This window comes from Phyllobates terribilis, unplaced genomic scaffold (assembly GCF_046119375.1).
Source record: "Phyllobates terribilis strain yellow unplaced genomic scaffold, ASM4611937v1 Scaffold_1__5_contigs__length_1240528914, whole genome shotgun sequence".
NCBI lineage: Eukaryota > Metazoa > Chordata > Amphibia > Anura > Dendrobatidae > Phyllobates > Phyllobates terribilis.
The window spans coordinates 981,732,054-981,804,142 of record NW_027362761.1 but is presented as its reverse complement, the minus strand read 5'-3'; positions in this window follow the sequence as shown (position 1 = coordinate 981,804,142).

Genomic DNA, 72,089 nt, shown 5'->3' with positions numbered 1-72,089 from the left:
AGTTGCACCGAACACACTGAAATAAAGTGTTGCTCAGGCACCTCCTACTGGGTGGAGGGGGTTTAAGTATCCAGTGACTCACAGCAATAGGCTGGGGACGCATTAGGACTGTGCACACAGTAACTATAAGAAACAGGCAGTAACCGCACCGCCACCCTAAGCAATCAGACAAGAGACATGCACACAGCAGGTACTGGAGCAAAGTGTGCAGCCTGGACTGATAGGTAAGATGGCGGTCTTGCATGGTGGGAGGTGGTAAGCCATGCCAGCACGCCGCCAGGGATGTTACACATATGCTGTATACAGCAGTCTCGGTGTCTCCTATGTGATGTATATACAGCAGTGTTGGTGTCTACCATGTAATGTAAACGTAAAACACCTCCCCACTACTTACAGAATTGGAAAATAATTGTATTCAGTAGACCCGTGTGAAAAACAGATATATTTAAAATCCAACTTTTCAGCCATATAGGGCATTTTTCAAGGTACCGTAAATCTGTGCAAGATTGACAAAACAGAAATGGTTGTTTTCATAAGAAATTATATACTTAAATACTTTTTACAAAATATGCACGTTCAGATTTCCCAGATTTCCTAATTGTTCCCAGGGATTCTATATATACCTGGGACTTACCTTTTTTCCCCATTAATTGAACAGCTGCTTTTCAGGGAGATATTGATGTCAGGAAAATGTTCCCCCATATTTCCCTGACATGGATAGTGACCATTTCTCCCTTTTGTCAGTACCAAGCTGTCTCCATAAAAATCTCAGCGCAAAGCCCCAATTAACACAGTCCAGAGATGACAATCTACAGTGTCTTCCTGCAACTTATCACCCACAGCGAAAATAGCTTACACAAACAAATACCAGCCAAGAGGTATTACCAAGCTACTTAGAATGTGAGCCTCTTGTCCCTGGCACACACTGGGGGTAATTAGTGGCAGGATTGCAATAATTTGTCTGTAAATGGAAAGGTTTGCTTTCCCGAGGTTAAAAAAGAGATCTCCGGCTACATCGACTCCGATATGAAATATGGAATAACTGATGTTCTGTAATTCTGACAATAACGGGACCCATATTTTTGGTGGCAGGGACAGCTAAGAAACAAGATGCTCAGTTTTTCATAGTCGTAGGGCCTTCTGGAGAGATGTAGCGCAAAAACCCCAGAATAGCAGACTGCAACTATGCGATGTGTGGTCTCTAAATGAAGGTAAAATCAAAACGGGAAAAATGGCGTAATTTGCAAGCTTCTGCTGTTATGATCTGCAACAAGTACTAAGGAAAGATAAGGGAAAACTGTCCCTACAGTAAGACTAAGCTGAATCCCTACGATGTAGCGGGCTGCCTGTTCCTAGCGAACAGACCCGCCTTAGTCCTCGGCTAGTCTGAACGAAGACCTATAGCATAAGGGGAGGGGTCCCTAAAAGAACTAAGGACTGGAACAAAAAATGGGACACCCCCTGAACAGAGAAGTTGTTGCAGAACACAAAAAGACAAACAGACAAAAAGGTACTAGAGGTCCCAGACGGACCAAGCGAACTGACAGAGAAAGGCACAGAAGCGCCTGGCTAGAAACAGTCAAACACTGAAGTCCAGCACAGCCAAAAGGGCAGAGCTGGAATATAAAGGCAGGTGGTCACATGACCGCAAAACACAAGAAGGAAAAAAAACAAAACAGGAGGGTTCTAACATCTGCGATCAACGACGATGAGTTATCACAGAAGTTAGCATTTTTAATAAAAATGTACAGGCTGGAGACCAGCCCACATGATGTCAGCACAATGGGCGTGTGGGTAAATCTCCCCTTAGGTATAAGAGAACCCATGGACATTAGAGGAGCACTCATTGCCAGGAGGGTATAAGGATTATACGCAGCGGGTGGCGTTCGATAACGCTCAAATCAAACTGGGGAGCCCCTCCTCCACCTATATTGAATCGTCGCAGCGATCTTTATAGAGTAAGTTGTCTTCTTTTATCCTGTTTATTTTATGTAATTGCTTATGTATTTTAATGTCTCCTTTGTAACATCCTTGTATATATTTTTCCTAAACACTGCCTCCCTTTTGGATTAAATATAAAATTTAATAGTTCTGTTTCTTTTGTCCTGTAATCGTTCCCTCCCCCGAAGCCACATACGCTACCAAAATGCAGGCGTCCGTCCAGGCTTGCATTATATTTCAAATCTGGATGGTGGTGGCAGAGAATAATATTAATAATTGGGCTATTGTGCAGCCGGCAGCAACCGTACGGGGCGTACAAACATATTCCTGGAGCTGGAATTTGAAGGTGTGACGCCATACGCTTTCTGCGTGCGCGCCGATACCCAAGGAGTGAGTAGTCTTGATCATGTGCTCGCGATTCCGGACAAAATACTGGCAGTGTGACGGCAATGGCTAGATATTGCATGATCTCCCCGCTGTCGTCCCTGTGGAGTTCCTGACAAATTGGTGGCAAGCGGTGGGATATTACAGAACATCAGTGGCTGGACTGAGCAATCATTCCTGTCACTGAAAACTTGCACGGTTCTTGCGAGAATTCTGTGCAAAGTTTTAAGAAATCAGACTCAGTGTTTTAATATTTTTTATCTGGGACATTACTGTACGTAAAGCGGTTGCATCCCTTCCCTTCTCTTTTTTTTCTATCCTATCTTTTATTTGGCAATAATGGCTACACATGGAGAGCCCTGGTATCACCAGCAGTCAGAGGACACTATCACTGCTCTCTGTTAGCTGAGGCAGATTAACCCACGGGCAAAACCAAGGCCCAAATGATTGCTGAAATGTTGCAATGTGCCGCAGAGCCAGTCCGGCAGCAGAGCCCTGATAATGGGGCGGCCCGCGAAGGCCTGGATGATGCTGCTGCAGGGGTCCCACCAGTGATTGCCAGCCGCACCCGCAGCCAGGGTAATGTGGAAACCCACCTGCAGATGGCCTTGGAGCAGCTTGCCGCAGACGATCATGATGGACGACTGCAGCTGATCCTGAAGTTCCAGGAGCGAGAGGCTGCTGAGCGCTAGGCACAAGCTGACCGACAGCACCAGCTGGAGCTAGCCCGGATTCAGAAGGAGTCATCCTCCACGTAGACCCATGAGTTCAACAATGCCAACTGCTTTAAACCCCATCCTGAGCATTTCCCTGTGATGGAAAAGGATGGGGACTTGGACACATTTCTGCAAGGCTTTTAAAAGGCCTGCAGGCAGTATCAGCTGCCCACAGACCAGTGGGCAAGGTACTTAACTCCAGGGCTCCGAGGAAAAGGTCTGAAGGTGTTTGCTTCTCTCCCTCGAGAACAAGATGCAGATTATAAGGCCGTCAAGCAGGCCCTGATAAAAAAAGTACCAGCTGACTCCGGAGGTTTACCGGAAAAAGTTCAGACCCCTCCAATGTGGACCACATGACACCTACAGTGACGTGGTAGACTGGTTCAGAACCAACTTTGAATAGTGGGTCCAAGGACTGTCTGTTACCACCTTCGAGGACCTGAAGGATCTGATGGTGAAGGACCAGTTTTTTCATCTTTGCCCTGTGGAGGTGAGACAGTTTGTGCTGAACCAGGAGCCAAAATAAGCCACCAAAGTGTTAGAACCTTGCTCTTAGGTTTTTTCTATTGCTGGTCACATGACCTTGTTGGCCTATTTAGTCCTGCTCCGCCCTTCTGGCTTTGCTGGACTTCATTGTATTACTACTCTTTAGCTAGCCTGTGCTCTGTTTCTAACTCTGTTAGTTTGCTTGGTCTTTGGACCTCTGTGTTCTATATATTTTGTTTGTTCGTCTGTCTGCTACTATTTCTGTTAGGAGGTGTCCATTTTGCTCCCAGTCCCTAGTACTTGTAGGGATTCCTTCCCCACATCTATAGGTCTCCGTACAGACTAGCTGAGGACTTTAGCAGGTCTGATCGCAGGATCAGGTACCCTGTTACATCGTAGGGATCAAGCTGAGTTCTATCGTAGGGACAGATCTCCTTTCTTTCCTTAGCTCTGGTAGCAGAACATAACACAAAGCAGCCCAGATCACGGATGCCTATGAGGCCCACCGCACACCAGAGGTGCGAAAGTCAGCCGCTGCCAGCTGAAAAGGGGGTAAGTCTACAACTATCCCCAGTGTTCCAGCCAGCCTGCCTTTAGTAGTTTCTGCCCTATCTTCCAGCACCTGGACTGCATTTGATTCCCGTAAGTGCTATATTTGTGACCAAACGGGTCACATCAGCCTTGTCTGCCCGGAGAGGCAGAAGATGGACACCACACCTGAGGTCCCAGGGCCTACTGCAGCCATTCTTTTTGTGGGTGGGGAGGTTGGCTGGGCCTAGAAGAACTTACAACCTGTTACTGTGGGCAACACCGTCAGCCTTAAGGACACTGGCGCAGAACATACCCTCATCCAACCTGAGTTTGTGTTACCAGAGGAACTCATTTTTGGGAAGACCCTGATTGTCACCGAGTTTGGGGGTGTTCGCTGTCCCATACCGATGGCCCGAGTTTTCCTGGACTGAGGTGCGGGGATGGGGTTAAGAGAAGTGGGGGGCCAGAGAATCTCCCCACCAATGTGCTATTGGGAACTGATCTGGGACGGTTGGTTGCCCAATACATTCCTGACAACCCTCCTAGATCTGATATGTCATATAGTGCCACTGTCAAAAATGTCAATGTGATGTATAATAAAAATGTGTTTTGTTGTAAAGGGGTACTCAGCCACCTCACCCCATGGGGTGATGCTGCTGAGGATCCCCTAAAGAGAGCCAGCATAAGTGCTAGGGGCAAGGGTAGCAGGCACAGACACCAGGAAGCAGGTCGTTCTGTGCAGGTGACCCATGTCACGCCAGATAGTGGTGTAACACGGGTACTTTAGATGCAGTGACACAGAAACACAGAGCAGCCAATACCAGGTTAATAAACAGGGGGGGGGGGTTATAAGAACAAGTTCAATCTCCACGCAGGGAGCAACAAGGAAAATATGGGGGGAAAACAAGGAAAATAGCAGGTGAAAGTCTATAACTAACAGTTCACAGTCTGACAAGATGTAGAAGAGCCGAACCGGTTGTAAACGTTAGTTTGTACACTTAGCGGATGCAGGTGATGATTTCTTCAGGCTTCCCCGCCCAAACAATGCTCCGTCTTCTGGCGGCAGCAGGCGGTCTCCGGTTTTACCCACTGAGCCCCTAGTCCATAACACAGCACCTCATGTGCCTCGGCTCCACGGACCCTGCGGCCCTTGTCTCTATAGATGGGCTTGACTCCTCCGGTCCACTGCACCCGACTCCTGCTCCCAGTACTCGAGCCAGGAGCCTGGACCCTCTCACACTGTTCTCCTGCGCAGGACTCAGCTCCGCTTTCCCGCGCAAAACGTCCTCGTCTCTTCCTCTCTCCAGTCACACCAGGAGTCCCTCTGTCACCTGACTTCCCAGCTCTGTCTCTTGACACACCCCCAACTTCCCAGTCACATGACTCCTGTGCTAGCAGTCTGTCTCCCCCCTGCAACAGGAGGTACGGCCCCAGCAGTTCCGGATCCCTTGCTCTGAAAGTACTTACACCCCGGTCTTCCCCCTTAAATTCCCGCTCTCCTTTAACTCGCCATTCCATGGGCGACAGTTCCTTCATCAAACGTTCACACTCTTGGACTTCCTGGACGATATGGTGCCATATAAATTGATCTTGTTCCTAACGTTGAGGAGGCACTCCTGCTGTTGTCCGTTATGATCGGCGTAACTCAGTTTGACCAATAGGGGGTGCAGGGTGACTCGGATTCCCAATCTCCGCCTGCCGGGTGGCTTCAACTGATGTTGTTCCCTCGCCGCCTGCACTGGGGACTGCAGGTAATCGAGTGCTGGGGCTCGGAAGTAGAATCAACCGTTCTTCTTCGTCCACATCATGGATTGGGGCAACTGTGACAGGAGCTTCTCTAGAAGCAGGTGATTCTTCTTCATCCTTGTCATCTTTAGACAGACAGGGCCGCAGCATACTACGATGAATCACTCCTTCAATCCCCTCGGGTTGAACTTCATACACAGGTCCTTCAGCGCCAATCATGCGCTTCACTCGGTGCGGGGTCCGTTCCCACCGCTTACTCAATTTGCCCCGGGGCCGCCTGTCCTGAACCAACACCCGTTCCCCGGGCCTCAGAGCTGTCCCTCGAAGAGGCAATATCTCATGATGTTTGAGTTCCTGAAACTTTTGTTGTACCAACCGTCGGATGGTCTGCTGTCGATGCCGATGTTCCCGGACCCAGGAAGACATCCCTGTCCGTGGGTAGTCCTTCTCGGGTCCAGCTCTAACTCGGTGATCTCTCGCCCCTTTCACCCCAACAGCAAGGTGTAAAGAGTGAACCCCATCGTACTATTCACTCGGTTGTTGTAGACCCACACCAGCTCGGCCACAAACTCAGGCCATCATACCTTCCGATCTTCCTCCAACGTGCGGAGCATTTGGATCAGTGTCCGATTAAAGCGTTCACAGGCCCCATTTCCTTGAGGGTGGTAAGGAGTGGTCTGTGACTTCTCAATCTTGTACAACCGGTGCAGCTCTTCCATCACCCGGCCTTGGAAGCAGGCGCCTTGATCGGAATGGATCCTCTTTGGGCAGCCGTACACCCGAATGAAGTCTCGGCAGATGGCCTGCGCAGCTGACTCGGCGGTCTGGTCCCTGGTCGGGGTCACTACCGCAAACTTTGTGAAGTGGTCTGTCATTACCAGGCAATGTTCATACCCGAGATGCGCCGGTCCAAGAGCCAAATAGTCAATTATCAGCACCTCCAAGGGGGCAGAAGTCATAATGGTTTGTATGGGGACCCGCTGCTCCGGGGGCTTAACCAGCTCACACCTCCGACACCTTCGACAAGTGTCTTCTATTGTTACTCGCAGTCGGGGATGATACACCAGCCTCTGCAACCACTGAAATGTCTTCTCTGGTCCGAAATGAGCCCCTCGTTCATGAGCCTCCGTGGCCACTACTCCAACCAACTTCTCTGTGATCACCACTTGCCAGGTGGTCCCGAACTCTCGCAGTAGCTGCACCCGTCGGTACAGCAGCCCGTCTCGCAAACACAGTCTCTCCCATTGTCCCAACATTTTCAGTGCTCCCGGGGACAGGGTACTCCTCTCTTCTCAACTGGGGACTTGCCGCAAAGCCACCCATTGACGTAATTGAGCAACTTCTCTGTCAGTCTTTTGAAGTCGGATCCAGTTATCTCTTGGCCGCCCTAGCACTTGTTCTTCCGACGTCTCTCCGATCTGTCCCTGCGCCGCGGTCAGCGGTCCCACGAAATTTCGGAAGCTAGGGGTCTCATCCGCCTCCAAATCTTCATCGCGGTCATGATCAGGCCGTTCATATGTCACTCTGGAGAGGGCGTCGGCGTGAGTATTCTCTGCCTTAGGCCGGTAGGCAATCTTATACCGGTACCTGGCCATGTGGGCCACCAACCGCTGCTCCAGGGCTCCCAATTTCGCATTCTCCAGGTGGGCCAGCGGGTTGTTATCTGTTCTCACCAGTACTTCAGACCCGGACAAATACTCTGCAAACTTCTCGGTCATTGCCCAAACCAGAGCCAGCAACTCTAATTTGAAAGAGCTATAATTATCTGGGTTCCTCTCGGAGTCATGAAGGGAGTGACTGGCGTACGCAATCACGCGCTCTTTCCCCTCCTGTGCTTGGGATAACACGGCTCCTAGACCATGTAGGCTCCCATCATGTGGAGTATGAATGGTTGGGAGAAATCCGCATAGGCAAGTATTGGGGTCTCGGTCAGGGCCATTTTAGGGCACGGAAAGCCTCTTCCTGGCTGCTTCCCCACCGAATCGCCTGATTCTTGGAGCCCGCCAGCACTTCCTTAAGTAGCTCCAGCAATGGGTTGACTATGTGGGTGAAGTTCTTCACGAATCTTCGGTAGTACACGGCAAGTTCCAGGAAGGCCCGATCGTCCGTAACTGTCTTCGGGGTAGGCAACTCCTGTACGGCGGCCACCTTCTCCCTGGTGGGCCTGACTCCTTCACCGGATACAGTATGACCGAGATATTCGATCTGTTTGTGGAACAGGTGGCACTTCTGGGGCTTCACCTTTAGGCCATGACTCTGTAGGTGACTCAGTACTTGCTCCAGTCGCTGGAGGTGCTCCTCGAAGGTGGCGGCATAGACAATTATGTCATCAAGGTAAATCAGTGTTGCCTCGAAGTTCAAATCGCCCAGGTACCTCTCCATCAGACGCTGGAACGTCCCGGGGGCGTTAGTCAGGCCGAAGGGCTTCCGATTGAACTCGAACAGTCCCATGGGTAATATGAACGCCGTCTTCACACGGTCATGTTCGGCCACGGGCACCTGCCAGTACCCACTGGCCAGATCCAAGGAGGAGAAGTATCTTGCCTTCCCTAAGGCCGACAGAGAATCTTCGATTCGAGGTAGTGGGTAAGAGTCCCGTACTGTACAGGATTTCAATCGTCTATAGTCCACACAGAACCGCAGGGTCCCATCTTTCTTCCGGACCAGGACAATCGGGGCTGCCCACGGACTCTGACTCTCCCGTATCACACCATTCTGTAACATATGGGCTAGCATCTCCTTAACCTCTTTATACATCTGGGGAGGTATCTGCCGGAATCTCTCCCGCACTGGGGCAGCGCTCCCCATGGGAATCTCGTGGGTAATGGCTTCGGTGCAACCAAAATCATCCTCATGGCGAGCAAAGACTTCCTGGTACCGCTCCAGTACCTCCTCAACCTGCTGCACCTGTCGAGGTGTAAGTCCCGTCAATTCAGCCCGCATTCGTTCTAGGATTCTTCGTCCTCCCTTCGCACTAGCCCGGTGGGGTTCTGGCGGCACTGTGACCGCCAGAGTCCAGGGGTCTCCTCGTACAGCGGACAGCTGTACCACATCAGGTTGCACCAACTTCTCTGGCATTCCCAGAATCTGGGCTATTTCCGCCCTGGGAGGGAGTGTGAGATCATCTTCGCCCAGATTAACACACCGCACTATAACATTGCCACCCTGGACGGTGGCCAGTGTCCGAGCCACCAAGAGTCCGGGAGGTACATTGTCCATCGATGTTGGTTCTATCTGAACTTCGACTCCCTCAAGAGGTGTGCAAGCCCGTGCGGGTAACATGAGTACAGTTTGTCCGGGCAGTAAGGTGAGCGCCGTAGCTGCTGGCACTATTGTTTTTCCCAGGACCTTCCCTTCACTCTACATCTCCTGAGCCTGGGCAGCTCGGATTAGTTGTTGAAAGACCCTCCTTGGGGTGGTTTGTGGGTCTCATTGGTCTAGAGGAATCTCCCTCGGCTCACTAATCAGGATTTGCCCGATCTCTTTCAACACATTCATTCCGAGGGTCACCGGGGGTCCACTTCTGGTTCCCCCTGCGACTAAGACGACTCCTTTTTTCCCCACATCTTTTCCACATACTCGGATCTTCATGCACACCACGCCCTGCGACCGGGAAGGGTAATTGATTAGCTGCCGTGAGTCTAATTACTGGTCCCCATTCATGCCGCGCTATCTCTGGGAATCGCTGTTGGAAGTAGGCTTCTGTCATCGTAGTCACCTTGGATCCCGTGTCAATCAGGCAGTGAACAGCCCGACCACTTATTTCGGCCCAGACAGTCGGGCTGGTGGAAACCAGGTCCTTGGGACTTCCTTTTCTTCTTTCCCCTTCCTCAGGCTCCAGGTTGTGTCCCCAAACACGGAGCCTGCTAGTTTAACAGCTGCCGCGACAGGGGCCGCCCTCGGCTAGCACAGCCCCTGACGTAATGTCCTGCGCCTCCACACTTCCAGCAGGTCATGTCTCTGTCTGTGCAGGGCTGTCTCACTCCTCTACGGAACTCTCCTGCGGGGGGGGCCTGAATTCAATTCTTTCCATAACTGGGGCAATCCACCCGGGTATCTCTGGTGTCTGGGCAGGGGTCTTCTTGAGACTGGACCATTCATCCCGCATCTCCCGTATCTCCTTCCGCATCTCTCGAGCCCATTCCGGTTCAACTGAAGGCAGGGTGGGTACCTCATTACTCCGGACCATCCCTGCCATCACCCCCATCTCCTGATCTCTCACACGTGCCTCTGCCCCCACTTCTAGAAAAGTCATACGTGGGTTGGCGCGCAGGCGCTCCCGCAAGGCCTGCTTCAGCTGCACATCCCTGAGGCCTGCCACAAACTGGTCCCTCAAGATCACGTCATGAGGGCCCATTCCCAAATTCCCCATGTCGTCTTTTCTAGTGATATAGGCATGCATCCTCTGTAAGGCATTAATATACTGTGTCACAGTCTCCCCCTCTTGCTGCACTTGGTGAAACAGCCGTATCCTCAGCTCTCCTACATTGGTGGGATCCCTATGCATCTCCTCCAGTATCCGCACTACTTTTTCTACAGTATCCCGGTCATGAGGAGGGCGATACATCATGGATTGTCGGGCATCGCTGTCCAGGGCCAGTAAGGCTATTTCAGCTTGCATAGCTGGGGTCATCGGATGCATACGTAACATACTCCTAACTCTTTCAACCCAGTCACACAGCATCATATTGTCCCCGGTGAACTTTGGGAGATAGCTGAGCATGGCCCCCAGCGGCAAGCTAGATTTAAGAGCACCCAGGATGGGCTGCTCTGCAGTGTCTGTGTCTAACTACTGCATCCTGCCGACTACGCCAAATGTAACAGGGGTACTTTAGATGCAGTGACACAGAAACACAGAGCAGCCAATACGGGGTTAATAAACAGGGGTGGGTTATAAGAACAAGTTCAATCTCCACGCAGGGAGCAACAAGGAAAATATGGGGGGAAAACAAGGAAAATAGCAGATGAAAGTCTATAACTAACAGTTCACAGTCTGACAAGATGTAGCAGAGCCGAACCGATTGTAAACGTTAGTTTGTACTCTTAGCTGACTCTGGCTCCTCACAAGGCAGTCATCAGCGGATGCAGGTGATGATTTCTTCAGGCTTCCCCGCCCAAACAATGCTCCGCCTTCTGGCGGCAGCGGGTGGTCTCCGGTTTTACCCGCTGAGCCCCTAGTCCATAACACGGCATCTCACGTGCCTCGGCTCCACGGACCCTGCGTCCCTTGTCTCTATAGTCGGGCTTGACTCCTCCGGTCCACTGCACCCGACTCCTGCTCCCAGTACTCAAGCCAGGAGCCTGGACCCTCTCACACTGTTCTCCTGCGCAGGACTCAGCTCCGCTTTCCCGCGCAAAACGTCCTCATCTCTTCCTCTCTCCAGTCACACCAGGAGTCCCTCTGTCACCTGACTTCCCAGCTCTGTCTCTGGACACACCCCCAACTTCCCAGCCACATGACTCCTGTGTTCGCAGTCTGTCCCCCCCTGCAACAGGAGGTACGGCCCCGGCAGTTCCCGATCCCTTGCTCTGAAAGCACTTACACTCCGGTCTTCCCCGTTACAGTGGCATGGTCAATGGTAGCTGACCCATGACTAGCACGGCTCCAGAGGTGATGAGGAAGGATGGGGTGAAGCAGGGGGATCATAAGGAAAGTGGTCCCGTGCCGCCGACCAGCGTCACGACGGACAGTGACATGGCCAGGCATAACTCCCCCGTAGGGAGCATAGCTCCCAAGGTAAGGCAGAAAGTGTAGGCCCCACAACCAAGCGAGATAAGAGGAAGGTGTGTCCCCCTGTCTGGCAGGAGTATGGGAGGAAGGCACCCATAGCCTGTCAGAGGTGTGGGGAAAACGTATCCCGAACCTGTCAGGGTGATCGGAAATCTGGATCCCCAGCTTGTCGGATCAGCAGGAAGGGTGAGCCAGGAGGTGGGCTTAAAGGGGAGATCAGTAAATCATCACTTACGCCACCTCAAGGAGGGGTAGATGTCAGAGAGATATTGATGTCAGGAAAATGTTCCCCCATATTTCCCTGACATGGATATTGACCATTTCTTCCTTTTGTCAGTACCAAGCTGTCTCCATTAAAATCTCAGCACAAAGCCCATATTAACACAGTCCAGAGATGACAATCTACAGTGTCTTCCTGTGTCACCCACAGCCAAAATAGCTTACACAAACAAATGCCAGCCAAGAGGTGTCACCAAGCTACTTAGAATGCGAGCCTCTTGTCCCTGGCATATGCTGGGGGTAATTAGTGGCAGGATTGCAATAATTTGTTTGTAACTGGGAAGGTTTGCTTTCCCGTGCTTAATAAAGAGATCTCCAGCCACGTCAACTCCGATATGAAATATGGAATATCTGATGTTCTGTAATTCTGACAATACCGGGACCCATATTTTTGGGGCAAGGACAGCAAAGAAACAAGATGCTCAGTTTTTCATAGTCATAGGCCCCTCTAGAGAGATGTAGCGTAAGAACCCCAGAATAGCAAACTGCTGTATTTGGTCTCTAAATAAAGGTAAAATCATAACGGGAAAAATGGCGTCGCTTGCAAGCTTCTGCGATCAACGAGCGATGAGTTATCGCAGAAGTTAGCGTTCTTAATAAAAATGTACAGGCTGGAGACCAGCCCACATGATGTCAGCACAATGGGCGTGTGGGTAAATCTCCCCTTCGGTATAAGAGAACCCATGGACATTAGAGGAGCAAGCATTGCCAGGGGGGTATAAGGATTATACGCAGCGGGTCGCGTTCGATAACGCTCAAATCAAACTGGGGAGCCCCTCCTCCACCTACATTGAATCGTTGCAGCGATCTTTATAGAGTAAGTTGTCTTCTTTTATCCTGTTTATTTTATGTAACTACTTATGTATTTTACCCCTTTACCCCCGAGGGTGGTTTGCACGTTAATAACCGGGCCAATTTTTACAATTCTGACCACTGTCACTTTATGAGGTAATTACTCTGGAATGCTTCAACGGATCCCACTGATTCTGAGATAGTTTTTTCATGACATATTGTACTTCGTGATAGTGGTAAAATTTCTTCAATATCACTTGAGTTTATTTGTGAAAAAAATGGAAATTTGGGGAAAATTTTGAAAATTTAGCAATTTTCAAAACTTGAATTTTTATGCCCTTGAATCAGAGAGATATGTCACACAAAATAGTTAATAAATACCATTTCCCACATGTCTACTTTATATCAGCACAATTTTGGAACCAAAATTTTTTTTTATTAGGGAGCTATAAGGGTTAAAAGATGACCAGCGATTTCTCATTTTTACAACAAAATTTACAAAACCATTTTTTTTAGAACCACATCACATTTGAAGTCACTTTGAGGGGTCTTTATAACAGAAAATATCCAAAAGTGAAACCATTCTAAAAGCTGCACCCCTCAAGGTGCTCAAAACCACATTCAAGAACTTTATTAACCCTTCAGGTGCTTCACAGGAATTTTTGGAATGTGGAAGAAAAAAATGAACATTTAACTTTTTTCACAAAAATGTTACTTTAGACACAATTTTTTTTTATTTTCGCAAGGACAACAGGAAAAAATGGACCCCAAAATTTGTTGTGCAATTTCCCCTGAGCATGCAGATACCCCATACGTGGGGAAAAAACACTGTTTGGGCGCACGGCAGAGCTCAGAAGAGAAGAAGCGCCATTTGACTTTTTGAATGTAAAATTTGCTTGAATAATTAGCGGACGCCATGTTGCGTTTGGAGAGCCCCTGATGTGCCTAAACCGTATAAACCCCCCACAAGTGACATCATTTTGGAAACTAGACCCCTCAGGGAACTTATCTAGATGTGTGGTTAGCACCTTGAACCCCCAGGTGCTTCACAGAAGTTTAGAACATTGAGCCGTAAAAATAACATTTTCACATTTTTCCCACAAAAATGTTTTTCAGCCCCCAATTTCTACTGAGTAAGCAGATACCCCATATGAGGAGGAAAAACACTGTTTTGGTGCACGGCAGGGTACGGAAGGGAAGGAGCACCATTTGACTTTTTGAATGTAAAATTTACTTGAATACTTAGCGGATGTGCCCCTGATGTGCCTAAACAGTGAAAAAAAAACACCAGTGACACCATTTTGGAAACTAGACCCCTCAGGGAACTTATCTAGATGTGTGGTGAGCACCCTGAACCCCCAAGTGCTTTGCAGAAGTTTATAACATGGAACAGTGAAAATAAAAAAATCAAACTTTTTCCACAAAAATAATGTTTTAGTCCCAATTTTTTTATTTTCACAAGGGTAAAAGGAGAAAATGGACCCCAAAAACTGTTGTCCAATTTCTCCTGAGTACGCCATTACCCCATATGTGGGGAAAATACAGTGTTTGGGCGCACGGCAGAGTTCAGAAGGGAAGGAGCACTGCGTGACTTTTTTATTGCAAAATTGACTGGAATTGAGAGCTGAGGCCATGTCGCGTTTGGAGAGCCCCTGATGTGCCTAAACAGTGGAAATCCCCCGACAAGTGACCCCATTTTGGAAACTACACCCTTCATGGATTTTATCAAGGGGTATAGTGAACATTTTGAATCCAGAGGTACGACACAGAATTTGATAACATTAGGTCATCATATTGAATAAGTTGTCATTAGTCTTGAGCGCAAGTGCTCACTGCTTGAGTTTGCATCAGGTACACGGGTATGCACCATGTATCATGGGTGCTCGAGTGACATGCTCGAATCCCCGCTCGCATGTTTCATGGTTATTAGACACCCCAAAAAAACCATGAGGGGATCGCTCGTGCATGGCAGGGAATCCCCGCAAAGTTTTTTTGGCCTCGAAGCATATGGGGCAGAGACTCAAGGATGTCACTTGAGCACCCGCGATACTCAGTGCATTCCTGAGCACCCGATGCAAACTCATAGTCGCCATATCGTCATCTTTTTTATTTTTAAATTTTTAAAAAAATCCCAACCCCATCACAACCCTAACCCTAACACAACCCTAACCCTAGAGTTTATTTTTTACGCCGTTCATCGTGTGGTATGAGTGATTAGATAACTTTATTCTTCGGGTCGGTGTGATTACAGCAATATCAGAATCATATCGGGTTTTTATGATTGATAGCTGTCACACCCTAAAAGACGCATATTTTTTTGTAAAATCTAGTTTTTGCATCGCCATATTTAGAGAGTTATAATTTTTCCATATTTTGGCCGACAGAGTCATGTGATGGCTTGTTTTTTGCAGGATGACTTGATGTTTTTATTGGTGCCATTTTCAGGCACTTGACATTTTTTGATCACTTTCTATTCTGATTTTTGGGAGGCAGAATAAACAAAAACCAGCAATTCCAGAATTTTTTTTATGTTTTTTTTTTATGCTGTTCCGCGTGTGATAAAATTGATAAGGCAGCATTATTCTTCGGGTCAGTACGTTTACAGCGGTACCACATTTATATTGTTTTTCTATGTTTTGGCGCTTTTACACAATAAAAGCTATTTTATATAAAAAAAATATTTTTTTGCATCGCTTTATTCTGAGGGCTATAACTTTTTTACTTTTCAGCTGATGGAGCTGTATTGTGGCTTGTTTTTTGTAGGACAAGATGACGTTTTCAGCGGTATCATTTTTATTTATATCTGTCCTTTTGATCGCGTGTTATTTCATTTTTTGTTTGGCAGTATGATGATAAAGGATTGTTTTTTGCTTCGTTTTTTTATTTATTTGTTTACCGTGTTCACTAAAGGGGTTAACTAGTGGGACAGTTTTGTAGGTCAGGTCGTTCCGGACGCGGCGATATCAAATATGTGCACTTTTATTTATTTTTTTTTTTTCATAATAATATTTTTTGATGGGTACATTATATTTTTATTTTTGGTGGATTATTTTTTTTTTATATATTTTTACAATTTTTTTTTTTTCTTCATTTTTTAATACTTTTTGGACTTTTCTTCTGTGTCCCACTCTGGGACTTTCACTTTTTTTATTCTGATCATCTGTATAGCACAAGAATGTAGCACCATCCCTGTGCTATACAGGCTGTCAGTGCTGCACAAGGAGAAGATAGTTTGGTCATGCACTGCGCATGACCAAAGAATCTTCCTGCTGTCTGGTGACCCGGATGTTGTCATGACAGTGCTGGAGGCCGGAAGAGGAGGTGTGTATACCGATCACCTCCCCTTGCTACCGCAATGCTGCGATCAACTTCAATCGCAGCATTAAGGGGGTTAATGTGCCGGGAGCGGTGCCGGACCGCTCCCTGCACATAGCACCGGGTGTCAGCTGTGACTATCAACTGACACCCGGCGGCGATCGCCCCGCACCGCTTGTATGCGGGCGCGATTGCCATATGACCTAATAGTACGTCATTGGTCCAATCGGCCCAGGTCACCAAGATGTACTGTTTGGTCATACGTCAAAAAGGAGTTAATGTCTCCTTTGTAGCATCCTTGTATATATTTTTCCTTAACACTGCCTCCCTTTTGGATTAAATATAAAATTTAATAGTTCTGATTCTTTTGTACTGTAATCGTTCCCTCCCCCGAAGCCACATATGCTACCAAAACGCAGGCGTCCGCCCAGGCCTGCATTATATTTCAAATCTGGATGGTGGTGGAAGAGAATAATATTAATAATCGGGCTATCGCGCAGCTGGTACTGTGTGCCGTAATTGAACTGTGTTTGTACTGTGGTGAATATCGCCGCCATTACCGCGCCGCCACGGGGGAAGAAGTGGGACGTAACCGCGGGAACCAGAGAGGCGTGACTGTTGGAAGCGCGTGAAGCTCAAGCCCCGCCTCGCGCTCTGACGCAGTACCAGGAAGCGTTAGGTCCTGGAAGGAGACCGTCTTCTGCGGAGCTGCGGCCTACCAGATTAAAGAAACAGGAGGTAGGCTACGGTTCACTAGGGGGGCGCAACCATGGCCGACGACCAGCGAGACGCCAGAGCACCGGATAACGCTCCTGATGCTCAACATGCGCCCGGCGCTGCTCAGGCCGGAGCGGCCGCCCCACCAGCAGGGGTTGTGACTCCATTGATACCCATGGCCCTGCCGTATACCCCTGGAGCAAAATGGCTTCCCCAGTATGATGGCAAACCAGACACCCTGTCTGGATTCAAAAGGAAAATATGCGGTGTACTGGACATGTACTCAATGACTGGTAAACAGAGAGCCGCTGTTGTGCTGAGACAATTGACTGGTGCTGCAGAGCGGGAAGTTGAAGCCTGGCCAGCCGTAGACCAGGAATCAGTATCCATTATCTTTAAGAGACTGCAAACTGTGTTTGAAAACCGCACTGAGACAGATCTCCGGATGAGGTTCTACCACTGTACCCAGAAACCTGAGGACAGTATCCGGGACTACGCCTGGCGCTTACAGGAAGCCCTGCAGGCCCTGAAACAGGTTAGTCCAGCCAGCATACAAGATGAGAATAAAATGCTGACAGAACAATTCATCCGGGGGTTGAGGTCCCAGGAGGAGAGGAGAACCGTACGGTGGTGGGCCTTAGATCATCCAAATGCCACCTCTGACACCCTGAAGGACATGGCTACTAGGTGCCTTCAGCCCCTGGAAACATCAGGGACTGTTATCCAGCGTTACAAGGGTGGGGCCACCCCAGTGCCCGCAGCACCCACTGCTCCTTCATTAACAGCTGAAACAAAGATGCAAACAGTGCCCCCTAGCGAGCTGGACAGCCTGCGCTCTGAAGTTCGTCAGCTAAGTAAAACCCTTGCCACTGTCCTGAGCTACAGACGGAGCCTGAGCCGGAAGGAAGGATCCTACTCGCCGACAGTCCTGAGGATGTTCCCTGGATGAGGAGAAGAAGGAGGACAACGCCACCCTATAGGAGGACAACGCCACCCCGTGGGAGGACCAACGACCAATGTCGCCCTCCAGGAGATTTCATCTGCTACCGTTGCCACAAGGCAGGCCACACCGCGTGGAACTGTCCTTTAAACGGGCAAACCCTGGGGCCGAGGGCCGACACCCAGGAGTAACTCAACCAGGCCCATCAAGCTGGTATGACCGGTTCGTAGGAGGAAGGCCTTTCCTGTCCATCGTGCTGGACGGCATAGCAACACCTGCGTTACTGGACACCGGCTCACAGGTAACCATCATACCTGATGTCCTCTACAAAAGGTGTTGGTCCACAGATGAACTCCACCCACCAGCCCCGAACCTCTCTGTGTATGCCTCTAACGGCCTTCCTCTTAACCTAGTAGGGGTTAAGGACGTGACAGTGAAGGTGGGGAGAGTGGAACTAAAGGACCAAGGACTAATTGTCATAGAATCTAACCCTGGCGATACCAATCCGTATATGATACTTGGTACAAATATTGTTGGTAACTGTTTGGGAGAAGTGTTGTTTTTACTCCAACAGATTGCTGACACTGCCAAACCAGGGCAGAGGAAGGTGCTCCAGAGAGAAATTCGAGCCCTCCTGCACCAGCAACAGGTAAAGTTAACAGGTGGTGAGATTGGTACTGTACGGGTGACAGACCCGATACCCATTGTGATTCCCCCAATGAGTGAGATGCTGATTTGGTGTAGGGCAGCAATAGGTCTCAAGGGGCAGAACTACCAGGCGGCAGTGGAGCCCATTAGCTCAGAGCACAGACCTACACTCTTAACTGCTAGAGGGGTAGTTGATGTACGCAATGGGAGGGTACCCATACGTCTCCTAAATTGTGGGGAGGAGGAAGTTAAATTGCCAAGATACGCCACTGTTGCCAGATTGTATACTGTGAATGATGATGCCATACATACAGTGGAATCCTTGACCCCACCGGATACAGTGGAGGACAATGACTCCGAAACTCAACTGGAGGATTGGTGTCAACAGCTCCATGTTGGGACTGACGCCACTCCTGTCCATCAAAAACACGGTGTTTACAGAGTGGTTCAGGAATATGAACAAGTGTTTACTAAGCACCCACTTGATTTTGGAAGGGTTAAGGGGGTACAACACCACATACCCACCGGTAACCATCCACCCATTAAAGAGCGTTACAGACCCGTACCACCAGCACATTACCAAAAAGCCAAGGAAATGTTGCATGACATGAAAAAGGCAGGGGTAGTAAGGGATAGCTGAAGCCCCTGGGCAGCTCCCCTGGTCCTGGTCAGGAAAAAGGACGGTAGCATGAGGATGTGTGTAGATTATGGACAAATTAATTGAATAACACATAAAGATGCATACCCTTTGCTTCCGTATAGAGGAATCCCTGGCTGCATTAAAAACTGCCAATTACTTTTCTAAATTAGATCTCACTAGCGGGTACTGGCAAGTCTCTGTTGCTGAGGAAGACTGGGAGAAGACAGCCTTCCCCACCCCGATGGGATTATGCGAGTTCAACAGTATGCCTGATGGAGTGTTGCTTAGGACACCAGAACTTTGAGACAGTGCTGCTGTACCTGGATGACATTATCGTCTACTCGAGGACGTATGAAGACCATCTGAAGCACCTGGCGGAGGTATTTGAAGCATTGTCCCGGTATGGGATGAAACTAAAACCTTCCAAGTGCCACCTGCTCAAGCAGAAGGTTCAGTACCTGGGACACGTAGTCAGCTCCGAGGGAGTAGCACCAGACCCGGAGAAGGTCACTGCCATCCAGAAGTGGCCTGAACCGAGAAAGATCAAGGAAGTACGTCAGTTTCTGGGACTGGTTGGGTACTACAGGAGGTTCATAAAGGATTACACCAAAAAGGCAGCACCTTTACAAGATCTCCTGGTGGGACAGTCCAAGAGAGGTAAAAGTCCCCCATTCCAGTGGGGTAAGGAACAGGCTAAATCCTTTGCAGAAATGAAGGAAGTCCTAACTGGTGAAGAAATCCTTGCTTACCCTGACTACAGCCAGCCTTTCCTGTTGTATACCGATGCCAGCAACGAGGGACTGGGAGCTGTGTTGTCCCAGAAGCAAAACGGCAGAGAGAAGGTAATTGCGTATGCCAGTAGGAAGCTTCGCCCTACTGAGAGGAGCCCAGAGAATTACAGTTCCTTCAAGCTGGAGTTCCTGGCCTTGGTCTGGGCTATCACTGAAAGGTTCAAGCATTACCTAGCCTCAATGAAATTCACAGCCTTTACTGACAAAAATCCCTTGACACACCTGGAAACAGCCAGGTTGGGAGCCATGGAACAGCGTTGGGTGGCCAGACTGTCAAATTATCAGTTCACGATCAAGTACCGGGCAGGTTACAAGAATACCAATGCTGATGCCTTGTCAAGGATGCCCCACCAGTCAGACACCAAGGATGAAGTGGATGACCTGGAAGAGATTGAACTACCTGCTTTCCACAGAAATGGGATGGTCCACGAGCAGCGCACCTCCAGAAGGTATCGTGGTAAGACACTAAATCCTTTACCTCATCACAGCTGGAAGGAGACCCAGGACAGTGACCTGGTTGTCAGCCTCATCAAAAGACTGATAACCCAGGAAGGTTCTCACCTGGAGAAGGATGCTCCTCCACAAGCCAATCAACTGTGGAATGAGAGAAGCCGGCTGTTCATCTACAGAGAGAAGCTGTGCAGAAGGTATGTCAACCCCAAGACCCATGAAATGGTGTGGCAGATTGTTGTACCCAGGACAGATATCCAGATGGTGTTAGAGGCCTACCACGACCAGGCAGGTCACTTCGGCTGGAAGAAGCTGGAAATCCTGCTGAAGAATCAATTATATTGGATTGGAATGCGGAGCTCCATAGAGAGGTGGTGCCAGAATTGTGGACCCTGTAGCCTCATAAGGAAAGACTACGGCAGCCAGAAAGCACCCTTGCAGTCCATCAAAACACCCCAGCCCCTGGAGATTGTCGCTCTGGATCACGTCAAGCTGTCACCCAGCAGGTCAGGCTATTCCTATGCACTGACCATGGTGGATCATTATTCCCGGTTCCTGGTGGTAGCCCCTGTCAAGGACCTGACAGCAGAAACTGCAGCAAGAACGTTCCAAGCATACTTCTGCAGTCCCCATGGATACCCGGACAAAGTGCTGACGGATCAAGGCCCTGCTTTTGAAGCCAAGCTGTTTAAAGAATTCTGTCATCTGTATGGGTGCAAGAAGATTCGGTCTACGCCGTATCACCATTAGACTAATGGTTTGTGTGAGAAAATAAACAACATCGTCATAGACCTGCTGAAAACCTTACCCTTGGAAGAAAGGAACCAGTGGCCAGACAAACTACCTGACCTGGTAGATCTGTACAATCACATACCTGTGAGTTCTACTAATTGTACGCCAGCGTACCTCATGAGAGCAAGACCCGGAAAGTTGCCCATGGACCTGGAACTCGGAGTGGTAGAACCTGAAGGAGATATGTCCACTGAAGACTGGGATACAAATCGGCAAGACCAGTACAGGAAAGTACAGGCCTGTGTCGAAGACAGTCTAAACAGAGTAAGGGAAAAACAAAAAGAACAGTACAATAAACATGCACCAGCAGAACCCTTGGCACCTGGAGAAATAGTGCTAAAGCGGAAAAGGAGAGGTCACAAGCTCGATGACCAGTGGGAAAGAGAGCACTACACTGTGTTAAACTCCAGATTTGACAACAGTAAAACCTGCCTGATCAGTAAGGATGGAGGTAAGACAACCGCAACAGTGTTAAGAGACCACTTGAACGTGTGCCCAGGTCTACTGAAAACAACAGAGGAAGAAGTACCTCCCATAGAACCAGAAGAACCCAAGGAAGAAGTGCTTCATACAGTTCTAGGAGACTTCCCTGCGGACTGGCCTCAACTTGATGGAGCGGTTATAATGTGGCACCCCAGGGGTCTGGTTGCCACAGTAATAGAAATATTATGTCTGAGAGCAAGTGGGAGGTTTGTCTGGTCAGGAGCCCTGAGCATGCAACACGGCCCACCCAGACCTGGGAGGGGAGGAATCTGCCCTTATAAACTGGGTCTGGGGCGGGATTAGGTCAGACAGAGACAGAGCCTGCAGAACAAGCAGAGCAGTCAGAGCCTAGAGTGAAGTCCCAGACAGAGACGCAGTCTGGTCTGGAGGACAGCAGACAGAGGGAAAGTGACAACAGGAGCTCTGTAGGAGCAGGAACGAGTGCCAGAGGCTGGAAGCTAGAAAGCTTGCCTTGGCTGAAGACACTAAACCCGGACACGGAGTCCGAGGCTGTGGGGACATCCAGGTCCAGCAGCAGAATCCAACCGGCAGGGGATTCCATGTCCTCTGGCCTTAGAAGCCCGGAGGCACGGTCACAAGCAAGGGACCAGCACTGCCATCGTGAAGCGGAGGCTAACGGAAGGCCCCAAGTCACCGGCCATACGGGTGAGCACCACACGGTATACTCAGGGACGTGGGCTACTTCTACCCGCATAGAGCAAGGTAGCCAGGAAAGAGTGCAGATAGTCGGGGAGGCCTACAACTCCACCTGGCCAGGGGAGATCCTACTTGCTTACAGACTGACCAGGCCCCTACGGCTAACCAGTACTCCCGGGAGGGTCTGCGTTATACCATCAGTAAAGACCCTGAACTGCACCACACGTCTCTGTGTTTCATCGCCGCACCAGCACCATCAGTCCTGGGACGCTCACACCATCACTCCCATCATCCACACCAGCTGCCCTGAGGCAATACTTCTCCCATGGGGAGTTATCCCATACTCGGCTGCGCAAACAACATCAGCCTCAGCGGTCTGCAGCGCAGCGGCGGTCCTCACTGACCGCAATCCACGGGTGGCGAAGTCGGACATTGTTATTACCTAAGACTGCCACTGGTTTGACCGCCCTGGGCACAGACCGGGTCACCGCCACACTGAGACTACAACCCCCAGCGATCCGGCTCCGGGTATCCCCTGCACAACACAGGCCTAGGGGGCGCGTCAACTTTGGCGTAGTCGGCAGGATTTCGTACCCGCAACCACCGGGTACTGCGTGCCTGAAAAAGACTTTTATACTTACCTGTGGTGAAGTTTCCCGCCGTCCGGAGTCGTTTCCCGCCATCGGACGCCATCTTGGACCGTTTCCCGCCGTCTTCTGCTGTCTTCCCGCCATCCGCAGCTGCTTCCCGCCATCGGATGCCATCTTCAGGACGCCGCGCGGGAAGAAGAGGGGCGTGGACGCCGAAAGAGCGCGAGATCCAAAGCTCCGCCCCACGCACCGACGCTGCGCAAGGTCCTGGAAGGGAGAAAGAGCGACGCTGATGTCATCGGAGCGCGACGCCAGGTCCTCGACCCCGACGATTGACTGCGGAGCCGCGGCCTACTGAAGAAGAGCATCACAAGGTAGGCCACGGTCCACTAGGGGGGAAGGAGGATGTCGGACACCGAGGGGAGCTCCACTGCCACAGCCACCCCCAGCGCAGCCGCTGCAGCGGTCATGCCATTCACCATGCCCTATATCCCGGGGGCAACCTGGCTACCCCAGTACTCAGGGGAGTCACATACTCTAAGTGACTTTAGGGAAAGACTGGATAGCCTCTTCCAGGTATACCCCCTCACAGAAGAGCAAAAAGTGAGCATCCTGGTGGCCCAGTTAATCAGGGCAGCCCAAAGGGAGGTAAAGTCCTGGTCACCTGGGAAGAAGAGGACTGTCAGAGAAATACTAGCCCGGCTGAAAGACACATTTGATACCCGAACCTCAGCCGAAATAAAGCTCAGATTTTACGGGTGCAAACAACGGGCACATGAAAGTATAAGAGACTATGCTCTAAACCTACAAGAGGCCCTTAGAGCCATTAAGCAGGCAGACCCTGACAGCGTGGGGAATGAAGACAAGCTGTTGACCGAACAATTTATTGAGGGTCTACTGTGCAATGCCCACCGAACCCCGTTGCGGGCAATGGCCTTACAGGACCCTGACATGGACTTTGCACAGTTCAAGGACAGAGCCATCCGGGTACTCCGAGAACCGGCACCAGGTGGCGCTGTGACCCACAGGAGCCCTGCTATCACTTATCACCAGGACGCGGCGCTCTTGTCTGCAGGGCCTGTGGGAGCTGATGCGCAGGCTTTTAACAATGACCCGGCTACAGACCTGCACCATCAGGTCCAAGAGCTGACTAAAAGCGTTGCCGCGCTAACCAGAACTGTGCAGTCTTTACAGGTCTCTTCTCCAGGAAAGATCCAGCTGGCATCCGGACCGGAGGACATCCCGTGGCGCCAACTGTGGAGGACCCCACCGGCCAGAGGGAGACCCAGCCACAGATACAACGAGGACGGACGACCCATCTGCCGCTGCTGCAATCAACCCGGACATATGGCAAGGTACTGTCATTTAAACGGGCACAAACTGGGGTAGAGGGCCAACCCCCAGGCTTAAGATCATCAGGCCCATCAAACTGGCGTAACAAATACGTAGGGGGACGTCCGGTCTTGCCTGTGGTACTGGATGGCATTCCTATGAGTGCCCTACTAGACACCGGGTCACAGGTCACCACCATCCCGTACGTGCTCTTCAAGCGGTACTGGAATGACTCGGACATAACCCGCTACCCAGATGACGACCTGAGCATTATCGCCAGCAATGGTCAGCCCGTGCCACAGATAGGATTTAAGGAAGTGACCATCAAGGTCGGTAAAGTTGAACTGCCGGCACAAGGACTTATCATTGTGGACTTTGACCGTCGTGAGAGTCACCCAAAAATAACCCTAGGTACTAACGTAATTGAAAACTGTCTTGCAGAGGTGATTCTTATTTTGCAACAGGTTGCCAAGAACGCCAGTTCCAGCCAGCAGCGTGGAACTATCTGGTGGTGAGATAGGTAGCATGAGAATGTGTGACCCGTTCCCTATTGCCATGCCCCCGAAAAGTGAGATGATGATTTGGTGCCGGGCAGCTATTGGTCTAAGAGGTAGAGACTACCAAGCAATGGTAGAACCCGTCTACTCAGACAGTAGGCCCACCATTTTGACAGCACGGGGGGTGGTCGATGTACGCCACGGGAGGGTACCAGTCCGCATCATAAATATCGGGGAGAGAGAAGTATACCTGCCCCGGTATGCCACGCTAGCCAAATTGTTCACCATCAACCAGAACTCTGTACAGGCCGTGGAACCCTTGCCTCCATCTCAACCAGAGGAAGGTAACGGCTCTAAGAAACCAATGGAGGACTGGTGTCAGCAACTGCATTTGGGTACTTACTCCACTCCCTCACACCAAAAAGAGGGAGTCTATCGGGTGGTTCAAGAGTACGAGAGAGTGTTTAGTAAACACCCGCTGGACTTCGGGCGAGTAAAGGGGGTAGAACATCACATCCCCACGGGAGACCATCCTCCCATAAAGGAGAGATACCGACCCGTACCCCCTGCACACTATCAACACGCCAAGGGGATGCTAAAAGACATGAAGGAGGCTGGGGTAATTAGGGACAGCTGTAGCCCCTGGGCAGCTCCACTAGTCTTAGTGAAAAAGAAAGAAAACACCATGAGAACGTGTGTAGACTACAGGAAGGTCAACCGTATCACACACAAAGATGCGTACCCGTTACCAAGGATAGAAGAGTCCTTAGCTGCATTAAAATCTGCTAACTTCTTCTCTACTTTGGATCTCACTAGCGGGTACTGGCAGGTTCCTGTAGCAGAGGCAGACCGGGAGAAGACCGCATTCACCACCCCGATGGGACTCAGCGAATTTAACTGTATGCCGTTCGGGCTCTGCAACGCACCAGGAACCTTCCAACGGTTGATGGAATGCTGTCTGGGACACCGGAACTTTGAGTCGGGCCTGTTATACCTGGACGATGTCATCGTCTATTCCAAGACCTATGAGGACCATCTGGAACACCTGGCAGAAGTGTTTGAAGCCCTGGCAAACTATGGCCTAAAGGTAAAACCCTCGAAGTGTCATCTACTGAAGCCAAAGGTACAGTACCTGGGACACGTGGTGAGTGCTGACGGAGTGGCTCCTGACCCTGACAAGATCACCGTGATTAAGGACTGGCCAAGACCATCCAGCATAAAGGAAGTGCGGCAGTTCCTCGGGTTGGTAGGCTACTACCGAAGATTCATTCCCGGTTTTACCAAGAAGGCAGCTCCTATGCAGGACCTCCTGATAGGCCAGTCCAGGAAGGCCAAAAACCAGAAGCCACCCTTCAAATGGGAAAAGCTGGAAGAGGAGTCCTTCCGCCAGCTGAAGATGGCCCTCACGGGGGATGAAATCCTGGCATACCCTGATTACAGCCAGCCCTTTATCCTCCACACGGACGCAAGCAACATCGGGCTAGGAGCCGCACTGTCCCAGATCCAGCAGGGGAGAGAACGGGTAATTGCTTACGCCAGTCGAAAACTGCGACCCACGGAAAGAAACCCTGAGAATTACAGCTCATTCAAGCTAGAGTTCCTGGCAGTGGTGTGGCAGTAACCGAATGTTTCAAGCATTACCTTGCCTCTTCCAGGTTCACCGTGTACACGGACAACAACCCGTTGACACACCTGGACACTGCAAGACTGGGTGCCCTGGAGCAGAGATGGATGACCCGCCTGTCCAATTTTGAGTTCACGATCAAGTACCGGGCAGGACGCTCCAATACCAACGCGGACGCCCTGTCCAGGATGCCAAACCTACCGGACGGAGGGGAAGATCCAGAAGAACTGGAGGAGGTCGAACTCCCTGCGTTACACCGTCATGGGATTACCCAGTATTCCCACCGTGTGAGGGGCCAGCGATCTGCTACGTTCAACCCCTTACCCCACTACAACTGGGCGGAGACGCAAGACAGTGACCCCGCAGTCCGTCTGGTGAAGGAGATGCTGACCCAGGCTGATGCCCGCCTGGACCCAGACGCTCCGGAAGAGACCAAGCAACTGTGGACGGAAAAGAGCAGACTGTTCCTCTACAAGGAGAAGTTGTGCCGCAGAATGGTCAATTCCCGGACACATGAGCTGATCTGGCAGGTGGTGGTACCGAGACGGGACACAGCTATGGTGCTGGAGGCCTACCACAATGGGGCAGGGCACTTCGGATGGAAGAAGCTGGAGTTCCTGCTGCGTGAACGGTTCTACTGGATAGGCATGAGAGGAGCCATTGAGAGGTGGTGTAGAGACTGTGGCCCGTGCAATCTAAGAAGAAGGGACCGTGCCAGCCAGAGGACTCCCCTGCAGCCCATCATCACCAGGCAGCCGCTGGAACTGGTCGCTCTGGACCATGTTAAACAGGCTCCAAGCAGAAGCGGGTATGTCTACGCCCTAACCTTCGTGGATCACTACTCCCGATTCCTAGTGGTGGTCCCCATCAAAGACTTAACAGCACAAACAGCAGCTAGAGCCTTCCAGCTGCACTTCTGCCCCCCACACGGGTACCCGGACCAAGTGCTGACGGACCAAGGACCAGCCTTCAAAGCGGAGGTCTTCCAGGAATTCAGCAACCTGTATGGCTGCAAGAAGATAAGAACAACACCCTATCACCCCCAAACCAATGGACTCTGCGAGAAGATGAACCAGGTGGTGATAGATCTGCTAAAAACATTGCCCCTGGAAGAATGCAGTCTGTGGCCTGAGAAACTGCCCGATCTGGTGGACTTGTATAACCACATCCCGGTAGGTTCCACCAACTTTACCCCGGCTTACCTAATGCGAGCAAGACCTGGTAAGCTGCCTGTTGACCTGGATATAGGAGTCCTGATACCCGAGGACACCTCGCCAGAGACAGACTGGGATACAGAACGGCAGCAACAGTACCGGAAAGTACAGGAGAGCGTCGAGCAAAGTCTCTGTCAATCAAGAGAAAGGCAGGAGAGGACTTATAACCAACATGCTCCCGCTGTTCCCCTGGTACCTGGAGAGAAGGTCTTGAAAAGAAAAAGGCGGCTCCATAAGTTGGACGACCAGTGGGAAAAGGACCCGTACACCATACTGCCCTCAAGCCACAATAATCCAAAGGTGTACGTCATCAGCAAGGATAGAGAAGAGACCACAGCCACCGTCTCCAGAGACCACCTGAAAAAGTGCCCCGAGAAGTTGCAAAGCACGGATGAAGATCAGGAAGACCCTCAACCCGTAGAGGAAAAGGAGGAAATGATCAGCACCGTACTCAGAGACTTTCCCCGGTCCTGGACACAAGTAAACAACGCAGTCGTGGTGCCCGTCCTCACCTTTCTCCAGCCAGCCCCTCAAGTGCCTACAGAAGACCAGGTAGAGCTGGAAGAGCAGCCGGCCCAGGAGGCAGAAGAATCCACATCAGCAGCACAGGAGAATCAACCTTCTGCTAGTAGTGAGCCTGCCGTGCCCCTAGTGAGCCAAAGAGTACGCAGACAGCTGCCCAGCTTGCCCATAACACCTCCTACACCCTGTAGTGCAGGACCAGTTAGTGAGCTCCGTGGGTCCACTAGAGTCACTAGAGGTCAGATGCCCGCTCGCTGGAAAATCTAAACTAATGCACTGTGAATTTATCTGTTTAACTGTTTATGGTTTATGTTTGTTGCCGGTTATTAATTATGTTTCTCAGTTACCCTGCAGATTTCTATGGACTAAAAGGTTATGGACACTGGATAACCGGAACAATTCTTGTAGATAGTTGCACCTTGGTGCCTCTTGCGAAGACGGCCGCGGAAAAGAAAACCTGTCTGTCGTGGCCTCCTTGCGGTCCAAAGTAGCTATCTTCAGCCTTGCAGCCACGCCCAAGGCCAACGCAAGGGGGTTTGCTTTGGACAGGTCCCCTACTTCGCTTAAAGCTTCACCTTGGGTGACATGGACGCCCTCTTGTTTCACAAACTTCACCTTGGGTGATATGGACACCCGGTTGCGGACACGCCGTGACCTTTAAAGAACTAAAGCTTCTTGTAAATACAGTTATATGAAAAAGTTTGGGCACCCCTATTAATCTTAAGCTTAATGTTTTATAAAAAATTGGTGTTTTTGCAACAGCTATTTCAGTTTGATATATGTAATAACTGTTGGATACAGTAATGTTTCTGCCTTGAAATGAGGTTTATTGTACTAACAGAAAATGTGCAATCTGCATTCAAACAAAATTTGACAGGTGCATAAGTATGGGCACCCTTATCATTTTCTTGTTTTAAATACTTCTACCTACTTTTTACTGACTTACTAAAGCACTTTTTTGGGTTTTGTAACCTCATTGAGCTTTGAACTTCATAGCCAGGTGTATGCAATCATGAGAAAAGCTACTTAAAGTGGCCACTTGCAAGTTGTTCTCCTGTTTGAATCTCCTCTGAAGAGTGGCATCATGGGTTCCTCAAAACAACTGTCAAATGATCTGAAAACAAAGATTATTCAACATAGTTGTTCAGGGGAAGGATACAAAAAGCTGTCTCAGAGATTTAACCTGTCAGTTTCCACTGTGAGGAACATAGTAAGGAAATGGAAGAACACAGGGACAGTTCTTGTTAAGGCCAGAAGTGGCAGGCCAAGAAAAACATCAGAAAAGCAGAGAAGAAGAATGGTGAGTTCAGTCAAGGACAATCCTCAGACCACCTGCAGAGAGCTGCAGCATCAACTTGCTGCAGATGGTGTCACTGTGCATCGGTCAACTATACAACGCACTTTGCACAAGGAGAAGCTGTATGGGAGAGTGATGCAAAAGAAGCCGTTTCTGCAAGCACGCCACAAACAGAGTCGGCTGAGGTATGTAAAAGCACATTTGGAGAAGCCAATTTCTTTTTGGAAGAAGGTCCTGTGGACTGATGAAACCAAGATTGAGTTGTTTGGTCATACAAAAAGGCGTTATGCATGGCGGCAAAAAAACACAGCATTCAAAGAAAAACACTTGCTACCCACAGTAAAATTTGGTGGAGGTTCCATCATGCTTTGGGGCTGTGTGGCCAATGCCGGCACCGGGAATCTTGTTAAAGTTGAGGGTCGCATGGATTCCACTCAGTATCAGCAGATTCTTGACAATAATGTTCAAGAATCAGTGACAAAGTTGAAGTTACACAGGGGATGGATCTTTCAGCAAGACAATGATCCAAAACACCGCTCCAAATCTACTCAGGCATTCATGCAGAGGAACAATTACAATATTCTGGAATGGCCATCCCAGTCCCCAGACCTGAATATCATTGAACATCTGTGGGATCATTTGAAGAGGGCTGTCCATGCTCGGCGAACATCAAACTTAACTGAACTGGAATTGTTTTGTAAAGAGGAATGGTCAAAAATACCTTCATCCAGGATCCAGGAACTCATTAAAAGCTACAGGAAGAGACTAGAGGCTGTTATTTTTGCAAAAGGAGGATCTACTAAATATTAATGTCACTTTTCTGGTGAGGTGCCCATACTTATGCACCTGTCAAATTTTGTTTGAATGCAGATTGCACATTTTCTGTTAGTACAATAAACCTCATTTCAAGGCAGAAACATTACTGTGTCCAACAGTTTTTCCATATATCAAACTGAAATAGCAGTTGCAAAAACACCAATTTTTAGAAAACAATAAGCTTAAGATTAATAGGGGTGCCCAAACTTTTTCATATAACTGTATGTTATTGTGTTATTGTTATACCCTGTATTTATGTTTCTTAAAAAAAAAAAGTGTGTTTAGTCCCGGAGTACTAAAATTTACTAGGGGGGAATGTGGCACCCCAGGGGTCTGGTTGCCACAGTAATAGAAACATTATGTCTGAGAGCAAGTGGGAGGTTTCTCTGGTCAGGAGCCCTAAGCATGCAACACGGCCCACCCAGACCTGGGAGGGGAGGAATCTGCCCTTATAAACTGGGTCTGGGGCGGGATTAGGTCAGACTGAGACAGAGCCTGCAGAACAAGCAGAGCAGTCAGAGCCTAGAGTGAAGTCCCAGACAGAGAAGCAGTCTGGTCTGGAGGACAGCAGACAGAGGGAAAGTGACAACAGGAGCTCTGTAGGAGCAGGAGCGAGAGCCAGAGGCTGGAAGCTAGAAAGCTCGCCTTGGCTGAAGACACTAAACCCGGACACGGAGTCCGAGGCTGTGGTGACATCCAGGTCCAGCAGCAGAATCCAACCGGCAGGGGATTCCATGTCCTCTGGCCTTAGAAGCCCGGAGGCACGGTCACAAGCAAGGGACCAGCACCGCCATCGTGAAGCGGAGGCTAACGGAAGGCCCCAAGTCACCGGCCATACGGTTGAGCACCACACGGTATACTCAGGGACGTGGGCTACTTCTACCCGAATAGAGCAAGGTAGCCAGGAAAGAGTGCAGATAGTCGGGGAGGCCTACAACTCCACCTGGCCAGGGGAGATCCTACTTGCTTACAGACTGACCAGGCCCCTACGGCTAACCAGTACTCCCGGGAGGGTCTGCGTTATACCATCAGTAAAGACCCTGAACTGCACCACACGTCTCTGTGTTTCATCGCCGCACCAGCACCATCAGTCCTGGGACGCTCACACCATCACTCCCATCATCCACACCAGCTGCCCTGAGGCAATACTTCTCCCGTGGGGAGTTATCCCATACTCGGCTGCGCAAACAACCTCAGCCTCAGCGGTCTGCAGCGCAGCGGCGGTCCCCACTGACCGCAATCCACGGGTGGCGCAGTCGGACATTGTTATTACCTAAGACTGCCACTGGTTTGACCGCCCTGGGCACGGACCGGGTCACCGCCACACAGACTACAACCCCCAGCGATCCGGCTCCGGGTATCCCCTGCACAACATTTCTATCAACAACCAGAAGAACCTGTAAGCACCCTGTAAGAGTCTGCTCAGGAACAGGAAGAGTCCCCAGTCAGAAGAGGATCACCCGTTGAAGCAGAACCTGCAGGCCCAGTGGACAGTGCACTTGCCAGTCCCATAGAGAGATTAAGGCAGTTTGATAATCTACCAGCACGTACACCTGCTAGATTAACAGAAAGTGCATGCACAGACACTAGTAACACCCCAGTGCTACGAAGGTCCACACGCAGCACACAAGGACAAATCCCTGCCAGGTTTAGGGAATAAGCACAAAGTGCCTACATTATAAATAGTTACCCAGTGGGTATTGCATATTGTTTATTGTGTAAACTGAAATTTATGTGTGCCTTTAGTTACCCGTCAGGGTACAGAGAATTGTAGGCTGAGGACTGTGAGCAGCCAAAAACTGTCCTTGTAAATAGTTGCACTCATCAAAAGTGCCACCCCCCTTTATTTGACCACTGAACAAAAACCCGTTTGGCGTGGCCGAAGACGTGGTCCAGCACATGGATCACCTATGCCCTGTAGCCACGCCTAGGGCCTACGTTGAGGGTTTTCGGACGGGTTCCTCTTGCTGCTCATCTTCACCAGTGAGATGGACACCAGTTAATGGATCTCACTGAGACTTTAAAGAAGAGTGTTTATTATGTGTTTTAAGAAAATGTTATTATAATTGTTATTATTGTTGTAACCTGTTACAAAATGCTTCAGTCCAGGAGTACTGAATTGTACTAGGGGGGAATGTGGCACCCTGCTGCGCACAGGTACCACAGAACCCAAAAGGGTGCATGGACGGACTTCTCCACAAGAGGCCCTCACTTCATACAAACACCTCCACCCTTCCACCTCAGACCACCAGAGGGAGCTCGTTAGGGATATATATATGGAGGGTGGAGCCAGGCAGCTCAGTTAGTCAGAGAGTGAGTTGTTCAAAGAGCGTGCTGAGGCTAGGAGATCAGTGAAGACGCAGCACGCTGGCTGCTGTGCTTAGGCGAGCCAAGGCCTACAGCAAGAGTAGAAGCCTGAGGGGCCCTGAGTGTGGCTGTAGGCAAGAAGCAGAGGAAAGAGGAGTTAAGGGGGCAGAGGAGCATCATCGGCTCACCCCGAGTATACAAACCGGACACCGGGCCCGCGCCTACAGGGTCCCTTTATACCCAGTAGGGATCACCGGCATACCAGGAGGACTACAAGTCCCTGGCCGACCTGAAGCTAGACCCACACAGGACCAGGAACCACGAAGGCCCCGGCGCCCAGGGATAGTGGTTTCCAGCGGAAGGTCCTACTACCAAGCGACAGGAGAAGGAACAGTACGACACAAAAGCTAGGTGCAGTTGCAGGCTGGCCAGGAGCTTAGAGAGAGGGAGATACGGACCAGAAGGCCTTATACCCACTCACTGGGGAGAAGTCCTGAAGTGCACCCTTCCTACCGAGTACCCTGGACCGTACCTGACATCAGCACCAGTAAAGGTATTGAAGCGAATCCCCAGTCTCTGTCAGTTACTCCTGCTGTGCCATCCCTCCTGCACCACAGGTCCCAGCATCACCACCCACCGTCAAACTCTACACTGCCCTGAGGCCCGCTCCACCTGTCAGGAGCTGTTCCATCCTAGCTGCCTATCAACTGCTTCAGAGGTCTGCAGCAGCGATGGTACAAATTACCAGAAACCACAGGTGGCGTCACGATCAAACTACAAATCCCATATAAACTTTCCCCTTTTTGTTGACCACCCTGGGCCATGGACCGGGCCAGCCACAGTGACATATTCCCCCCAGCATCCATAGGCCCGGACGCCGAGTACCCCACTGCCCTGGGGCCATCACGAACAGGATTTTGTGCCTGTTGCCACCGGGTACTGTGTGCCGTAATTGAACTGTGTTTGTACTGTGGTGAATATCGCCGCCATTACCGCGCCGCTGCGCGGGAAGAAGTGGGGCTTAACCGCGGGAACCAGAGCGGCATGACAGTTGGAAGCGCGTGAAGCTCAAGCCCCGCCTTGCGCTCTGATGCAGTACCAGGAAGCGTTAGGTCCCTGAAGGAGACCATCGTCTGCGGAGCTGCGGCCTACCCGATTAAAGAAACAGGAGGTAGGCTACGGTTTACTAGGGGGGCGCAACCATGGCCGACGACCAGCGAGATGCCGGAGCACCGGATAACGCTCTTGACGCTCAACTTGCGCCCGGCGCTGCTCAGGCCGGAGCGGGCGCCCCACCAGCAGGGGTCGTGACTCCATTGATACCCATGGCCCTGCCGTATACCCCTGGAGCAAAATGGCTTCCCCAGTATGACGGTAAACCAGACACCCTGTCTGAATTCAAAAGGAAAATATGCGGGGTACTGGACATGTACTCAATGACTGGTAAACAGAGAGCCGCTGTTGTGCTGGGACAATTGACTGGCGCTGCAGAGCGGAAGCTGAAACCTGGCCAGCCGCAGACCAGGAATCAGTATCCGTTATCTTTAAGAGACTGCAAACTGTGTTTGAAAACCGCACTGAGACAGATCTCCGGATGAGGTTCTACCACTGTACCCAGAAACCTGAGGACAGTATCTGGGACTACGCCTGGCACTTACAGGAAGTCCTGCGGGCCGAGAAACAGGTTAGTCCAGCCAGCATACAAGATGAGAATAAAATGCTGACAGAACAATTCATCCAGGGGTTGAGGTCCCAGGAGGAGAGCAGAACCGTACGGTGGTGGGCCTTAGATCATCCAAATGCCACCTCTGACACCCTGAAGGACATGGCTATTAGGGGCCTTCAGCCCCTGGAAACATCAGGGACTGTTATCCAGCGTTACCAGGATGGGGCCTCCCCAGTGCCCGCAGCACCCACTGCTCCTTCATTAACAGCTGAAACAAAGATGCAAACAGTGCCCCCTGCGCTCTGAAGTGCGTCAGCTAAGTAAAACCCTGGTCACTATCCTGAGCACCCTGCAGCTACAGACGGAGCCCAAACCGGAAGGAAGGATCCTACTTGCCGACAGTCCTGAGGATGTTCCCTGGATGAGGAGAAGAAGGAGGACAACGCCACCCCATAGGAGGACAACGCCACCCCGTGGGAGGACCAACGACCAATGTCGCCCTCCAGGAGAATTCATCTGCTACCGTTGCCACAAGGCAGGCCACACCGCGTGGAACTGTCCTTTAAATGGGCAAACCCTGGGGCCGAGGGCCGACACCCACGTGTAACTCAACCAGGCCCATCAAGTTGGTACGACAAGTTCGTAGGAGGAAGGCCTTTCCTGTCCATCGTGCTGGACGGCATAGCAACACCTGCGTTACTGGACACCGGCTCACAGGTAACCATCATACCTGATGTCCTCTACAAAAGGTATTGGTCCACAGATGAACTCCACCCGCCAGCCCCGAACCTCTCTGTATATGCCTCTAACGACCTTTCTCTTAACCTAGTAGGGGTTAAGGACGTGACAGTGAAGGTGGGGAGAGTGGAACTAAAGGACCAAGGACTAATTGTCATAGAATCTAACCTTGGCGATACCAATCCGTATATGATACTTGGTACAAATATTGTTGGTTACTGTTTGGGAGAAGTGTTGCTTTTACTCCAACAGATTGCTGACACTGCCAAACCAGGGCAGAGGAAGGTGCTCCAGAGAGAAATTCGAGCCCTCCTGTACCAGCAACAGGTAAAGCTAACAGGTGGTGAGATTGGTAATGTACGGGTGACAGACCCGATACCCATTGTGATTCTGACGCGCCCCTGGGCCTGTGTCGCGCTGCGTTGCGCATGCGGGAGCCTACCCGGAGCCGGATCAGTGGAGGGTTGTAGTCTCGTGGCGGTGACCCGGTCCGTGCCCAGGGAGTCAAACTAGACGGCAGTCTATTAGTAGTAAATAGTTGATGACTACGCCACCCGTTGAGTGCAGCCAGGGAGCTGCTGCTGCAGGGCAGACCGCTGAGGCCGGTGGTAGGATTGTGCAGCGTGATAGTATAACCCCCAACGGGAGGGGTATGGCCTCAGGGCAGTCAACGTGGATGATGGGGGTAGCAGGAACCACTCAGAGACGGTACGGTGTAGTTCAGGGTCTTTACTGGTAACAACGATAGACCCTCCCGGAGTACTTGCTAGCAAACGGGGCCTGGTCAGTCTTTGAGCAGATGGGATCTCCCCTGGCCAGGCGGAGTTGTAGGCCTCACAAACTGACTGTACTCTTCTGGCTACCTTGCTAGAAGCTGATGTAAGTAGCCCACGTCCCTGAGTGTACCGTGTGGTGCTCACCCGTATGGCCGGTGACTCGGGGCCTTCTAATGGCTTCCGCTCCACGATGGCGGTGCTGGTCCCACGCGTGTGACCGTGCCTTCGGGCTTCTGGGCCAGAGGACCTGAAATCCCCTGCCTGACGGATTCTGCTGCTGGGTAGAAGTTAGTCCCCACAGCCTCGGACTCCGGGTCCGGTAAAGAATCTTCTTAGTCAGGGCGAGCGCTGCAGCTGCCAGCCCCTGACTCCTTGGAACTCTCCTGTTTCCTATGCTGCTTCTTGTCTCCACTCTCCTTGTCTGACTCTCCCTGCCTCAGCCCCGGGTTTATACAGGGGAAGTTCTTCCCCTCCCAAGACTGGGCAGGAGGTGTGGCATGCACAGGATCCCTGACCAAAGGACCTCCCACCTGCTCTCAGACATAACATTACATTACTGTGGAAAACCAGACCCCTGGGGTGCCACATTCCCCCCTAGTGAAATTTAGTACTCCGGGACTAAACACATTTAGAAAAACATAACAAAGTATAACAATAACAACACAATAAGAAAAACACATAAGATGGTTGCGGCGTGTCCGCAACCGGGTGCAGTCTTTGAAAAAAAGCAAAGGTGTCCATTTCACCAACACAGGGAGACGTAACCAGGTAGGGGTCTGTCCTACCCCGAGTCCTTAACAGTCTCTAGTCCATCCTGGGTTACGCTCCAACTATATACAAGGATTCCCGGTAAATCCACCAAGGTTTCCTAAAAACAACTGGAAACACAAAATTATTCACAAGCAACAATACACAGAAAAACATAAATAAAACAATTTATACACTTTAAATTCTCCAGCGTGCGGGTAACTGGCCTCTAGTGGCCCGAGTGGACCTACGGAGCTGACTGTCTGGCCCTGAACTACAGGGTGTAGGAGCTGTCAAGGGTAAACTGGGCAGCTGTCTACCGGCTCTTTGTCTCACTAGGGGTACGGCAGGCTCACTATAAGCAGAGGGTTGATTCTCCTGTTCTGCTTGTGTGGAGTCTTCTGCCTCCTGGACCGGCTGTTCTTCCAGCTCTACCCGTTGCTCCGTAGGTTCTTGGGATGATGGTTGGAGGAAGGTGAGTACGGGTACCACAACTGCACCATTGACTTGAGTCCAAGACTGAGGGAAGTCCCCGAGCACGGTACTAACCATATCTTCCCTTTCTTCCACGGGTCGATGGTCTTCTTGTTCCTCTTCAGGGTTCCTCAGTTGTTCGGGACACTTCTTCAGGTGGTCCCGGGATACAATGGCTGTGGTTTCCCCTCCGTCTTTACTGATGGTACAGACCTTCGGGTTCTCGTGGCTTGAGGGCAGTACGGTGTACGGGTCCTCCTCCCACTGGTCATCCAACTTGTGGAGCCGTCTTTTCCTCTTCAAGACCTGCTCTCCGGGTACCAGGGGAACAGCGGGAGCATACTGGTTGTAAGTCTTCTCTTGTCTTTCCCTAGCCTGACAGAGACTTCGCTCCACGCTCTCTTGTACTCTCCGGTACTGCTGCTGCCTCTCTGTGTCCCAGTCTGTTTCTGGTGAAGTGTCCTCAGGTGTCAGGACTCCCATTTCCAGGTCAACAGGTAACTTACCAGGTCTCGCCCTCATTAGGTAAGCCGGGGTACAGTTGGTGGAACCTACCGGGATGTGGTTGTATAGGTCCACCAGATCGGGCAACTTCTCAGGCCACAAACTGCGTTCTTCCAGGGGCAATGTTTTTAGCAGATCCATTACCACCTGGTTCATTTTTTCACAAAGTCCATTAGTTTGCGGATGGTAGGGTGTCGTCCTTATCTTCCGGCAGCCATACAGATTGCAGAATTCCTGGAAGACCTCCGCTTCAAAGGCAGGTCCCTGGTCCGTCAGCACTTGGTCCGGGTACCCGTGTGGACGGCAGAAGTGCTGCTGGAAGGCTCTAGCTGCTGTTTGAGCCGTTAAGTCCTTGACGGGGACGACAACCAAGAACCGGGAGTAATGATCCACGATGGTTAACGCGTAGACGTAGCCACTTCTGCTTGGGGTCAGTTTTACATGATCCAAGGCTACCAGTTCCAACGGTTGCCGGGTGACGATGGACTGCAGGGGAGTCTTCTGGCTGGCCCGGTCCTTCCTTCTCAGATTGCACGGGCCACAGTCTCTGCACCACTTCTCGATGGTTCCCCTCATGCCTACCCAGTGGAACCGCTCGCGCAGCAGGAACTCCAGCTTTTTCCACCCGAAGTGTCCAGCTCCGTCGTGGTATGCCTCCATCACCATGGCTGCGTCTCTTCGTGGCACCACTACTTGCCAGAGTAGTTCATGCGTCCGGGAGTTGACCATTCTGCGGCACAACTTCCCCTTGTAAAGGAATAGTCGACTCTTCTCCGCCCATAGTTGTTTGGCTTCCTCCGGAGCGTCTGGTTCAAGTCGAGCCTCCGGCCGAGTCAGCATCTCCTTCACCAGTCGGACGGCAGGGTCACTGTCTTGCGTTTCCGCCCAGTTGTAGTGGGGTAAGGGGTTCAACGTAGCAGCCTGTTTACCCCTTACCCGGTGGGAATACTGGATAGTCCCATGACGGTGGAACGCAGGGAGTTCAACTTCTTCCAGTCCCTCCGGATCTTCTCCTTCGTCCGGCAGGTTGGGCATCCTGGACAGGGCATCCGCGTTAGTATTGGAGCGTCCTGCCCGGTATTTGATTGTGAACTCGTAGTTGGACAGACGGGCCATCCACCTCTGCTCCAGGGCACCGAGTCTTGCCGTGTCCAGGTGTATCAACGGGTTGTTATCCGTGTATACGGTGAACCGGGAAGAAGCGAGGTAATGCCTAAAGCGCTCGGTGACTGCCCATACCACGGCCAGGAACTCTAGCTTAAATGAGCTGTAATTCTCGGGGTTCCTTTCGGTGGGTCGCAGTTTTCGGCTGGCATAGGAGATCACTCGTTCTCTTCCCTGCTGAATCTGGGATAGTACGGCTCCTAGCCCGATGTTACTGGCGTCGGTGTAGAGGATGAAGGGCTGGCTATAGTCTGGGTACGCCAAGATTTCATCCCCCGTGAGGGCCATCTTCAGCTGGCGGAAGGACTCTTCTTCTAGCTCTTCCCATTTGAAGGGCGGCTTCTGGTTCTTGGCCTTCCGGGACTGGCCTATCAGGAGGTCCTGCATAGGCGCTGCCTTTTTGGTGAAACCGGGAATAAACCTTCGGTAGTAGCCTACCAACCCTAGGAACTGCCGCACTTCTTTTACGCTGGAGGGGCTTGGCCATCCCTTAATTGCGGTGATCTTATCGGGGTCGGGAGCCACTCCGTCAGCGCTCACCACGTGTCCCAGGTATTGCACCTTTGGTTTCAGGAGGTGACACTTGGAGGGTTTCACCTTTAGGCCGTAACTCGCCAGAGCTTCGAACACCTCCGCCAGGTGTTTCAGGTGGTCCTCATAAGTTTTGGAGTATACGATGACATCGTCCAGGTACAACAGGACCGTCTCGAAGTTTCTGTGGCCCAGACAGCACTCCATTAATCGTTGGAAGGTTCCTGGGGCGTTGCAGAGTCCGAACGGCATGCAGGTGAACTCACTAAGTCCCATCGGGGTGGTGAATGCGGTCTTCTCCCGGTCCGCCTCTGCTACAGGAACCTGCCAGTACCCGCTAGTGAGATCCAAGGTAGAGAAGAAGTTAGCAGATCTTAAAGCAGCCAATGACTCCTCTATCCTTGGTAAGGGGTACGCATCCTTGTGTGTGATACGGTTGATTTTCCGGTAATCTACACACATCCTCATGGTGTTGTCTTTCTTTTTGACTAAAACTAGTGGGGCTGCCCAGGGGCTACAGCTATCCCGGATTACCCCAGCCTCCTTCATGTCTCTAAGCATCCCCTTGGCGTGTTGGTAATGTGCAGGGGGTACGGGTCGATACCTCTCTTTTATAGGAGGATGATCTCCCGTGGGGATGCGGTGTTCTACCCCCTTGACTCGCCCGAAGTCTAACGGGTGTTTACTAAACACTCTCTCATACTCTTGAACCACCCGATAGACTCCTTGTTTCTGATGTGAGGGAGTGGAATCAGTACCCAAATGTAGTTGCTGACACCAGTCCTCCATGTCTTTCTTAGAGCCGTTACCTTCCTCCGGGTGAGATGGAGGCAAGGGTTCCACAGATTGTATAGAATTTTGATTAGTGGTATATAATTTGGCTAGCGTGGCATACCGGGGCAGGTACACTTCCCTCTCCCCGATATTTATTATGCGAATGGGCACCCTCCCATGGTGTACATTGACCACCCCCTGTGCTGTCAAAATGGTGGGCCTACTGTCTGAGTAAACTGGTTCTACCATTGCCTGGTAATCTCTTCCTCTCAGACCAATAGCTGCCCGGCACCAAATCATCATTTCACTTTTTGGGGGCATGGCAATAGGAAAAGGGTCACACATTCTTACGCTACCAATCTCACCGCCGGAGAGTTCCACTTGTTGCCGTTGCATCAGTGCCCGGATCTCTTTCTGGAGCACCCGCTGCTCGCCGGAGCTGGCGTTCTTGGCAACCTGCTGTAAAAGGAAAATCACCTCTGCAAGACAATTTTCAATTACGTTAGTTCCTAGAGTTATTTTTGGGTGACTCTCATGTTTATCAATATCTACAATGATCAGTCCCTGTGCGGCCAGTTCGACTCTACCGATTTTGAGGGCCACCTCCTTAAATCCGATCTGTGGCACGGGCTGGCCATTGCTGGCGATGATACTCAAGTCGTCGTCAGGGTAGTGGGTAATATCCGAGTCATTCCAGTACTGCTTGAAGAGCACGTACGGGATGGTGGTGACCTGTGACCCGGTATCCAGTAGGGCACTCATGGGAATGCCATCCAGTACCACAGGCAAGACTGGACGTCCTCCCACATATCTGTCGCGCCAGTTCGATGGGCCTGGTGATCTTTTTCCTGGGGGTTGGCCCTCTACCCCAGGTTGTGCCCGTTTAAAGAACAGTACCTTTCCATATGTCCGGGTTGATTGCAGCGGCGGCAGATGGGTCGTCCGTCCTCGCTGTATCGGTCACTGGGTCTTCCTCTGGCCGGTGGGGTCCTCCTTGGTCGACGCCACGGGATGTCCTCCGGTCCGGATGCCAGCTGGATCTTCCCTGGGGTGGAAACCTGTAAAGACTGCACAGTTCGGGTTAGCGCAGCAACGCTCTTAGCTAGCTCTTGGACCTGATGGTGTAGGTCTGGAGCCGGGTCATTGTCCAAAGCCTGCGCATCAGCTCCCACAGGCCCTGCTGACAAGGGCGCCGCCTCCTGGTAGTAAGTGGTAGTGGGGCGTCTGTGGGTCCCAACGCCACCTGGTGCCGGTTCTCGGAGCACCCGGATGGCTCTGTCCTTGAACTGTGCAAAGTCCAGATGGGGATCCTGTAAGGCCATTGCCCGCAACTGGGTTCGGTGGGCATTGCAATATAAACCCTCTATAAATTGTTCAGTCAACAGCCTGTCCTCGTTTCCCACCCCATCAGGGTCGGTCTGCTTTATGGCCCTCAGGGCCTCTTGTAGGTTTAGTGCATAGTCCCTTATACTCTCATGCGCTCGCTGCTTGCACCCGTAGAATCTAAGCTTAATCTCGGCTGAGGTGCGGGTATCAAAGGTGTCCTTCAGCCGGGTTAGTATCCCTGCGACAGTCTTCCTCCCAGGTGGCCAGGATTTTACTTCCCTTTTGGCTGCCCCGGTTAGTTGGGCCACCAGGATGCTCACTTTTTGCTCTTCTGTGAGGGGGTACACCTGGAAGAGGCTATCCAGCTTTTCTCTAAAGTCATGCAGGGTATGTGACTCCCCTGAGTACTGGGGTAGCCAAGCTGCTCCCGGGATATAGGGCATGGTGAAGGGCATAACTGCAGCAGCGGTAGCGCTGGCGGGGGTTGGGGCAGTGAAGCTCTCCTCCGTATCCGACATCTTCCTCCCCCCTAGTGGACCGTGGCCTACCTTGCGATGATCCTCTTCCGTAGGCCGCGGCTCCGCAGTGGATCGTCAGGGTTGAGGACCTTCCGTCGCGCTCCTGTGACGTCGGCGTCTGCTGGGCTCCTTCCAGGACCTTACGCAACGCCCGGACGTGAGGCGGGGCTTCAGTTCTCGCGCACTTTCGGAGTCCACGCCCCTCTTCTTCCCGCGCGGCGTCCTCAAGATGGCGTCCAATGGCGGGAAAACTCCACGGATGGCGGGAAGAAGGTCGAAGATGGCGCCGGATGGCGGGAAGAAGGTAGAAGATGGCGCCGGATGGCGGGAAACCTCCACGGATAGCGGGAATCTTCACCACTGGTAAGTTTGAACAGTCTTTGCTTTTCAGGCACGCAGTACCCGGTGGTTGCGGGCACGAAATCCTGCCGACTACGCCAAAGTTGACGCGCCCCTGGGCCTGTGTCGCGCTGCGTTGCGCATGCGGGAGCCTACCCGGAGCCGGATCAGTGGAGGGTTGTAGTCTCGTGGCGGTGACCCGGTCCGTGCCCAGGGAGTCAAACTAGACGGCAGTCTATTAGTAGTAAATAGTTGATGACTACGCCACCCGTTGAGTGCAGCCAGGGAGCTGCTGCTGCAGGGCAGACCGCTGAGGCCGGTGGTAGGATTGTGCAGCGTGATAGTATAACCCCCAACGGGAGGGGTATGGCCTCAGGGCAGCCAACGTGGATGATGGGGGTAGCAGGAACCACTCAGAGACGGTACGGTGTAGTTCAGGGTCTTTACTGGTAACAACGATAGACCCTCCCGGAGTACTTGCTAGCAAACGGGGCCTGGTCAGTCTTTGAGCAGATGGGATCTCCCCTGGCCAGGCGGAGTTGTAGGCCTCACAAACTGACTGTACTCTTCTGGCTACCTTGCTAGAAGCTGATGTAAGTAGCCCACGTCCCTGAGTGTACCGTGTGGTGCTCACCCGTATGGCCGGTGACTCGGGGCCTTCTAATGGCTTCCGCTCCACGATGGCGGTGCTGGTCCCACGCGTGTGACCGTGCCTTCGGGCTTCTGGGCCAGAGGACCTGAAATCCCCTGCCTGACGGATTCTGCTGCTGGGTAGAAGTTAGTCCCCACAGCCTCGGACTCCGGGTCCGGTAAAGAATCTTCTTAGTCAGGGCGAGCGCTGCAGCTGCCAGCCCCTGACTCCTTGGAACTCTCCTGTTTCCTATGCTGCTTCTTGTCTCCACTCTCCTTGTCTGACTCTCCCTGCCTCAGCCCCGGGTTTATACAGGGGAAGTTCTTCCCCTCCCAAGACTGGGCAGGAGGTGTGGCATGCACAGGATCCCTGACCAAAGGACCTCCCACCTGCTCTCAGACATAACATTACATTACTGTGGAAAACCAGACCCCTGGGGTGCCACAATTCCCCCAATGAGTGAGATGCTGATTTGGTGTAGGGCAGCAATAGGTCTCAAGGGGCAGAACTACCAGGCGGCAGTGGAGCCCATTAGCTCAGAGCACAGACCTACACTCTTAACTGCTAGAGGGGTAGTTGATGTACGCAATTTGAGGGTACCCATACGTCTCCTAAATTGTGGGGAGGAGGAAGTTAAATTGCCAAGATACACCACTGTTGCCAGATTGTATAGGAGGACAATGGCACCCCGTGGGAGGACCAACGACCAACGTCGCCCTCCAGGAGAATTCATCTGCTACCGTTGCCACAAGGCAGGCCACACCTCGTGGAACTGTCCTTTAAATGGGCAAACCCTGGGGCCGAGGGCCGACACCCAGGTGTAACTCAACCAGGCCCATCAAGTTGGTACGACAAGTTCGTAGGAGGAAGGCCTTTCCTGTCCATCGTGCTGGACGGCATAGCAACACCTGCGTTACTGGACACCGGCTCACAGGTAACCATCATACCTGATGTCCTCTACAAAAGGTATTGGTCCACAGATGAACTCCACCCGCCAGCCCCGAACCTCTCTGTATATGCCTCTAACGACCTTTCTCTTAACCTAGTAGGGGTTAAGGACGTGACAGTGAAGGTGGGGAGAGTGGAACTAAAGGACCAAGGACTAATTGTCATAGAATCTAACCTTGGCGATACCAATCCGTATATGATACTTGGTACAAATATTGTTGGTTACTGTTTGGGAGAAGTGTTGCTTTTACTCCAACAGATTGCTGACACTGCCAAACCAGGGCAGAGGAAGGTGCTCCAGAGAGAAATTCGAGCCCTCCTGTACCAGCAACAGGTAAAGCTAACAGGTGGTGAGATTGGTAATGTACGGGTGACAGACCCGATACCCATTGTGATTCCCCCAATGAGTGAGATGCTGATTTGGTGTAGGGCAGCAATAGGTCTCAAGGGGCAGAACTACCAGGCGGCAGTGGAGCCCATTAGCTCAGAGCACAGACCTACACTCTTAACTGCTAGAGGGGTAGTTGATGTACGCAATTTGAGGGTACCCATACGTCTCCTAAATTGTGGGGAGGAGGAAGTTAAATTGCCAAGATACACCACTGTTGCCAGATTGTATAGGAGGACAACGGCACCCCGTGGGAGGACCAACGACCAACGTCGCCCTCCAGGAGATTTCATCTGCTACCGTTGCCACAAGGCAGGCCACAAGGCAGGCCATACTGCGCGGAACTGTCCTTTAAGTGGGCAAACCCTGGGGCCAAGGGCCGACACTCAGGTGTAACTCAACCAGGCCCATCAAGCTGGTACGACCGGTTCATAGGAGGAAGGCCTTTCCTGTCCATCATGCTGGATGGCACAGCAACACCTGCGTTACTGGACACCGGCTCACAGGTAACCATCAGCTCAGAGCACAGACCTACACTCTTAACTGCTAGAGGGGTAGTTGATGTACGCAATGGGAGGGTACCCATACGTCTCCTAAATTGTGGGGAGGAGGAAGTTAAATTGCCAAGATACGCCACTGTTGCCAGATTGTATACTGTGAATGATGATGCCATACACATAGTGGAATCCTTGACCCCACCGGATACAGTGGAGGACAATGACTCCGAAACTCAGCTGGAGGATTGGTGTCAACAGCTCCATGTTGGGAATGACGCCACTCCTGTCCATCAAAAACACGGTGTTTGCAATGGATGCAATGGGATTTGGATATGTTCGACAAACTGTTCAACGAATTGTTCGGAGAACATCAGGAGGTTCGCCAATCTGAATTGAATCGAACCTTAAAAGGTTCGCTCATCTCTAGTGATAAATTTCCCACAGTGAGGAGACCTGTAGTGTAATACACATCTGTTTGGTACGACTTACTGCTGCAAATTCTTTACAAAACTTATCATCGCAAAGAGTCGCTTGTGCTCCAGACAGGCACAAACCTGGAAAAGCAGTTACCAGTAGCAACATCATCCATACCACCTAATATCACAGCCACATCAAAGAGAAGCAGCTCCAGCCATCACATTAGGGGGGAGTTAATTAAATGTTTGACCAAATATAGTAGGGTCATTTTCAAGTTGATAATTTTGTATGACCCCTGAGTGATGGTATAAATATCCAAATGGCCCTGGGCAGAAAAACGGTTCCCCACCACTGATGTTGATAATACTGAATCCTAGAATGTTATGGGACATGATAATAAATGAATGGTGCTGATATCATCAAGCAGAGAGGTTATTAAACTGCATAGTTTGCATTGTGAATCTACAAGAAGCGATTATTGCATACTTCATTCTTTCCCTGTGATTAAGGGCTCATTCAGATGTCCATTTTTCATGAACGAGTTCTATCTTTGTTTTTCACAGATAGCACTCATACCTTGTATAGTCTATTGGGCTATTCATATGCCTGATTTTTATGTCAGACTGAGTGGTCGGTGCAAAATCTCAGATATGTCTGATATTGATCCAAGTGTTGGAATCAAACTCGCCAACGCAAGTCTACGGGTCTCATCTCACAGCACTCAGATGCCATCTGTTTGCCATTGTTTTTCATGGGCTGGCTGATAGGGGAAACTGGAGAAACTTTTTTCCCTCATCCATGAAAAACAAATGAACTTTGGACCAAATTCTGCTGACACTCTGATGATGAAAAAAAATGTAATACATGAAAAAAGGACAATTGACTTGGTCCTAATTATGATTTGTACCCTGTGGCCACCAGTTTGTATTTTTATTTTTTGGGGGAATCCCCACTAAAGTGTTATTTACCTGTCCTAATATTATATATATTATATATGCTTACTTTAATGTTCAATTCGGTTATTACTGAATTTATTTTTTTTCAGATTGGAATGAAGGTCTTTTGATTTTATGTACTGTACAATATAAAGGGGGCTATGTTGTAGGAGGAAGATTATTTTTATTTAATTTATTCCTCTATATATACATTATAAAATATTAAAGCACCAAATAGTATATTTCTCTAAACTATTTACTAAACCAACTATACAGATTGAATTTGTGCCATCTGACAGCACATTTTGGTGCTTTTGGAATTATTTACCTATAAAGCAACTCTCTTTTAAGTCATGGGAGCGTAGTAGCTTTGGATTATTTCTTAATGCATATCTACTTATCGGACACAAATCGTATCTGGATAGACAATGAACTGGAAGTTGTAAAAGACTTCAACCTATTCGGATCGATGATAACTCAAGATGCAGCGATGACACCAAAAGTCAATAAGAGAATAGCTACCTGCAAATCAACAATGAAGTCACTGGACAAGGTCTTCATATAGAGGAAAATTCCACTGGCGACGAAGATAGGTCTCGTTAGTGTGGTATTTTCTGTTGTAACATACGAATGTGAAACCTGGATGATTAAGAAACAATACAGAAGAATCGTTGCTTTCAAAATGTGGAGCTGTAGAAGGATGTTATCAATATCATGGTGTAACGGGTCTGGGAGGTGGAACCTCTGAGCAACTATACAAAGGGGCAGTCCTTGTAAGGAAGCGGGTGGCTCCCAGGGAAGGTGGGCAGGTAGTCACGGCAAGTGACAGGGACAGTCTCTGGGTAGAAGGGCAGGAGGTCACGGCAAGTGACGGCAGGGTAAGAGTCTCTAGACAGGCAGGTGGTCACGGCAAGTGACAGCAGGATAAGAGTCTCAAGACAGGCTGGTGGTCACGGCAAGTGACAGCAGGGAAAGAGTCTCTAGATAGGCTAGCAGGCAGGTAGCAGGAGAGCGCTCCCAGGTGAGCGGGCAAGAGTCTCTGGAAAGGCAGGTGGTCACGGCAAGTGACGGCAGAGCCTCCAGGTAGGCTAGCAGGCAGGTAGCAGGTGAGCGCTCCCAGGTGAGCGGGCAAGAGTCTCTGGACAGGCAGGTGGTCACGGCAAGTGATGGCAGAGCCTCCAGGTAGGCTAGCAGGCAGGTAGCAGGTGAGCGCTCCCAGGTGAGTGGGCAAGAGTCTCTGGACAGGCAGGTGGTCACGGCAAGTGACAGCAGAGCCTCTAGGTAGGCTAGCAGGCAGGTAGCAGGTGAGCACTCCCAGGTGAGCGGGCAAGAGTCTCTGGACAGGCAGGTGGTCACGGCAAGTGATGGCAGAGCCTCCAGGTAGGCTAGCAGGCAGGTAGCAGGTGAGCGCTCCCAGGTGAGCGGGCAAGAGTCTCTGGACAGGCAGGTGGTCACGGCAAGTGATGGCAGAGCCTCCAGGTAGGCTAGCAGGCAGGTAGCAGGTGAGCGCTCCCAGGTGAGCGGGCGGGCGGATCCATAGACAGACAGACAGGTGTTGGAAGGCAGACTGTCGGACCGCAGGAATGCAAGCAGAGATCTGGCAGGAAACTGGCAGGTATCTGGTAACGGGACCTGAGGGCTGAAGCAGAGTTGAAAGGCTTTGCAACAACATTGCTCGGGCACCTACATTTTGGAGGAGGTGCCTTATATATGGTGAGATCCTCCGGCCATTGGCCGGGGACTCCTTAGGATGGCGCACGCGGCCCCTTTAAGAGAGGGGGAGCGCGCGCGCCCTAAGCACAGAGGCCGGGAAGCAGCGCGCGCTGCCAGCAGAGCGGGAGGAAGCTGCCGGGCACGGAGCGGAGAGGTGAGGGGAACGGCGTCCCTGCCTAGCAGGAGGCAGGGATGCCGATGCTACAGTACCCCCCCCTTTAGGCCCCCCCTTTTTTAGGCCAGAGAGAAATTTATCAAGGATGAGAGGGGCATGGATGTTCTCCCGGGGCTCCCATGTTCTCTCCTCAGGACCAAACCCCTTCCAATCTACCAGAAAAAAGGTCTTTCCTTTTACCCTCTTAGTGGCCAGAATACTCTCTAACTCAAAGACGTCTTCAGCGGAAACCGGAGCAGGGGGAGTACCTGGATTGTTGGAAAAAGAGTTAAAGACAACGGGTTTGAGGAGAGATACGTGGAAGGAGTTGGGAATCCGTAAGGTGGCCGGGAGTTTTAATTTGTAGGCCACTGGATTAATTTGCCTGAGGATTTCGAAAGGGCCGATGAAGCGAGGACCTAACTTGTAGGAGGGTATTTTGAGCCGTACATGTTTGGAGGAGAGCCAAACCTTGTCTCCCGGACGGAATTGAGGCGGATCCAGACGTCTCTTATCAGCATATCTCTTCATCCGCTCGGAGGACTGAAGAAGTGCGGACCTAGTACTCTCCCAAATGGTAGAAAACTCGCTGACAAGAGACTGCGCGGCAGGGTTGTCTACAGAGGCGGAGACGGGAAACGGAATCCGGGGATGCTGGCCATAGACAATAAAGAACGGGGATTTGGAAGAGGATTCGCTCTCGTGGTTATTGTAAGAGAATTCGGCCCAAGGGAGGAGGTCCACCCAATCAGAATGGTGGGCATTAACAAAGTGCCGGAGATAGCTGGTAAGGATCTGATTGATCCGCTCCACTTGACCATTGGACTGAGGGTGGTAAGCGGAGGAGAAGTCCAGGGTGACGTCCAGCAGTTTACATGTGGCTCTCCAGAAGCGTGAGGTGAACTGAACCCCTCGATCCGACACGATGTGGAGGGGTAGGCCATGGAGACGGAAGATATGGCGGATAAAGTCCTTAGCCAGCTCAGGTGCAGACGGAAGACCAGGCAGGGGAATGAAGTGGGCCATTTTAGAAAAGCAGTCTGCGACCACCCAAATGACAGTACACCCGGCAGAGACAGGAAGATCGGTAATGAAGTCCATAGCGATGTGTTGCCATGGGGCAACAGGTATGGGAAGCGGCAGGAGATGACCAGCTGCTAAGTGTCTGGGAACTTTGTTGCGGCCACAAGATGAACAGGCAGAGACAAAGTCTACCACATCCTTACGCAGGGTAGACCACCAGTAATGCCGGGAAATGAGTAGGAAGGTCTTTTTTTGGCCAGCTAGTTTAGAAGAATGACCCCAGCGAAGAACCCTCTCACGGTCAGGAGGCGCCACGAACGTCTTGCCGGGTGGAAGATGAGTCAAATCCAAGGGGGCCACATTCATCACCTTGGAGGGGTCGATAATGTGCACTCTTGGTCGGAGGACAGGAAGGATCGGGACAAGGCATCAGCTTTGACATTTTTGTCCGCCGGGCGGAAATGAAGGATGAAATCGAAGCGGGCAAAAAACAAAGACCACCGGGCCTGACGTGGATTAAGTCTCTGGGCATTCTGGAGATATGCCAGGTTCTTGTGATCCGTGTAGATGATCACCGAGTATAGAGCCCCTTCAAGCAGGTAATGCCACTCCTCCAGTGCCAATTTAACGGCTAACAGTTCTCGGTCTCCTATGGAGTAATTGCGCTCAGAGGAGGAGAAGATTTTAGAGAAAAAGCCGCAGGTTACCATTCTTCCGGATGAAGACTTTTGGGTGAGCACCGCTCCGGCTCCAGAGAAGGAAGCATCAACCTCCAGGTAGAACTGTTTGTTGCAGTCCGGACGGTGCAGCACAGGGGCAGAGGAGAAGGCTTGCTTCAGGGAAAGGAAGGCCTCCTCAGCTTCGGGTGGCCATACCTTGGGATTTGCTCCCTTACGGGTGAGCGCAGATATGGGCACAGTCCGTGACGAGAAGTGAGGAATGAAGAGACGATAGTAATTAGCGAAGCCCAGGAATCGCTGTATCGCCTTCAAGCCCTCCGGACGGGGCCACTTTAGGACAGCAGAGAGCTTCTCGGGATCCATTCGCAAGCCTGTCTGGGAGATAACATAGCCCAGGAAAGGAAGAGAGGTCTGCTCAAAAAGGCACTTCTCGTATTTAGCATAGAGGTGGTTCTGCCTGAGCCTAAGCAGGACCTGACGAACATCCCTCCGGTGTGTGGAAAGATCCGGAGAGAAGACCAAGATGTCGTCCAGGTATACCACCACGCTGGAGTAAAGAAGGTCACGGAAGATGTCGTTGACCAGTTCTTGGAAGACGGCGGGAGCATTGCAGAGACCGAAGGGCATCACACAGTACTCATAGTGTCCGTCCCGGGTATTAAATGCCTTTTTCCACTCGTCTCCCTGACGGATACGGACCAGGTTATACGCTCCACGTAGATCCAGCTTGGAAAAGATCCTGGCGCCCTTAAGGCGATCAAATAACTCAGAGATGAGCGGAAGGGGGAATTTATTTTTAACCGTGATCTGATTGAGTCCTCTATAGTCAATACAGGGGCGTAGTGAGCCATCTTTTTTTTTGACAAAGAAGAATCCGGCTCCAGCCGGGGAAGTAGACTTCCAGATGAATCCCCTGGCCAGATTCTCCTCTATGTACTCAGACATGGCCCGGGTTTCAGCCGCAGACAACGGATAAATACGCCCACGGGGTGGAGTGGCGCCGGGTACCAGGTCGATCGGGCAATCATATGGCCTATGAGGTGGCAATGTCTCTGCTTCCTTTTTACCGAAGACGTCAGCATAGGGCCAGTAAGGAGCCGGAAGACCGGATAAATTAGCTGGGGTAGGTGGAGGACAAACCGGACGAACCGGAACCAGGCAGGTCTTATGGCAGGCCGGCCCCCACCGGAGTACTTCACCGGAATGCCAGTTCAACATGGGTTCATGTGTCTGGAGCCAAGGTAGACCTAGAAATAGGGAGTGGGAGATTCCGGACAACACATGGAAGGAGATTACCTCAGAGTGCAGCATTCCCACCTGCAGGGTTATGGTTCCGTGACGAGCAGGATGGTCACCAGAAGAAGTCTTCCATCCACGGAGGCAACTGACAAAGGTTCAGCCAGAGACTTGGTGGGAATACGGTATTTCTCAACCAGGGACTGAGAGATGAGGTTTCCAGCGGATCCAGAGTCCAGGTGGGCGAGTTCAAAGTGACGGGTCTCTCCCCAGGAGATAGATACAGACAAAGTCAGGGTTAAAGAGGACTTATTTTTGTCTAGGGCGACCTCTCCGAGCAGTCCTAGACACTGGAGTTTCCCGGCTTCTCCGGTCAGGAACGAATCAGGTGCTCCTTACTGCCACAATAGATGCAGCTCCCCTCGGCTCGACGTGACTCTTGGCGAGATTTGACCATCTTGGTCTGGTCGATCTGCATGGACTCGGGTGAGTGCGCCCAGGGAGTGACAGAAGAGGAGACAGGTTTCTGGAAAGTAGGAGCTAGGCGGGTAAACCTTCTCTCACGGGTGGTCTCTTTGGTACGTTCTTGAAACCGGATGTCAATCCGGGTAGCCATCGACACCAGGTCATCCAGGGTGGTAGGAATGTCCCGACCGGCGAGCTCATCTTTAATCCGACCGGAAAGACCTTCCCAGAAGACGGACACCAGGGCCTCATTATCCCAGGCAAGCTCAGAAGCGAGGGTGTGGAACCGTATGGCATATTGGCCCACGGTGAGACTCCCTTGGCGGAGACGTAACAAAGAGGAGGCAGATGAGGTCTTTCGTCCCGGTTCATCGAAGACTCTTCGGAAAGCAGTGAGGAAAGAAGACAGGTCGGACACCAGGGGGTCCCCTCTCTCCCACAGGGGGTTAAGCCATGTCAGTGCCTCCCCAGTGAGATGGGACATGATGAATGCCACTTTGGCCCGGTCGGAGATAAACTGGTGGGCCAAGAGTTCAAGTGCAGGGTGCACTGGTTTATGAAGCACCGAGCTTGAGAGGGCTCACCTCTGAAGCGAGGAGGTGCAGAAAGCCAGGGTCCGGGGAAGGATGCCATGGTATTGGTGGGCAGCGGCGCTGCCGGGTTGCGAGTCGTGACACTAGCGGTGGTTGCTGGTGGAGCAGTCAGAGTGTCCAGGCGGGAGTTGACATTCCGCAGGTGGTTCAGGATGGACTCCTGCTGGGATCTCTGATGGGAGACTTCATGGTATAGGTCAGAGAGCGAGGGGGCTTGGGTGCCACCGGGTTCCATGGCCCGAGCAAACTGTAACGGGTCTGGGAGGTGGAACCTCTGAGCAACTATACAAAGGGGCAGTCCTTGTAAGGAAGCGGGTGGCTCCCAGGGAAGGTGGGCAGGTAGTCACGGCAAGTGACAGGGACAGTCTCTGGGCAGAAGGGCAGGAGGTCACTGCAAGTGACGGGGACAGTCTCTTGACAGGCGGGTGGTCACGGCAAGTGACAGCAGGGTAAGAGTCTCTAGACAGGCAGGTGGTCACGGCAAGTGACAGCAGGATAAGAGTCTCAAGACAGGCTGGTGGTCACGGCAAGTGACAGCAGGGAAAGAGTCTCTAGATAGGCTAGCAGGCAGGTAGCAGGAGAGCGCTCCCAGGTGAGCGGGCAAGAGTCTCTGGACAGGCAGGTGGTCACGGCAAGTGACGGCAGAGCCTCCAGGTAGGCTAGCAGGCAGGTAGCAGGTGAGCGCTCCCAGGTGAGCGGGCAAGAGTCTCTGGACAGGCAGGTGGTCACGGCAAGTGATGGCAGAGCCTCCAGGTAGGCTAGCAGGCAGGTAGCAGGTGAGCGCTCCCAGGTGAGTGGGCAAGAGTCTCTGGACAGGCAGGTGGTCACGGCAAGTGATGGCAGAGCCTCTAGGTAGGCTAGCAGGCAGGTAGCAGGTGAGCGCTCCCAGGTGAGCGGGCAAGAGTCTCTGGACAGGCAGGTGGTCACGGCAAGTGATGGCAGAGCCTCCAGGTAGGCTAGCAGGCAGGTAGCAGGTGAGCGCTCCCAGGTGAGCGGGCGGGCGGATCCATAGACAGACAGACAGGTGTTGGAAGGCAGACTGTCGGACCGCAGGAATGCAAGCAGAGATCTGGCAGGAAACTGGCAGGTATCTGGTAACGGGACCTGAGGGCTGAAGCAGAGTTGATAGGCTTTGCAACAACATTGCTCGGGCACCTCCATTTTGGAGGAGGTGCCTTATATATGGTGAGATCCTCCGGCCATTGGCCGGGGACTCCTTAGGATGGCGCGCGCGGCCCCTTTAAGAGAGGGGGAGCGTGCGCGCATGCCCTAAGCACAGAGGCCGAAAAGCAGCGCGCGCTGCCAGCAGAGTGGGAGGAAGCTGCCGGGCACGGAGCGGAGAGGTAAGGGGAATGGCGTCCCTGCCTAGCAGGAGGCATGGACGCCGACGCTACACATGGATGGCGACAAGTAGAAACAAATCAATTTTGGAATAAATCAAGCCAGATATGTCTCTTGAAGCAAGGATAACCAAGCTACAACTTGCCTACTTTGGACACATCATAGGAAGAGAGCAATCACAAGAGAAGGACATCATGGTCAGAAGAATTGAAGAAACAAGGTGAAGTGGAAGACCAGTAACCCAATAGCTTGATACTTTGAATATAATGGCAGAGAAGACCCTGGTGGACCTATCTAGGCTTGTACAAGATCTTCCTACAGATTATTCATCCATGAAGTCGCCATGGCTAAAGATCGAAAAAAAAAATAATTGATGCAACTTTTTTTTTCAGATTTCTGCTTCTAATATGTTGTACTATACTACTGAATTATATGATCATTGAACATTTAGTGTGAAAGTTCTCCTATCATGGGCGCTGATGTTCATGCACTTTGGGCACTCCCCTGATTTGTCTTGTAAATGTGTATGTATGTGTAGATACATGTTTTATTAGATTATATTGTACATCCATTTTTAACTGTTTCTTTCCCTGATATAATTGATCATATGACAGTTATGCAAGTAGGAGGAGGGTCGTTTGATCTCCCATAGCGGACTATGAGAAAGCTGCAGAGAGGGACAGAAACTAGCTGTTGGCAATGAATAAGGCATAACCTTCCAAAATATGTAGGCCAGTTTGTTGACTCCTATATTTTTTGATACCCTATATTAACCATGATAGAATAAAACTTCAGTTTTACGTTACTATCTATGCATTGCTGGACTTGTTTGGAAAGGGCCAGACCTTAATATTTCCATGGTAGCACAAAATTTTAGGGATATTTCAGTTATTACAATCACATTACTGTATTACTACTCCAGGTAATTTTGAGATACTCTTTCATTAAATACTTGTTATTAGTTTCTATGTGGTACTGCCCAGTGATTTTCATGTGAATTGCAGACTGGATGTCTGGGTTTTGTTTGTACGTCATAATTTTTGTGCAAAATTTGTATAGTGAGAATTTAGATCCTGAATCAAACAACTTCATGTCACGCACAGTGTGGGAAAGATTAAGTGCAACACAAAAGGATGAGGAGAGGGTAGCCCAAATGCTAGGGAAAGGGGGAGTGGAGACCCATAGGCAGATCTAATATCACCCTACCTGTCCTACCGTCCCTATATAGGTTCTGCACCAAACAGGAAACCTAATCCCTGTATATCCCTAGAGCTAGGCCCTAGATAGGGAAGGGGGGTGATCACTGGTCAGCCCCCACTATAAACTAAAGACAACACGGGAGACAAACAAAAGGGGGGAAACTTAGCTTGAGCAGACACCAGAGAGATAACGCCAAACGTTCTCCAAGGGTCCCAAAGAGGAAGCTAGCCGACTGCTATTGCTCCAAGCCTTCACAAGGGAAAATGAGAATATCACCGGTGACTCCAAGAAGCAGACTGAGAGTTTATAAACACCCCGACCAGAGTGTGTCAATCAGAGCAGGAGGGAGGTTGCCGCTGGGTCTAAAAGTAAGAAGGATTAAGAAGGCGTCTGCAATGCCAAACGTAGCGACCTTCTGCAGCCAGATCCAGAGCGACTGTCTGTTACATCTGACACACCCATGACACCTCATGACAGATCCCGTTATTTTTACTCCACCAAAGATATAGTTTCTGCATCAAGCCATAATACTTCTAATGCTTGGAATAAAGTGTAATTCCATCCATATATATATATATATATTTCTGTTACATGTTAGCAGCTACACACTAGGTGAGAAGCACCTATTGGTGAGCGTAAAACAAGCCACTGGCCAATGACTAAGTATTATATGTTGGGTCAGTCGAAAGAAAGGAGCTATATACAGGAGCTATATTATAGAAACGGTCTCATATCAGCCAGGAAGCTTAGTCCTTATGAGATCTTATGGGAGTAGCTGCAGGCAAGTAGTTCTACTCCAGCAGCTGTAATATACTGTGCCGCTTGTGACAATAAATGGAACATATAAGATTCATTGTGCACATTGTACAGATTGTACCAATAGTTTCCTGATGTGTGAAATGCCTTTTAGAGAGGTGCAAGCAACGACTGTGTATACCGTATATACAATTTATAATTCTTCCATGAAGATTTTGGTATAAACTGTTTCTTTTTGGTGGAAAACACTAATATCAGTATTGCCATGAAGATATGTGCCTGATATGCCAATGTTAGTGTTCTTTTGTGAGCAAACAGCTGGTTTTTACATAATCATGAAATAGCAGAAATGACACAAACCTCCGGAAATCATGTAATTTAGACCACTGCGGTCGTACAACTGTATTTCTACATAAGAAATAGTATGTGCTAACTTATTTGTTGCAAATTTTGTCATTTAATGGAAAAAAAATAATTTTGCATTCAGCACTATTCTTTATGTCAAAGAGACCAACACATTGACGAAATCCAATGACACTTTGACGGCACCACCTGAGTCTATCCTATCCACAATTCTAATGAGAAGCAGCATGCTATGGACTTCTAGTGAATTAACCTTTATTTACCAAGATGCCTTATATAACCTTTAGCAACTCTATGGAGCAATATATGTCTACCATGTGATATATCTGGCACCGTTTTGTGACTCCTGTTCATACAAGAAACCACAAAGTTGATGTGAACATAAGTTAATAGATCTTGCCAAAGGCCACGTCCCCACTATCAGTATTTGGTCAGTATTTTTATCAGTAGTGAGAGCCTTTTCTCTGATTGTTCCTCATCTGAGTTTGGCTCCCACTCCTGAGAAAAAGTACTGACCGAATACTGACCAAATACTGATAGTGGAGCCGTGGCCTTATTATGGAAGTGGTTGTCTAATCTTCAATCTTAGGGAGCACTCTACTCACCAGCCTCCCCGGCTTCCTGTTTGTCGTAGGTGCCCTCCTGTTAAATGACTATTTAGGCTAGTGGTATTGTACCTCCGCTGGCCCCAAACTGTACAATCTCCAATGCTACAAGCCGAGGCAGCTTTGCCTTTGCAGCATCAGAAGAGAGCAGGAATACTGAGGCTGGCTGGATCCAGCAATCAAGCTAGCTTCAGAGCAGCACTTGAAAGCTATATAACAAAGAGCTTGTAAACACTGTGCTTCTTACCTTAGAGACTGGTCACCTCTGATAAACTGCAGCTGTGTCTGGTAACCTGAACAACAAGCAGTACACAATAGAATTATACATCGAAAGTCACTTGATTTTAAAAGGGCTTTGCAATTTTACCCATTTAAGATGATAAAACAACCCTTTTAAAGAAACTTCCCTAAAATTGATCATTTTGTTGCTAATTCATTATTAAAGCTTAATTTAAAACTGGACACGATACTCATGAGAAAATATCATTTTTCCATTTAAACTAATAGAATTTAAAAGATGGAATTTTCTTGCTATTTTGTTAAAGGTATTGTATAAAAATCTATATCAGTCTTAATGCTCCATGATTAGATTAATTTGAAGAAATCCAGAGTAGCCCATATAATAATCTCTTTTAATTGAGTAGTTCATCTAGATCCAAATCCAGGTTGATAGGTGTAATGGGACCATACCACCCAATGTTTTGCAGCCCTTGCTAGAGAAATAAGAGTTAACATGCAGAATTACATAGCCTTAATGAACTTCTCTCTCTTGTTTGAAAACAGATCAGATGAGATGGAAATTAGAATTCATGTTGTTTAGAGGAAAATTATTGATCCAATTACCAATGATGAGAAGCTTTGTCTTACAACCACATAGAACAAGCTGTATGTGCCTCATCCTTCAAATGTAACCTGATTGTGCGCAGAAATAAATCTAAGAGGAAGCAGATTATGCTAGATCAATGCACAGTAAGAAATTAAGGAATCGTGAGTAATGCATATACAGCCAAAAACAACAACAGGTAAATCAGCAGACGGCTGATTACCAAAATGTCTTGCTGTGAAGTATACAGTTGAAGTCATGAGTTTATATACATTTAGGTTGAAATCATTAAAACTTCTCTCCCTACACAGATTCCATGTTAACATGGTTAGTTTTAGCAAGTTCTTTTGGATATCCACTTTGCATTCTACAAAAGCAATTTTTCCAAAAAATATTTACCAATCAAGTAATTTATAACAGACTATATGTCACTGTAAGAAAACTCCAGGGATAAGAGGGGGAATGTGACTGTCCCCTTAAATAGCTTGAAAAATTTCAGGAAATTATGTCATGGCTTTAGAAGCTTCAGATTGCCTAATTGATATCATTTGATTTAATTGATGTACATGTGGCAATATTTTAAGAACTACATTAAGGGCCTACTTGCTTCTTTGCTTGACGTGATGGGAAAATTCTTATTATTAATATTATTATTTATTTATATAGCGCCATTGATTCCATGGCGCTGTACATAAGAAGGGGTTACATACCAAATACAGATATCACTTACAGTAAACGAGCTAGCAATGATAGACTGGTACAGAGGGAAGAGGACCCTGCCCTTGCGGGCTTACATTCTACAGGATGGTGGGGAAAGAGACAGTAGGTGGGGGGGTTGCAATAGCTCCAGTGTTGTTGAGGTGGCAGCACGCAAGGTCATGGCAGGCTGTAAGCTTGTTTGAAGAGATGGGTTTTCAGGTTCCATCTGAAGGATCCAAATGTGAAGGCTAATCGGACGTGTTGAGGCACAGAATTCCATAGGATGGGGGATACTCGGGAGAAGTCTTGGAAGTGATTGGTTGAGGAACGAATAAGTGTGGAAGAGAGAAAATGAAAATGAAAAGAAAATGAAAATAAAACAGCCAATAAATCAGAAAAGGAATAGTGGACCACAAGTCTTGTGCATCCTTGGGAGCAATTGTCAAACACATGAACTTACCACGGTTCATGTTTTCAAATAATGATCTGTATATTTAATCACCATAGGATCTTGCAGCCATTTTCCACGATAATTTGATTTGCAGCTAACGAATTTTCATGAATTGCATAATTAAAAAGCTTCTTATTGCCAGTAGAATATGTGTTGAACACTGAGTTTCCCATTGAGCTTCGTAATTTTTCTTGTCCAAATGTCTTTAACTTACACACGTGGTAAAAATTGTTGATACCCCTCGTTTAATGAAAGAAAAACCCACAATGGTCACAGAAATAACTTCAATCTGACAAAAGTAATAATAAATTAAAAATCTATGAAAATGAACAAATGAAAGTCAGTCATTGCTTTTTAACCCTGCTTCCACAGAAATTTTTAAAAAAATAAACTCATGAAATAGGCCTGGACAGAAATGATGGTACCCCTGAAAATAATGAGACAAAAGGGACATATTAAATCAAGTTGTGTCCACTGATTAGCATCACAGGTGTCTACAATCTATCAGTCAGTGGGCCTGTATATAGGGCTACAGATACTCACTGCTGTTTGGTGACATGGTGTGTACCACACTCAACATGGACCAGAGGAAGCAAAGGAAAGAGTTGTCTCAGGAGAAAATTATTGACAAGCATGTTAAAGGTAAAGGTTATAAGACCATCTCCAAGCAGCTTGATGTTCCTGTCACTACAACTGCACATATTATTCAGAAATTTAAGATCCATGGGACTGTAGAAAACCTCCCTGGTCGTGGCCGCAGGAGAAAAATTGATGACAAATCAAAGAGACGGATAATACAAATGGTAACAAAAGAGCCCAGTATAACTTCTAAAGAGATTAAAGGTGAACTTCAAGCTCAAGGAACATCTGTGTCGCACCATCCGTTGTTTGATCCAAAGTGGACTTCATGGGAGACGACCTGGGAGAACACCATTGTTGAAAAAAAAACATAAAATAGACAGACTGAAATTTGCCAAACTACATGTTGACAAGCCACAAAGCTTCTGGGAGAATGTCCTATGGACAGATGAGACAAAAATGGAAGTTTTTGGCAAGGCACATCAGCTCTATGTTCACAGACAGAAAAATGAAGCATATCAAGAAAAGAACACTGTCCCTACTGTGAAACATGGAAGAGGCTCTGTTATGTTCTGGGGCTGCTTTGCTGCATCTGGCACAGGATGTCTTGAATCTGTGCAGGGTAGAATGAAATCTCAAGACTATCAAGGGATTCTAGAGAGAAATGTGCTGCCCAGTGTCAGAAAGCTTGGTCTCAGTTGTAGGTCATGGGTCTTGCAACAGGATAATGACCCAAAACACACAGCTAAAAACACCCAAGAATGGCTAAGAGGAAAACATTGGACTATTCTGAAGTGGCCTTCTATGAGCCCTGACTTAAATCCTATTGAGCATCTTTGGAAAGAGCTGAAACATGTCGCCTGGAAAAGGCAACCTTCAAACACGAGACAACTGGAGCAGTTTGCTCATGAGGAGTGGGCCAAAAAACCTGTAGAGAGGTGCAGAACTCTCATTGACAGTTACAGGAATCGTTTGATTGCAGTGATTTCCTCAAAAGGTTGTTTAATAAAATATTAAGTTAAGAGTACCATCATTTATGTCCAGGCCTATTTCATGAGTTTAATTTTTTAAAACTTTCTGTGGAAGCAGGGTTGAAAAGTAATGTCTGACTTTTAGTGTTGAGCGAGCGCTAAAATGCTCGGGTGCTTAAAGCTCGGGCTGAGCTCACCGTGATACTTGGGTGCTCGACCCGAGCAATGAGCCCAATGTTAGTCTATGGGAGACCCGAGCATTTTTGCAGCGGCACCCCCAGCAGTCTGTAGAAAGCCTAAAAAGTGCCCAAAACGATAGTGACAGTGCTCAAAAGACATGGGGGCAGCATGGGGATTGCCCCTGGAAGCATTTCTGACCCCTAGGTCACTGCTGTCAACAACGTGGTCAGAGGTATTAAGCCACTTTTACGGGCTCTCAATAAAATGTTCAAAAACGAAACTGAAAGTGCTTTCCTGTGAAATATGTTAAGGAATTTCCTTTCCAGGGTAAAGACTTGTGTATAAGGTAAAATAAATAACCAAAGACAAAAATACTCCTCCACACCTTGGGCTATGTTCACAAGTAGGATTTTAAATGCGTTTTTGCACTTTTGTATTGCTTTCAACCATGACAAATACATTCACCGAGAAATGTCATTTTAACATTTTACAACCTTATCTGGCCATGTGCTGTGTGACACATGCATACAGTGCTGAAAAGACATGGGAATAGCATGGGGAAGACCCCTGGAAGCCGCTCTGACACCCAGGTGTCTGCCTAAAAGTGTGCCCATCAGAAGTGATCCTTGCCACATCAGAAGATGCAGACTTGCAACTATCCCCGTGCAAGTCCTTGTCCCAGGGCAGTGTTCAATTGTACCTCCCCCATTCCTTGCAATGCAAGCACAAATATGCAGCCAACCACCCACCCACCCGCAGGCTGCAATACCATGCTGCTAGCTTTCGGCAGCGAGGTATCTATACTCAGTCCCCAGCTGCCCGACGGCCGGGTGTCCACGCTCGGTTCCCAGCCGCCAGGGGGCGGCCGGGTGTCCACACACGGTCCCCAGCCGCCTGGGGGCGGCCGGGTGTCCATAAACGGTCTCCAGCCGCCCCTATTTCTCCTGTCACCTTCCCCCACACTGTTCTTAGCCTGGCCAGCTTTAGGGCAGCATTGGACGAGCCCACCAGAGAACCAGACTCCTCCGGTGGGCCCTGGCTTCTCCATCAGGGGAGTTGAGAGTGCCAAGGGTAGGAGCATGATGGTGATGATAGAAGTTAGCATCTGCTTTGTTTTCTTTTAATGTAAGCGTAAGTGTGCAGCCTGCCACCCACCCACCCCCAGGCTGCAATGCCATACTGATAGCTTGCACTTGAAATGAGGCCTTTTAGTTTGGAGTAGGCCAAAGCTGGCCATTACCTCATGGCTGCTTCGGCGGCCTGGTATTCATACTCAGTCCCCAGCCGCCCGGCGGCCGGGTGTCCATAAACGGTCCCCAGCAGCCCCGATTTCTCCTGTCACCTTCCCACACACTTTTCTTAGCCTGGCCTGCTTTAGGGCAGCATTGGACGAGCCCACCAGAGAACCAGACTCCTCCGGTGGGCCCTGGATTCTCCATCAGGGGAGTTGAGAGTACCAAGGTGAGGAGCATGATGATGATGATAGAAGTTAGCATCTGCTTTGTTTTCTTGGAATGCAAGCGCATGTATGCAGTAGCGGCTAGGCCTGAGGTGGTCAGCATTTTGGCGCATATCCTACCTCCTCCGAGGATTGCTGGATGTTTTCCTGCTACTATCCCAGTTCTATGACTCCCGTTAAAACAAAGCTTCAGGTGATAAATGATGGATGAGGTGGTGGCAAAGGAGAAAGAGCAGGAGGAAAAGGGACCATTCACATCAATATCAGGCTAGTCAACCACACATGTCTTGTAGGATATGTTTCTGTACCAAAAGGAGCGGTTCGGCTTCACAGTTATAGGGCATACAGTGAGTGCAATGCCTACCAAAAATTTCGAGGCACTCCAATGCCCCTTGGAAGTGACATGGAGGTCAGAGGGCCTTTACTAAACAATTTTTTCCATTTATAGCAACTGGGTCTCCTGTGCACTGTTGGCCTAAGTAGAGAATGGAAGGCTTTCCAAAAATTCTGAGGAACTGCAATGCCCCTTGAAACAGACGTGGATTACAGCGTACTGAAAACCTTCTACCCATTATTGGGGAGTGGGTCTCCCTTAGTGTTCGTGTGACGCTCACAGCCCAACCCTGAGAGATGGGGGGTACTCGGAACTGGGTCAGATGTTTGGTGGGTTGTAGCCGTGGCCTGGACCCGTTCCATGCCCAGGGCCATCACAATAAAAGATGCAATGGGCTTTCAGGTTTTGGTGTTAATCGAGTGGTTATATTGCCTACGCCACCTGTGGTTTCTGGTGATCCTCCACCAGCGCTGCGTTCAGTCCTCTGAGGCGGGATGTAGTGGCAGCAGCAGATGGTACTACTCCTCACAGGTGGAGCAGGGCCTCAGGGTAGAGGGAACAAGTGGATGGGAATTGTAGTGGGAGATGTGGTGCGGTGTCGTGCGGTGCCGAGTGGAAACCGGAGACCATAGGGGTAGTCTTCCAAGCTTTACTCACGGTAGAATGCACAGCTGCAAGGCTTCTCCCTGCTCCTCACGGCGTGCTGCGGCCACCAGGAAAGGGGGTCCAACAACCTCCGAGTAGTCAGGTGCTTTGGTCAGGACCCCGCACCAGAGTGTTCCTAGTCTTTTCCCACTAGATCCTCTCCTGTCCGTGTGTGGTACGTGTTACAAGGCTGGGTCTCCCTCTGGACTATGCACAGAACAAGGGTACGGATGGCGACTCCGCTCCGTCCGGTACCCGGTGGGATCCACTGAGCCTCCGGGCTTTTCTGACTAGGACTTAAAGTGACAGAGTCGGATGTCGGGGGCCAGGAATCCCTCTGACTAGGCCAGAATAGTGAGGACAGGTGGCGTATACCGCTCCGTCTGCATCCCCCTAGAATCCTTTTGCCTGTGGAGCTTTACTCCTCTGCTCCCCTCCAGGCCTTCTTGGGTAGGGACCTTGACCGGGTAGAGACAGCCATTAACTCTAGCCCGCTCCTTGACTCAAGGCCAGAGTACGAGGACCGTGTCCCCATCAACTGCAGGTTCACACAGAAAGCCACGTTCAGTGATGACGATCACAATCAAAAGACCATAAGCCCAAGATGGCTGGATATTAAATATGAATTATTAAGTGTAACCTAAATATGCATCCTCCACCCTCACCCACTACTAGGTTCCCCCTAACTTTGGTTCCCCCATCTCCTCTTATCCCGGCTAGGGCAGCACCCTGGTGCATATAAGCCCCCCACAGGTGGGAGAAGTGTAGTGATGAATGCAGAGGTGGAGTCCTGACAGCTGCACCATCCTTACCTCGAAGGAGAGATACCACACCTCATTAAAGATATGCAGTACCCCTGTGGCGACCGAACCCTCAGGGGCGCCACATTCGCCTATGCATTGAAAAGCAAAAGCTGACTAAAATTAGGAGGAAATGCAAAGCTCGTTGAAAGAGTCGTGGAGGTCGCAGTAGCTTAACAAGACAGTTTTAATGCCCCTTGGAAAAGTGGTGGAGGTCACAGTAGCTTAACAAGACGGTTTGAATGCCCCTTGGAAAAGTGGTGGAGGTTGCATTAGTTTAACAAGACGGTTTTAATGCCCCTTACAAGAGCCATGCAGTACAGCATCTTAAAAACATTATTCCCATTATTGGGGAGAGGGTCTCCCATAGTCTTTGCCTATGCCTTCCAAGCAAAAGCTGCCAAAAATTAGGACAAAGAAACTTACAATGCCCCTTATAAGAGCCATGCAGTACAGCATACTACAAACATTATTCCCATTATTGGGGAGTTGGTCTCCCATAGTCTTTGCTTATGCCTTCCAAGCAAAATTTGCCAAAAATTAGGACAGAGGAACTTGCAATGCCCCTTACAAGAGCCCTGCAGTACAGCATATTACAAACATTATTCCCATTATTGGGGAGTGGGTCTCCCATAGTCTTTGCTTATGCCTTCCAAGCAAAAGCTGCCAAAAATTAGGACGGAGGAACTTGCAATGCCCCTTACAAGAGCCATGCAGTACAGCATATTACAAACATTATTCCCATTATTGGGGAGTGGGTCTCCCATAGTCTTTGCTTATGCCTTCCAAGCAAAAGCTGCCAAAAATTAGGACGGAGGGACTTGCAATGCCCCTTACAAGAGCCATGCAGTACAGCATATTACAAACATTATTCCCATTATTGGGGAGTGGGTCTCCCATAGTCTTTGCTTATGCCTTCCAAGCAAAAGCTGCCAAAAATTAGGATGGAGGAACTTGCAATGCCCCTTACAAGAGCCATGCAGTACAGCATATTACAAACATTATTCCCATTATTGGGGAGTGGGTCTCCCATAGTCTTTGCTTATGCCTTACAAGCAAAAGCTGCCAAAAATTAGGAGGAAATGCAATGCCCATTCGAAGAGTCGTGGAGGTTAGAGTTATTTAAAAACAATTTCAATGCCCTTTGGAAGAGCTGTGGAGTTCAGAGTGGTTTAACAAGACGCTTTTAATGCCCCTCGGAAGAGACGTGGAGGTCCCAGTAGCTTAACAAGATGGTTTTAATGCCCCTTGGAAGAGAAGTGAAGGTCGCAGTAGCTTAACAAGATGGTTTTAATGCCCCTTGGAAAAGTGGTGGAGGTCACAGTAGCTTAACAAGATGGTTTTAATGCCCCTTGGAAGAGACGTGGAGGTCCCAGTAGTTTAACAAGACGCTTTTAATGCCCCTTGGAAGAAACGTGGAGGTCGCAGTAGCTTAACAAGACGGTTTTAATGCCCCTTGGAAAAGTGGTGGAGGTCGCAGTAGCTTAACAAGACGGTTTTAATGCCCCTTACAAGAGCCATACAGTACAGCATCTTAAAAATATTATTCCCATTATTGGGGAGATGGTCTCCCACAGTCTTTGCTTATGCCTTCCAAGCAAAAACTGACAAAAATAAGGAGGGAGGAACTTTCAATAATGGCAACACGGACCACGGTCACCCTGGTGGTATAGTGGTGGTGGAGGCTGAGGATAAGAAGAAGAACATAAAAAAGCCGAAATGAGGAAGTGTATACCCATGTGTGGGTGTGATGCGGTGCATGTGAATACACCTCCCGACATAACACAGTGTATTTGACTTTATGTTACTTTATGTTACTCTGCTGTCATTTGGTGGTGATGAGAAGTCTGGCCCAATCCAGCCCTTGTTCATTTTGATAAGGGTCAGCTTGTCAGCATTGTCAGCTGACAGGCGAGTGCGCTAATCAGTTATAATTCTCCCAGCAGCACTAAAAACACGATCCGATAACACGCTAGCGGCAGGGCAGGCCATGACCTCTAAGGCGTACAGAGCGAGTTCATTCCAAGTGTCCAGCTTGGATTCCCAATAATTAAAAGGCACAGAGGAATCAAGGAGGATGCTGGTACGGTCGGCAAGGTAATCCCTTACAATCTTTTGAAACGTTCCACTCCTTGTGAGAGTACCCCGCGCCTCAGGGTCTGTCTGAAGGGAGGGTCTGAGAAAACTGTCCCAGAACGTTGACAGTGTTCCCCTGCCTCTGCTAGATTGGAGTTGCATCTCTCTCACATGTACGCCTTGGTTGGGCAACGAACTGTGACCTCTGCCGCTAGCGTGTTCAGATGGGAATTTTTTTAACAGTTCTGCAGCAAGGGCCTTCTGGTACTGCCCCATTTTTGTAGACCTCTCCACCTCAGGAATAAGAGTGAAAGTTCTCCTTGTAGCGGGGGTTTAAAAGTGTCACCAACCAGTAATGACTGTCACCCAACATTTTGACAACGCGAGGGTCACGGTTAAGGCAGCGTAACAAAGTCAGCCATGCGTGCCAGACTGGTAACGGGTAAGACTTCCGTGTCCTCACCAAGATGACGACTGACCATGCTCTCCTCCTCCTCCTCCTCCTCCCCCCTGTCCTCAGGCTACCCACGCTGAACCGACGGTAAGACAGTTGTACAGGTACTACCGTCTACAGCGCATGATACAATCTCCTGTTCTTCCACCTCCTCCTCCTCCTCTCCCTCATTGTCCCCCAATGAATGTTGGGATGAGATGAGGCTCTTGGTGGACTCCTCAAAGTTTGTCAAGATGGTACATATGTCAGACATCCAGGTCCACTCCTGAGGTCTTATGTGTGGAGTCTGACCTGAATGTCGACGGCCTTGTTGCAGCTGGTACTCCACAGCTGCTCTCTTTTGCTCACAATTCCTTTGCAACATATGGAGGGTAGAGTTCCAACGTGTGGGGACATCACACACCAGTCGGTGTGACGGAAGCTGCAAACGCTGCTGCAACACAGCAAGGGCGGCACAAGCTGTAGCCGACTTGCGAAAATGAGCTGACAGGCGTCATACTTTGACGAGCAGATCTAGCAACTCGGGGTACGATTTAAGAAACCGCTGAACCACGAGGTTAAGCACATGAGCCAGGCATGGTACGTGTGTGATCTCGCCTCGCCTCAGAGCTGCCACCAGGTTACGGCCATTGTCACAAACGACCATGCCGGGATGTAGGTTCAGCGGTCTCAGCCACAGATCTGCCTGCTCTTTCACAGCTGTCCACAACTCACAAGCAGTGTGAGGTTTCTCACCTAAGCTTATGAGTTTCAGCACAGCCTATTGCCGCTTGGTGGAGGCAGTACTGCAGTGCTTCCAGCTTGTAACTGATGTGGTGATATCTGAGATGGAGGCTGAACATGAGGAGGAGGAGGCGGATGATGCGCAGGAGCTGTACACTGTGGGGGCAACTCTGACTGACATAGGGCCAGCAATCCTCGGTGTGGGGAGGATATGTTCCGTCCCAAGGTCCGACTGGGTCCCGGCTTCCACTATGTTTACCCAGTGTGCCGTCAGGGAGATGTACCATCCCTGGCCACAAGCACTTGTCCACGTGTCAGGTGGACTCTCCCAGTAACTGCGTTGTTGAGGGCACGGCAGATGTTTTGGGACACATGCTTGTGTAGTAAGGGGATGGCACACCGGGCAAAACAGTGTCGGCTGGGGACCGAGTACAGAGGAACGGCCACCGCCATAAGGTTGCATCTCCACCAGCCTAAAAGGCAGCATTTACAACACAAGCAGTCGTGAAATGTGCGAATTTAGGACTGTGGCCTGTGGGGCGTTGGCTGCGAATTTCCGCTTTCGTTCAAAGGTCTGGGATATGGACAATTGAACGCTGCGGTGGGACGTGGACGTGGACGTTGATGCTGTTTCTTGAGAAACTGCCATAACAAGTGAAGACTGAGAGGAGGGGGCATCTTTGCATGCAGTATGGACAGGGGATTGCCTTGCACACACAACAGGGGGTTCTATTGCACGCACAACAGCGGAAGGAGCAGTGGTGAAACCCGCTGACACTGGTTGTGGACCCTGGGGTTCACCCCACAAAGTCGGGTGCTTTGCTGCCCTGTGCCTGATCATGCTGGTGGTGGTCAGGCTGGTAGTTTTGTCACCCCTGCTGATGCTGGCATGGCAGGTGGTACAAATGGCCTTTTTGGGGTTATCAGCAGAGTCTCTAAAAAAATTCCAGACGCTGGAAGACCTACAGGTTGTACTGGCAACATCCCTCGTGTTGGTGTTGCCTGCCTTCTGTGTGCGGCCACCACACTGCTTCTTCCTGCCTGTTGGGGTACTCTGCCTCCCTCACTCTGTGTGCTGCTGGCATCGCTCTGCATGTCCTCCTGCCACGTTGGGTCAGTTACTAGATCATGCACCACCTCCTCCTCTTCCACTTGCTCACCACGATCCTCCTCCTCACTTCCTGGCAATTGTGTCTCGTCATCGTCCACCTCTTGTGACAAATTGCCAGCGTCGACTTCCTGTGGCCGTGGCTGTTCAAATATTTGGGCATCGCTACATGGGATCTCCTCTTCCACCACTTCAAGCGGAGCAGGCGACGGGCAAAAATCTGGAAATGGACCAGTGAACAGCTCTTCAGAGTGTCCAAGTGTGGGATCAGTTGCTGTCTGACGACACTCGGCATGGTGGGAAGAAGGAGCATCAGGGTGAGGAAGAGTATGCGGTCGAGACTCATGGCTACTAAGATTTGACCGTGTGGAAGACAGACCAGATGTGGTGGTGCCCAGGTAACTGGAAGTATTATCTGCTATCCAATTAATAACTTGTTCACACTGATCAGTTCGCAATACTGGTGTTGTTCTGTGCTTCCCTAGTAATTCGGTCAAAAAGTGGGAGCGAGAAGATGTGGCTGTTGGTTGTGGCACATTTTCACCTTGGCCACGGCCCCTCCTCTGCACGCACCATCACCAGAACGTCCAGTTCCACGTCCCTTGCCACGTGCCTTGCCCATTGTAAAGGAAGTAAAATAGCTTACACTCGCACTATCAATGGAAAAAGGGTAATAAAAAGTAGATTAGAACCGTGGAAGAGGAAAACTACAGTTCTATTTCTCTGGCCTACACCCGACTCTTTTAAACAATCTGAACAATCAGAGAGAAACTATTACTGTTTTTCTTTACGGAAAAAATACCAAAAGCTGAATAATAGAGATTTTTTAACCGTGGAATGGCAAAACCACAGTTATTGTTTACTGGGGTATACCAGACAATTTTAAATAGATATATTTGCGGCTGAACAGTGAGCGACACACTCAAACTGTTTTTTTTAGGTAAAAATGGCCCAAAAGTGGATAATACAGAGGTTTGAACCGTGGAACTGCAAAACCACACTTCTATTTCTCTGGCCTACACCAGACTATTTTCAACAAATATATTTGTGTCTGAACAATCAGGGAGACACTATTAGATTTTTTTTTTTAACGGCAAAAAATGCCAAAAGCAGGATAATAGAGATTTTTTTACCGTGGAACTGGAAAACCACAGTTATAATTTACTGGTGTATACCAGACTCTTTTAAACAGATATATTGGTGTCTGAACAATCAGGAGACACTATTACTGTTTTTCTTTACGGAAAAAATACCAAAAGCTGGATAATAGAGATTTTTTACCGTGGAACTGCAAAACCACAGTTCTATTTCTTGGGCCTACACAAGAATATTTTCAACAGATATATTTGTGTCTGAACAATCAGGAGACACTATTACTGTTTTTCTTTATGGCAAAAAAATGACAAAAGCAGGAAAATACAGAGATTTGACCCGTGGAACTGCAAAACCACAGTTCTATTCGTTGGGCCTACACCAGACTATTTTCAACAGATATATTTGTGTCTGAACAATCAGAAGACATTATTACTGTTTTTCTTTACGGCAAAAACTGCCAAAAGCAGGATAATAGAGATTTTTCAACGTGGAACGGCAAAGCCACAGTTATAATTTGCTGGTGTATACCAGACTCTTTTAAACAGATATATTTGTGTCTGAACAATCAGGAGACACTAATACTGTTTTTCTTTACGGCAAAAAATGCCAAAAGCAGGATAATACAGAGATTTGACCCTTGGAACTGCAAAACCACAGTTCTATTTCTCGGGCCTACACAAGAATATTTTCAACAGATATATTTGTGTCTGAACAATCAGGGACACACTATTACTGTTTTTCTTTATGGTAAAAAATGACAAAATCAGGATAATAGAGATTTTTCACCTTGGAACGGCAAAACCACAGTTATAATTTACTGGTGTATACCAGACTTTTTTAAATAGATATATTTGCGGCTGAATAGTGAGCGACACACTCAAACTGTTTTTTTTTAGGTAAAAATTGCCGAAAAGTGGATAATACAGAGGTTTGAACTGTGGAACTGCAAAACCTCACTTCTATTTCTCTGGCCTACACCAGACTATTTTTTACAAATATATTTGTGTCTGAACAATCAGGGAGACACTATTACTGTTTTTTTTTTTACGGCAAAAAATGCCAAAAGCAGGATAATAGAGATTTTTCACCGTGGAACGGCAAAACCACAGTTATAATTTTCTGGTGTATACCAGACTCTTTTAAACAGATATATTGGTGTCTGAACAATCAGGAGACACTATTACTGTTTTTCTTTACGGAAAAAATACCAAAAGCTGGATAATAGAGATTTTTTACTGTGGAATGGCAAAACCACAGTTATAATTTTCTGGTGTATACCAGACTTTTTTAAATAGATATATTTGCCGCTGAACAGTGAGCAACACACTCAAACTGTTTTTTTTTTAGGTAAAAATGGCCCAAAAGTGGATAGTACAGAGGTTTGAACCGTGGAACTGCAAAACATCACTTCTATTTCTCTGGCCTACACCAGACTCTTTTAAAAAAATATATTTGTGTCTGAACGGTCACAGACACACTTTTTTTTTGGGGGGGGGGGGGGACACCAAAAGGGTAATAAGATGGGTATTTGTACAGTGTGAAGGAGGAAAAAAAAAAAAGAGGATTTAGATGAAAAAAAAGGATTTTTCCTGGCCCCCGAGACCTAGAGCTAAGTCCAGCAATTTCAGCAACAGGAGCACACAGGACTGTAATGCAGCGTTTGCTAGTATAACCACTGCGTCTCCTATACAGCCTGCCTGCCTGCCTGCCTGATATCTGGGATGGATATTAGTCCTGAGAAGGACTGTTTGTTTGATCTGGCAGCCTTTACAGACCCTACACTAACTATTTCGCAGTATATATCTCTCCCTAAATCAGCAGCGCTGTCCCTACACTGTCTGATCCCAGCCATCTGTGTCCAAGATGGTGGCGCCCTGTTTTAAATTCTCGAGGTGACGCCGTGCGGCCAGCCAATCAATGTAATACCCACAACCAACATGGCTGCGGCATTACAGTGACTGGCTGGCAATCCCTGCATGTTCATTGGCTCAGTAAAGAGCGCCAAACATGCAGGGCGGAGACCCAAGTTCCCGCCCGAGTAACCCGGAAAAGCTCGGTGCTCGCCGAACATCCCGAGTAGCGTGATGCTCGGGCGAGCACCGAGCAGTGTCGAGCATGCTCGCTCAACACTACTGACTTTCATTTGTTCATTTTCATAGATTTTTAATTTATTATTACTTTTGTCAGATTCAAGTTATTTCTGTGACCATTGTGGGTTTTTCTTTCATTAAACGAGGGGTACTAACAATTTTGACCACGTGTGTATATGGCTAGGGGGAAATAAAGTGTAACAAGAGGTAACCAACAACATATTTAGCAACACATTGCAGTATCAGACTTTTTACGCTACCTAAATTGTAAAAATAGCTATGCACTTTGCTAAATGAAGAAGAGATAGCTTTTTCATAAAGTGTTGAAAATTATCCCTTAAATTAGGGAGAAAAAACAGGTATAGTGTTTTGAATGTGATCAATTTCACAGTAAGAAATTAAAAAAATAAATAAAAGACATCTCAGAGGATATCTCATTTATATGCTGCAAGCTAGGCTCTGTCTGACTCAGTACCAGAAGTTCTCATTTCTCTTGCTACCTAGCCCCTCCCTCTCTGGGTTAGTGGGTTAGTCCCAACTCTTAACTCTATCCATACCTACTCACTACCTGTTGCTGGGCAGAGCACAACTCTATCACAAAACAATGTAAAACATTATATTGCATCACATCACACCACATATCAACAAGAGGAAATGTGGGCACAACTTCTATCTTCTTACAAATAGTTTAACTGTATTACAAAACCTACCAATAAAGTGAATGACCACAATGCAAATAACATTTTTGAGTAAAAAGGTATAATTTTATTATTGCATATATATTAAAAATATTAAAATGGTGGGGAGCTGTGCAACAAAGAAAGTTCACAAAGTTAAACATATGGGGGATAAGTATAATAAGGTGTTGTATTCTCTAGAAGTACATTTATCATATGTAGCATCGGCGTCTCTGCCTCCTGCCAGGCAGAGGCGCCGTCCCTCTCACCGCTGCTCTCCCCACCCGGCATCTTCCAGCGCTCCCCTTCCTGCTGCTGCCGACGCGCGCAGCTTCCCGGGCACTCTGCTTAGAGCGCGCCCGCGCTCCCTCCCTCTTGAAGGGGCCGCACGCGCCGTCCTAAGGAGTCCCCAGCCAATTGCCGGAGGTCCTTCCATATATAAGGCACCTTCTCCAATGTGGAGGTGCCCGAGCAATAGTTGTTGCACAGTGTACTTACCTCTGCTTCAGCCCTCAGGTCCTGCTGCTATCCTGACTACTAGTCCTGCCCGCCAGCCTGACTACCAGTCCAGTCCGCCAGCCTGACTACTCTCCAGCCCGACAGTCTGTCTTCCGTTCAGTCCGCCAGTCTGTCTATGGGCTTTGCTCGCCTGCTTACCTGGAAGCACCTGCCCACGACCTGCGATGCCCACCTGGATGCTCCCGCTTGCTACCTGCCATGCCTACCTAGAGGCTCCTGCTTGTCACTTGTCGTGACCACCTGTCAGCCTACCTGGAGGCTCCTGCCCGTCACTTGCCATGACCACCTGACAGCCTACCTAAAGGCTCCTGCCTGTCACTTGCCATGACCACCTGTCAGCCTACCTGGAGGCTCCTGCCTGTCACTTGCCGTGACCACCTGTCAGCCTAACTGGAGGCTCCTGCCCGTCACTTGCCGTGACCACCTGACCGCCTACCTAGAGGCTCCTGCCTGTCACTTGCCATGACCACCTGTCAGTCTACCTGGAGGCTCCTGCCTGTCACTTGCCGTGACCACCTGACAGCCTACCTGGAGGCTCCCACCTGCCGTGTCTGCCAGTCCATCCACCCGGATCACTCATCAGCTTGCCGCTGAGCCCATCTGCAATACTGGTCAGTCTCTGCCATCTGTACCGTGGGAGTCACCTGCTCCCTTACAAGGTCGTCC